Source organism: Pezoporus wallicus, unplaced genomic scaffold, assembly GCF_028554395.1.
Source record: "Pezoporus wallicus isolate ANWC-B61680 ecotype Strahan unplaced genomic scaffold, APGP_CSIRO_Pwel_v1 scaffold_2696, whole genome shotgun sequence".
NCBI classification, from domain to species: domain Eukaryota; kingdom Metazoa; phylum Chordata; class Aves; order Psittaciformes; family Psittacidae; genus Pezoporus; species Pezoporus wallicus.
Genome location: NW_026637439.1, coordinates 171,545 through 243,374, shown reverse-complemented (window position 1 = coordinate 243,374; position 71,830 = coordinate 171,545). Strand labels below are relative to the sequence as shown.

At 40.6% G+C, this 71,830-nt stretch overlaps 1 protein-coding gene, 1 long non-coding RNA gene and 1 other non-coding gene across 5 annotated transcripts; 2 read left to right on the top strand and 1 right to left on the bottom strand.

Annotated features, from left to right (window-relative positions):
• Positions 1 to 23,404: 23,404 nt before the first annotated feature.
• LOC130597153 (uncharacterized) lies at positions 23,405 to 27,730 on the top strand. 2 transcript variants are annotated; one of them, XR_008971685.1, is made up of 3 exons: positions 23,405 to 23,536; positions 26,496 to 26,629; positions 27,609 to 27,730. It is a non-coding gene; the product is annotated as an uncharacterized LOC130597153 (long non-coding RNA). The 2 variants fall into 2 exon arrangements; XR_008971686.1 differs by lacking the exon at positions 23,405 to 23,536 and adding an exon at positions 24,226 to 24,254.
• On the top strand, positions 24,240 to 24,369 carry LOC130597202 (small nucleolar RNA SNORA47). The gene has a single exon (XR_008971695.1). It is a non-coding gene; the product is annotated as a small nucleolar RNA SNORA47 (small nucleolar RNA).
• Positions 26,255 to 51,511, bottom strand: AGGF1 (angiogenic factor with G-patch and FHA domains 1). 2 transcript variants are annotated; one of them, XM_057405426.1, is made up of 14 exons: positions 51,281 to 51,511; positions 50,276 to 50,372; positions 49,641 to 49,846; positions 48,644 to 48,790; positions 47,997 to 48,185; positions 43,861 to 43,930; positions 34,401 to 34,512; positions 33,164 to 33,215; positions 31,328 to 31,429; positions 30,803 to 30,968; positions 29,873 to 29,955; positions 28,594 to 28,721; positions 27,615 to 27,714; positions 26,255 to 26,593 (listed from the first exon to the last, which is right to left on the bottom strand). In XM_057405426.1, exons 1-14 carry the CDS (start codon positions 51,449 to 51,451, stop codon positions 26,393 to 26,395), a joined length of 1,824 nt encoding a protein of 607 aa, XP_057261409.1. In that variant the 5' UTR covers positions 51,452 to 51,511; the 3' UTR covers positions 26,255 to 26,392. The 2 variants fall into 2 exon arrangements, with proteins under 2 accessions (XP_057261409.1, XP_057261408.1); XM_057405425.1 differs by lacking the exon at positions 43,861 to 43,930 and adding an exon at positions 36,128 to 36,482.
• Between the last annotated feature and the right edge of the window lie 20,319 nt (positions 51,512 to 71,830).

Below are 71,830 nucleotides of genomic sequence, written 5' to 3'. Positions count from 1 at the left end.
TTGGGCAAAATCAGCCTGACAGTTGAGGAGAAAGGAGACAAACTGCCCTGGATTGAGAGAGGGCAGCACGGCCCTGATTTGTATCAAATCCCAACTGCTAGAGGTTGGACCAGAGGCATACGTCAAGCAGCCTACTTTCATCTTTGGGATGGTTTAGTTTGCAGCAAGTACTGGGTAGGTGGAACACATCAACTTGGGAATGACATCTTTGGGCTTGACTGGACATGATTCGCTTTGCTCTTTCCTTCATGCTTTAAGAACAGCTTGTGCCTGGTTTTCCTTATGGAATACTGCTATTTCTTGGGAGTTTATTAACATCATCATTACTTTTATTGCTCTGTAGTGGTATGCAAGGCCTCAATGAGGGAGTTCTACATGACACTCAGCATGCAATAAAAACCAGTCCTTACCCAGAAAGGTCAAAGGTTTGCAGACAAGATAGGGGACAGCACTTGAATGTCACAAAAGCAGAGCAATATTAAAGATGACTGGGAGCTGTGGGACAAGTAATGATCAAGTCACAGTAGCTGCCCCCGCAAAACTACAGACCACAATACAAAATATAAGCAAAGGGTTGAACCTGTGCAGAAAATCATTTCTAGAGAGGAGAAGCAGAACCAGCGTGGGTCAGCAAGTTCTGTTAGATTGAGGCTAAGGACTGTGAAGAGCTGCCCTATTTCTAGGGGTGAAGACACACAGTCAGCAAACAGTCCTTGAGCCCCCCATAAATCCTAGATAGTGCACATATGGAGATGTCCTCAACATCCCCCCACTTTGTGGCCATACATCTGCAAGAACAGCTGTCTGGGAGCCCATGTCCTTGGTAGTCTCCCAAAGGTCTTTGTCCTGCATGAATGAGGTGAATGGGAGGTTTGCTACAGCCTCAGCTGCACACAGTCATATTCTTGTATACCTGGAACTGTGGCCCTGGTACAGTCTCAGAGGAGGTATAACCTTTCCTCTTCAGCACCTCTGCAAAAGTGCCAGGTGTCAACCAGCCAGCTGCAAGCCTCAGAACTGGCTTTGCCCAGTTATTTCAAGGGTTTGTCACAGACTGCCCTGGGACCCTGCTTTCCCCAGCTGGAAAAATTAGGGACTAATTAAAGCATGCCTCTTACTCCTGCAATTTTGTTCAGCTAGGCTGCCTTCCCAATAAAGACCCAGGAAAAAGAGGATGGATCTCACCCAGACATGGCATCATGATCAAGGTGAGGTACTTATATGGACACAAGGGCTCAAATGTGTCACAATGCTAAGTTTTGAATACAGCCACATAGACTTTTTGCAGTTCCCATGCAGGCCTTTCTCTGCATTTCTCCTTGTACCATCCCCTTCAAGCTGATATGGCTTTTGAAGACTCACTAGAGGAATGCTGAGACCAGCCAAAGCATCAATTCTTTGCAAGCTCTGAGAAGCTGACATGAGAAACACAGAAGGCGCAGCCTCATCACTAACAACTTAGTATGTGGCAGACAATTGTCATTCTGTGTGTACCCTGAAAGGAGGACACCATCCTGCAGCAATCGTGCTGTCAGCAAAGAGCACAGACACAGGTCCTCTCAACTTTTTATTCACCTGTAACTTGGGACCAGACTGCTGACACTAATTGCAGTGCTTTAGGAGATAAAAAGTAACTCAGTCTTTGTTTCTGGGAAAACAACCCAAATATAGGGGATTATTTCTGCCTACTTTTCTTCTAGAGGAAAAGTAAAACAAAAAATAATTTTATTTTATTTTTTTAAAGTGCATTTTGCATGTATGTAGATCTTAGCATGTACTAAGGACCTTACTTCAGGCTCATTATAATACTCCCACTGAACTTAATGGGAATGTGGCTATTTATATTTTGATCGGGATGGAATTAGGTCCTTCATTTGAACTTTATGGACTTTTATTCCTTTTTTTGTTAATCTATTTCATAATTTTTAATTTGCTTTTGCTGTGTTCTGAGAACATTGTAAGTACATTCCAGCCTCTTGAATAGCATCTTTAATTCTAGTATGAAAACATTGTGCCTCCTAGTGGGTAACATACACAGGCTTCAACTCTCCTTCAGATTGCATTTTCATGCTAATTTCCTGGGACTTTCTTCTTTTAGTACCAAGGAGGTGATTTTCAATATTTTCATTGCTCTTGAAGTCCCCCATTTCTTTCCTATGCTGCCTACTTTGCTCTTTCTTGCATGTAGCCTGTTAGGTTCTGAACATTTGGCCTCTGCAATTTTCTTTGCTGTGCATAAATCTGTCATTAAAATTCCCATCATCCACAAACCCGTTTGTGAGGAGCCCATTTCTGAGATATTATTGCGATCACACAAAGAGAAAGAAAAAGTGGGTTTTTGCATACCAGCCTGAGTGGACTTGCCTGAGTACATATTCTGTGCCTGAATTGTACTGTGACAGCAGTAGAGTTCATGTTTCTTAGGCAAGTGAAATGCCTGCTCTGTGGATTTGGGAACTCTTTCAAGAGGTATCCAAGACTTGTCAGAGATAAGATCCAGAATACTGCTTTCATTTGGTGAATTCCTCAGTCAACAGAAGCAAACGTCTAACACCAGCAGCAGACCAGTAGATCTAGATACAGCAAGGCCCAAAATCTGTTTCTGCCTCTTTAGCTGGCTGCAGCCTGGCACTAGCTTCAGCCCAAAGAATCCACATGTAGTTTGTGAAGAGACAAGCTCTAGGTATCTGCTGGTGGTCAAGCTGAGGTGTCCTTGCCCAGACACTCCTTCCTGACTCAATTGCAAGGACCAGAGCTTGGTCTTCCTAGGCTTAGGCAGACTCCAGAGCTCAGATTAAGTTTCCACTTGACCATTTGTTTGGCATTAGCAAAGCTCACAATAAAATGTTTCTGGTCCTGCAGACAGATCTGGTCCCATGAATGGCATACTCAGTAACATCAGAATTTCCTCCAGTGATCTCACAGTAGGCAGGATTAGGATGGTTTTGCCACTTCTTAGACAAAAAGTTTTTCTTAATTTTTTTCATTTATATTTGGCCAGCATTAAAAATGCTGCTAGATCTTAACAGAGAGGAAATAATCTAAAATTAGCATTGCTTAAAATGAACAAAGAATTTTTATCCCTGAACACACATAACTCACATCTAAGTTAGAACATTAATCCTGAAGAGGCCACGATTTGCCAGACTGCAAGCTGAATTGGAGCATAGAACACAGTTTCACTATTTTTTTTAAGCCAGTCCTTATACACTGTCTTGGGTTTAATCTCGCCTTAGGTTTCCAGGTCATCGCAAGGACAAATAGCAAAAAAAAACCCCAACAAACATTAAAGGTTGACATTAGAAGCTGAGGCAAATAGATATCTAACAAGACGCTATGGCTGTGTATTCACAGCTGGGTGAATAGGACACTGCCTGATGGAGATTTGTCCTGTAATTTGTACTCAGAAATTCATTGCTTTTGTCACTGGCTAAGAAAGAACCATTCTTCAGAATGGAAGTGTCATTTACCAATAGTATTAGTAGTAGTATTAATAATGATAAATTTTACTTATTTTGGGCTTTATGTTGCATTTTACGTGCCTGGTTCTCGTATACACATCTTATTTCGTAGAATCATAGAATCATAGAATCACAGAATGATAGAATGATAGAATCATAGAATCATAGTTAGGGTTGGAAAGGACCTTAAGATCATCTAGTTCCAACCCTCCTGGCATAGGCAGGGACACCTCACACTAGACCATATCTCCCAAGGCTCTGTCCAGCTGAGCCTTGAACACTGCCAGGGATGGAGCATTCACTGCTTCTCTGGGCAGCCTGTTCCAGTGCCTCACCACCCTCACAGTAAAGAACTTCTGCCTTCTATGTAACCTTAAGTTCCCCTGTTTAAGTTTAAACCCATTACGCCTTGTCCTATTGCTACAGAACTTGATAAAGAGCATCCTTGTAGGCCCTCTTCAGATACTGGAAGGCTGCTTTCCAAGCTCTTCCTCTGCTTCAAAAGCCCTCAGATGAAATGAAGGGCTAATTCTGTCCCACACTGCTGCACATCTCCAAGGACTTTTCTGACAAAAAAACAAAAAGCACAGAGGAGTTTTGTCATGGCATGAAATGGTCACAGGCCACTTGAGAGAGGTCTCAGTTCAAAGAGTTTTCAGCAGGCTTTAGGTAGTCCTGAAAGCCTTTGACTTTGCTGGGACTGCTAGCATGAGTAAAGGTCTGCAGGATCCTTAATTAATTCTGCTGTTATCTATAGGTGTCAGACTGTATGAATTATTTGATTTGACCTAGCTAAACTTTTATAGTGTAATCTTTGTATGTAGTCAATGCTGTAACATTTTAAGTACATATCAGCTGATCCTATAAACTGCATCAGATATGTACAGTGGCTCCTTGTCTTGCCTTGAAGTGGTTCATTTGGTTGGCAGACAATCAATTTACTGTTTAGGCTTTTTCTTTAACCAGTTTATCTGTCCTCAACTGATAGTTTGATTGGGCTCTTTTTTGTTCTTATGAAGTAAATAAAATGAACTATAAAACCAGTATAAAAATAGCACAGGAGAATTTGTAAACTACAAGCCAGAAGGCCACAAACATCACACAAAGCAAACACTCATGAGAGATATCACTTTCCTCTAGACTTACCACAAATCAGAAGAGAACACTATGTCACATTTTGAAGAAGATCTAAAGATAGCTAAACACTCAACTCAAGGAGCCAGTCTGGCAGAATTAAGCAGCACTGAGCCATTTGCACCTAAAACATGGAACATATACCTCATCACATATTTCAGACAAGATTTTATCTTCCTTAATATATTTAGGACACCTAAGGGCAGGTATTTTTGTCAGGGAAGTTCACATGAAGACATTTTTCTTTGTTCTCTCGTTATTAGGCACACAAGGCTTTGGTGGATCCCATGGTTGTCTCGTGACTCTGGAATAAACAGTGTCCTGGGTTCAGCAGTAGCAGTTATTTTTTCTCCTTCTCAGTAGCTGGTGCAGTGCTGTGTTTTTGACTTTCAGCCTGGGAACAACGCTGATAACACCGATGTTTTTAGTTGTCGCTCAGTAATGTTTACTCTGACCAAGGACTTTCTGAGTCTCATGCTCTGCCAGGGAGGAGGGGAAGCCGGGAGGAAGCAGAGACAGGAAACCTGACCCAAACTAATCAAAGAGGTATTCCATACCACAGCACATCATGTCCATTGTATAAACTGGGGGCAGTTACCCAGAAGGCCCAGATCACTGCTCGGTTGGGCTGGGTATCGGTCGGCGGATGGTGAGTGGTTGTATTCTCTTCCCTTGTTATTTCCCTTATCATTATTATTATTGATGGTAGCAGTGGTTTGTGTTATACCTGAGTTACTGGGCTGTTCTTATCTCAACCCGTGGGAGTTACATTCTTTCCATTCTTTCCACTCTGGGAGCAGGGGGGAGGAAATGGGGGGAGTGAGCGAGCAGCTGCGTGATTTCTGAGTGACAGGCTGAGCTTAAACCACGACACAGTGCCACTAATAAAATCAGATGAAAGCGGCATCATCTAATTGGAAAACAGCTTTATGGAACCCAGTAATTTCTGACTTGTACTGCTGTGTCTTTAAAAAATTAGGTGTTGCAGACCAAACTTGTATTGAAAGCTGCGCGAAATAAAAATCTTCTCTAGCTCAAGCAAAGTTCCTTACCCTTTTTTACTGTTTCCCACAAGCAAACACTAACTGAGAGCATTGGGAATTTGCTGACATGTGTTTTGCTATAAAATAGGATTCATCTTAGCCATTAAAGGGAAATTCCTCTTGTTTCATTTTGGCAGGTTGTGTTCTTGCTGAAGATATCTTCCCTCCTGGAGAGACATGAGCATGGCTTTCAAGAGCTACAGCACTTTGAAGAAGTCAGCTACTTGCCATGGGCACAAAAGAAAGAAGTGACATGAGTTGGTTTGTGCCTGTAAAACCTCAGGGTAATGCTTCAGACACAAAACCATGTATTTCACTCTTTTAGAGCACTCCATAGCAGGACTATGCTGTAAGCAATCCTTTGTCAAAGATTATGATTACATCACAGACTGCAACACCCGTACATGGATGGACAGGCCCAGGGCTCATGCCAAGGCAGCTGATGAATAAAAACCTCTCATGAGTCCTTAGCATTTTTAAAAGTCATCGGGGTTCTGGGACAAAAGACAATATGCCTGTGCAAAACATGTGTTAATATGATGTTTACAAATTAATATTTCTGCACCTGCTAGAATACAAATATTTTAACAGGTACATTTTAAATCTCTCCAGTGTTACAGCACTGAGAAAACACTACCCCACTCATTGTATAGAAATAATATGAATTTTTCATCTCTGCAATAATGCTATGAATCTGCACAAACACAATCACTCCTTAACAACTAAGGAGACAGATGCAGCAGAAGAATTCTTGTATTTGCATGCCACAGTGTCTAACTCAGAGCCATTGCATCAGACTGTCAATATCCAGATCTGCAAGTCATGCCTAGCTACAAATATCCTCAGTTTAGAAAGTTCAGCCCTCTTCTTGGCCTTTCTACTTTCTATTATATGCATTGCTGAATTAATGTAAGCACATACAAGAAAGAGTAACATTACATTACCTAGGAATGACTAGAGAGATTTAATTTAGAAAACCTTTTTGTGAAGATCTACTTGATACAGCAATTGCCAGAGAAAAAAAATCACTGAACTGTTCTACTTTGTGTCACAATAAAATTGTATATTCTTCATTAAAATGCCTATGCTTGTCTCATGGTGTCTACAAAGTTAGGTGTAGTTGTGGAAGGCTTGGAGAAAAACAATTTCCAGAGCATGAACAGAAAGGCTCAACAACAATTTAAAAACAAAACAAACCAAGAACAAAACCAAAACCCAAAACATACCAGTTCATGAAGGAATATGGTGGCAAAACTACACATTTTTCTCATAACTGCACAATTCTGCCTGAGGTAAATTGCTGAAATCTGCTCATTTCCACAAACAATGCATATGACTTGAAAGCATCCAAGAGTCTTCACCATAGTTTAGTTTCTCTTCCCAGCTGTGGTAAAATCATCTCTTCATAGGGGTGTTAAAATAACATCTTCAAAAAGGGCAGAGAAGTCTTTCATACAGAGCAAATGAGAGTATGTAAGGCTGTGATTGGTTCAAGGTACAATGCTGGAAGCACAGCAACAAAGAGGCGCAGTGTCCTGAAGGTAGCCTGAAGTTCACGAACCTGTGGGGTGTGGATCAATGAATGGCTGCATATGAACAGTTTAGTCAGGAAGTGCAACATGACATCTGCCAAGCCTAGGGCTCCCAGCCTGGCTGCAGGCTGCAGCTCATCCAGCCATTAGACTGCATAGAGGTGTGGAGAATTGCTGGAGGGGTGGAAACCAGCTCCTACCCACCTTGCTTCCATCTTTGTCATCATGCTGGATTGCTGTATGTGCTCTACATGGCTATGTTGTAGAGCTATATATGGGCTTCTTTCCTGGGAACATGGCAGAGCACCCTGGGCTCAATCAGGTGCTGTGGTCACAGCTGTTACATGTCCTCCTTTAGAAGAGGCAGACTGATCAATCTGCTCGTAGGCCCCTTAGGTTGGAAAGGTTATATGCTTGTCGTAACACACAGACCATGAGATCTCCAAAGCAATGCACTCCTGGCAAAAGTCGCAGACAGAGGTAAAGCCACCACTCAGTTGAGTGAAGGCTTCCGATGTGAAGGACAAAAGGTATGGAAGTTACTACTCCTCTCCAACATTTTTCTGGTAACAGAATGAACACATGAAATCTCAGATCAGAGAGCAGTCCTACCAACTCCTGAAAACACTTTCTAGAAAATGTAATGAACTCCAAATGCAAAAATACCCAGGCTTTTGCATTCTGCATTGCAATTTAGAACGCAGACCATTTGCAATCACATACAGATATGTGCAACTCGTTTGCTGATCCAGACCATTTTCACCCAGAAGTCAGGCAGGTAAAATATTCTTTATTTGCAGTCAGAAATCACTGTGCACTGTTTCCAGGCTTATATAATAAATCAAGTTCAAATCAATTTTAAAATCTGACCTTTAAAATGACATAATGGGCTTCTCAATGTACTGTTTGAGAGTGATTATTTTTCCATAGTAGGTAATTTCAGATAATAAGAAATACCACAACTGCAGCTAAAGAAGGAAACAAACTCCAGGAAAACATGACTCTGCCTTAGACTTAAGACAGTACCAGTTAATTTTAATTAAAAGAGAGATGTGCTTTTGCAGAGACTATACTGCCTCAGTTTCCCTTCAAACATCAAAATTAATCCCATTACTTTTGTATCTTTCTCCTCTTCTCTCTTTAGGGAGTTTCTTGCTTACAGTTTTTGCCCTTTCCCCCCACCTGCCTACAGGGATACACCCTTGTTTCTATTTAAAAAAAACAGTTTGCCATGTTTTCCTTTCAGCAATAACTGCTTTTCAAGCTACTGCCTTCTCTCACCATCCTCCTTTCACCTTCAAGATTGTGGACTATGCTGTTTGCTTTCTCTACTTAATTGTCTTGCAATTAAATGGTGACCCCTTACATCATGTCTCTGGCTTATGCTCTCTCCCTGTTCCATCAAATTGCTCTTTTAAAGGTTGATAATGTTCTCCGTCTATCTGATGGAGTTCTTGGAAGAGTAAATAGTGACAGTGACCGTTCACTCAAAGGACAATTGGGATCGCTTGGTCATCTAAGCATAACCAGAGGTATGATTCTACATACAGGAGACATCAACTGGAAACAAGGAATGATCAAATACAACCAAGGGAGCAAAACTGTCTCAAAGCAGTTCTGCCTCTTCCTATCTATGACCATCATCACATGCCTATCCTACCTCATGGCCAAAAGTAACCGGATGATCAAACTGAAATTAATCTAACAGCATTCACATGATATTACTGTCCACTGCAAGAAGGTCACCATCTGCAGCTACTGTTGCTCTTTTACTCACATGGCTCTGAAATGAGACTGACAGGAAATACTGAAGGCAGATGGATTGCCTTCTCATCATCTTTTGTACAAGGAGGAGTTTAGCATTTGCTAGCAGTTAATAAGGCTATCATTACAAAGACACACTTGCTTCAGCCGAAGGTTAACAAAACTTCCTTGAAGAAATGTGATACCCTATTCTACAGAGGGGCAATGGAGAACAGGATCAGAGGTACAGTCCAGAATCAAAGGGAGATAATTCACTGAAACTCTGAGAAAATTCCTTGTCCTCGTCCCTGAAAGATTACATTCTTAGCCCAGCTACGTAAAAACTCTGCAAAGGCACTCAGATACACATCCACAGGCTGGTCAGGCACTTTTCCTGACTTCTTTCTTCACAGAGGCCATCTGTTTTTTCCCACCCGTCTCTGAATCATAGAATCATAGAATAGTTAGGGTTGGAAAGGACCTTAAGATCATCTAGTTCCAACCCCCCTGCCATGGGCAGGGACCCCTCACACTAAACCATGTCACCCAAGGCTCTGTCCAACCTGGCCCTGAACACCACCAGGGATGGAGCATTCACAGCTTCCCTGAGCAACCCATTCCAGTGCCTCACCACCCTTACAGTAAAGAATTTCTTCCTTATATCCAATCTAAACTTCCCCTGTTTAAGTTTTAACCCATTACCCCTTGTCCTATCACTGCAGTCCCTAATGAAGAGTCCCTCCCCATCCTTTCAGATACTGGAAGGTTGCTATGAGGTCTCCATGCAGCCTTCTCTTCTCTAGGCTGAACAGCCCCAACTTTCTCAGCCTATCTTCATATGGGAGGTGCTCAAGCCCCCTGATCATCCTCGTGACCCTCCTCTGGACTTGTTCCAACAGTTCCATGTCCTTGTTATGTTGAGAACACCAGAACTGCACACAATACTCCAAGTGAGGCCTCACGAGAGCAGAGTAGAGGGGCAGGATCACCTCCTTCGACCTGCTGGTCATGCTCCTTTTGATGCAGCCCAGGATATGGTTGACTTTCTGGGCTGCAAGCACACACTGCAGCCAGCTCATGTTCATTTTCTCATTGACCAACACCCCCAAGTCCTTCTCCACAGGGCTGCTCTGAATCTCTTCTCTACCCAGCCTGTAGATGTGCCTGGGATTGCTCCAACCCAGGTGCAGGACCTTGCACTTGACATGGTGAATATAGTGAATGGTCCACAGTCACACATGTTTTATTTCTTGTCCAACTGGTTCTCTCTTTCCTTCCAACCTATTTATTCCAGGAATCCCCTAAAAGTTGAGCCTGTTTTTTTTTTTTTTTTTAAGCTAGAATATCTCATACCTACATTTAATTAAATAACTGTTCTTGAAAAGGTCTTGACCTATCTTATAGACTGGAGCAGAAATGGAAAAATCTAACATTGGTTGGGTTTTGCTGACACTTTCTAAGTATGTGATATTTCACATATTACTTAATTGGTGCTAAAGCCTAGGTCAGCTACAGGGCTGGTTGTTATTCGTCTCTTGTGATTGTGGAAAACATCCTCTCCTTGTTCCTGGAGAATGTATAAACAGTCTACATTCAAGGTTTCTATATTCACAACAAAGGCTCTCACCTAGTGGAGGTTTTTTGACACAGGACGGTGATATTACACAGCACAGTGAAATGTACTTATTGGAAGAGATGCAACACACATCATGCATGAGGCTTATGCAAATGGTGTGGATTTGCTTAGACTTTTTAGTATGGGTGACAAAGTGAGTAATTTTAGACATGGAATGTCTCCTTGCATGGGAAATGGAAGTTGGTAAATCCAGAGAAGACAAATACACTTAGTTTTGGGATGGGGTAGAATAGGCAGTGAGGCAAGTACCACAGATTTGCTTACCCTGAAATGGTTCTGGATCCTCAGATTCTACCAAGTCCAATTTAAATATTTGGAAGCTGATGTTTAATTCTGTTTTCATGCCTGTGGCACAATAATTCATGTTTGGCCGTGATGTGAGGAGTGACGCAGTGAGATTATCTGTGCTGTGCTGACGAATGCTATTAAAATAGCATCAAGATGATGAACTACAAACTCATTCAAGGGTCTCTCAGCTTGCAGAAGCTCTAAATAGAGACAGAGGGGAAAAAAACAAGCAAACAAACAAACCAGCCAGATCCAATAAGTAGATGAGAATTAAAGCCACACCTAGCTTCACATAAGCAAAAAATTCCAGAAATAATGATTTATAAATTCCCAGAAATACTGCTATCTGAGCACCCTCTAGTGGTACACGGTTAAGAATAATAAATCCAGAAATGAAAATGTGATCCCACAGGTTAAAAATAAGCAGAAGATTTAGTATTTCATTGACTTTGTTCAGGCAATTAATCACTCTATGTGTGTGCCCATTTCGAAGACAGGGAAGTAACTCAACATTCAAAACCAGTTTTGATATTTATCTCTTGGCATTTTGTTCCCAGCATTTCCTTAATTTTCACATCATCTAACTCGTTAAAGGCTTCTGTTCATTTAGAAGTGTTCTATTGATTTGTTTTAAACTCATTTTCTTTGGAATGTGAGATTAGAATAAAATGAAAAATAATAAGCCAGTATAGCAATACAGAGGGAAGGTGGGAGATCTAAATTCTGGAATATTTCAGACAGTTCGTGAAGCCTTGCGACCTGGCTGAGAGTACTGAATATAACCATGATCCACTAAAAATGTGTGTTCCATCTTAACCAGTCATCTATTGAAGGAAAAAAATCAAAGTGAGGACCCCAGCAAATATGTCTAGTTTCCAATTATCTCTTTTTCACCTTCTCCTTACATACCTGAGAGAAATAATTTCTACATTGATTACAAGATATGTAGCCAGAGGGGTCATTTAAAATCTTTGATGGAGCATGTATTTGAGAAATACAAGCAGAAAAAAAAAAACAAACCCCCACAACTTCATTACAGTTAATTACAGTTAAATGGATTTGGAAGAGAAACTACTCATATTTTAAAGGCAGCCATGAAAAAAAAAAATTGTAATGAGTCAGACCCTGATCTGCACTTACCCCAGCTTGCATTGGTGTAACCCTGCTGCCTTTGGAAGAGTTTTACTCCCTCTATACTCTCCAAGTGAGATGGGAATCAGGCCTGCAACCTACCTGCCCACCCTTGCCATGGTAATGATGATAACGATAATGAAAAAAATTAATGGACCTGGAGTCAGTATTAAAAATTGCTTGTACGTAATACTAATTTTCCTCATGGCTGTGAAGCCCTCTTTCTGAGGAGAAGGAAAACAGAATAGTTACCAGCTGTTCACATAATGACGAACACTAATAAGGGGAGACATGCATGCTAATGAGCTGGGGGAGGGGAACCAGAGGGGCACTCATCAGTGTGCAGCTGAAAGCGCAAATCCTCCCATCGAGTATTCTGGAAATCTGATGGCATGTCATGCTGGCAGATAGGCTACAAACTGAGATCAGTCCCAGATGAGTAAAACAGCATCTCCAGAATCTGCTTCCAGCTCTGGCCAGGTGAAGATCAGCCTGTCTTTCACCATGCTGTTAACAGTGTTCAGACAGGAATTTTCACCACATGTGACATCTTCTAAAAAATTATTATTGCAGTCACAAATGAATAGTCAAACTGAGATGACCTCATGGGTCCAGCAGAAAATAACAGTGAAGAAAGAAAGAGACGTGTGGATCAGAGCTGGGAGGAGAACAAAGATGCCCTTTGTACTCTCTGATCTGTATATCACACAAACAAATTGAAGCTTAAAGGCTTGCCTGCATGCAGAGTTGTAGGGTCTTCTTTCAAAGTGTGTTTTAAAACCTAATGTAGCTGATTTAGTGCAAAAGCCAGAAAAATCAGTCATCCCTTAGTTTAAACTCAACTTATTTTAATTCAGTTTAGGTCAGACAAGCATGGACTTATGCTGAAATATGCTATTCACCCCAAAGTAAGGTCTGTATATAGGCTAACAGTACTCTAACTAACCCACTCAATTATGTGCAGACAGGACCTGCTCCCACGTCTTGCAGAGGCAATGGACTTCAGGCTACCATAGGTGCAAAACCTCTGCTTGCAATTCACTTCCTCCCAAATTTCTGTGAAGATTCTGAAGAGATGTTAGGTTCTGGGAGGACCTCAGCAACATGAGTCCTGGCAGCTTTATTAGAAGATAAATTTGTTCAATTTGGTCATCCTGAGCAATCTTAGGAAGCTCATCATCAAAACTGAGCAATGTTAAAGGATACGTCTTCAGAAAGAGGCCTCCTTAGAAAGAAAATCCTGGTCCACAGCTTTTAACGTGCTGAGGATTGCTTGGCTACATCCACAGGTGCCAATCTAAGGATCTACAGATTATAGTTCTACATAGCCAGAGGCAAGATTGCCAATATGGAGAGTGGTGTAAAACAGAATAGGTGGGTAAAACTGCATAGCTGGGCCTATGCTGATGTACATCAGCTAAAAATGCCTTTGGGCCTTTTTGACGTGTAAATAGGTCTTTACAAAAGGTTAACATTTCATGGAGGAATACTCACCTACTGGGTTTTTATTTTTCAGTAACAGATGTGACACTTAAATCATTACTGAAAGTTGTTACATCAACTTCCACATGAGGTTCAGACTGAAGAGAGGCTGCTGAGGACACTTTCTCTCCTGATTAATATGAAGATGATAGAATTTGTTCTTAGTTGCTTTTTTTTTCTAAATGCTAAGAGGAGACTGAAGAGAAACATTTGCCGTTTAGTTCTGTTTCTACTGATTAGGGAAAATCTCCAGGAACTCGCCAATAAAGTTGACAAGCAGGTATTCTTTATTGCGGTGCCAAGAGACGCGGGGGATAGCTCCTCCTAGCGTGTTTCCCGAATTGCTAAACAAGCCATCCTTATATAGTCACTAAACATACATATTCATTACGTACATATATGCATATTAATGAGGCTACTTCTGTATCACATCATTCTTCCAGAAAGTTTCCCCACAGGTGGTGTTCCTGCTCCGGCAGGGGGATTGGACTAGATGATCTTTTGAGGTCCCTTCCGATCTCTAGCATACTGTGATACTGTGATACTGTGATGTGTACAAAAATGTGGTGGTGGTGGTCTTTGAGGGTCATTTACTTCTTCCAAACAATCTTCATCACTTCCGGCAGTCTTTGATGCACGTGCAGTAGATAATGCTTACACCAGCTTAACTGGCTCGGTAAGACTGCAGACATAATCATCCTGTCCTACTTATCAGTTAGCTTAGCTGCAGCCCATCCTGAACATCTGCTAGTTTCAGATACTCTATCTGTATGTCCTGTTTTTCTATCCTGTTTTTTCTTACACTAATTTTTGCACTAAGGTCATAAGGACCTAAAAGTATGCCAACTACAATGGTTTATCTTATACAAGGATTCTCATTATGTTTTCTAGCTGCACTCCACCATTTTTTTTCTGTGAAACATGTACCTCAGTCATTTTCCATTGCTACTGTTACAAAGCCATCAAACTTGCTTAGAACTGATTCTACTTATTTGTAAAGGTTTGTATTCCATTTTGTGCCTCCTTGTCTCAAATCCCCCCCCCTTTTTTTTTGTCCCTTTGCAAATTCTTGTGAAAGAAATAGAAAACATGATCAAGAAAGATAAATTAGAAAAATAATTTAGAAAAACTCAATTTCCTAGTAAATTCTAGTTAGTCTCACAGAATGCACTGAAATGAAACGCAAAACGGGAAGTCTGAATTCATCAAGATGCAATGGTTGCACAGTATGGAAGCCAGTGAAATTATATGAATCCCTTTAACTTTGGAAAAAGTCTTTAGAAAAGTAAAAGCAGCTTTGCTTTAGCAAATGGTTGTAGTGGCTGAGCTCGAGAGATGTACCAACAACAGGATAAAGTGCAGAGTTAAAAAAAACCCCGAACACAAGTGCTCTAAAATTTACAGTCGAGGGCAGAGAGCACTTCAAAAGGTGAACTAGTCTGATGCCTACCTGACACACAAACTGATCCCTACCTGAGTGGTCCAACAACATTGTTAGATTGCTCCTCTATGCATTCCCTGCAGCTCACAAGAGCAGGGATAATAGGGCTGGAAGCAGCTTCAGGAGATCTACCCTGGCTGCTTTCGTGGAGGCCAGACCTTATATGAGATTAGGATCTACTGGGGACAGCTGTCCAACTCACTGTTACAAATGTGCACTCTGTCTGGAGATGACACTGGCCCATGGAAGGGTGAAAGTTTTCCAAACCCAGTCATATTTTGCTGCGTATTAGACTCATTTATACCTGTTCTTTCCCTAAGGACAAACAAACCAAGCTCTTCTAGTCCTCTAGTCGTTCTTGCGATGGTCCTCCAGACTACTTCCAACTTCTGGCACAGTGCAAGGTGCACTGAAAAAAGAGGTTTCGGAAGGCCAAATGAATGCTCAGGCTGTGTAGATGAAGCTGTAAATAACTGGGAAAACCACTGCCATTCACTTGGTGAAATCAGCCTTTGCAGAACTTCTAGCACTGCTCCTACATGCACACCAAGGACTTTAGTTAAGCGTAAACATGAAAGCTGAGATGTCTAAGTCACTTTTCCAATCTGAGGAACCCCTAATCATCAGCCACACAGGCAGCTGCATTTTCCACTGTGACTGCAATTATAAAGGGTGTGGAATCCACCAGATTAGTGAGAAGAGACTCTCTGCACCCCTTCAGCCTGTCTCTGCCTCAGCTCCCCATAATGGCCCATGTCAGGCCAGTGCAGAAATCTCTCCTCTGTCCCACTGCTCTTATTGTAATCCCCACTGATGTGGCCATGTTGCAGATAAAGTGGTCTCTGCCTTTTGCACTCCTGGTAATAGTGCTGCTGCCCAACAGGAACGAGGCAATGGTATGCCAGTTCATAGCTACTGCACGACCACTTCTGACAAGAGGCAGCAATGGAAAGCGTAAAGAAAATTTAGTGCAGGGAAAAATTACCTGTATGCATTTGTGATTCTCAAGGTTGGAATTTGGTCAAAATACTTCCATGTGTGCTGAAAACGTTTTGAAAACTTTAACAGCCTAAAGAAGTTAAGATGTTGGGTTTTCACCTTTTCTGAGAACAGTCAAGTCACTGGCCATGTACTGATCAGAACCTCCAAAGATTGGCTTTGGACATGAAAGCACCAAAGCATATTGATTGACTTTAAATACATGAATAATCAACAGCCAGAATGGCTTCACTAAGGACAAATCATACCTGACAGATTTGGCGTCCTCCTACAACAGGGTTACAGCATTTGTGGATAAGGGAATGTCATCTTCCTGCACACTTGCAAAGCATTTTATGCTGTTTTGCACAACATCTTTGTTTCTAAAATGAAGAGACATGGATTTGACAGGTGGACCACTCAGTGAATAAGGAATTGGCCAGATGGTTGTACTCAAAGAGTTGAGGTCAACAGCTAAATGTCTGTGCTGAGACGAGTGATGAATGGCATTCTCCAGGGGTCCATATTTGGAACCCTGTATTATTTAACATCTTTGTCAGAACATGGACAGCAGAACTGAGTGCACCCTCAGCAACTTTGCTGGCAACACCAAGACGTGTGGTGTAGTTGACACTCAAGAGGGACCCTGACAAGTTTGAGAGGTGGACCATGTGAACCTCACGAAGTTCAACAGAGCCAAGTGCGAGGTCCTGAACCTGGATTTCAGGACTGCCCCTATATTGAGGCAATCCCAAACATGGAAACTATAACAGTAATGGGGGGATTGTGAGCAGCCCAAAGGTGAAGGACTTCAGGAACTGGTGGCTGAAAAACTGAGTATGAGCAAGTCAGTAATGTGTGCTCACAGCCCAATTGTATCCTGGGCTGCACCAAAAGAAGTGTGGCCAGCAGGTCGAGGGAGGCAATTCTGTCCCTCTACTCTGTTCTGGTGAGACCCCATATGGAGTACTGCATCCAGCTCTGGGATCACCAGAGTAAGAAAAACATGGACCTCCTTGAATAGGTCTAGAGGAGGGCCATAAAGAAGATCATGGGACTGGAACACTTCCCTGTGAAGGAAAACGCACAGAGTTGGACTTACTCAGCCTGAAGAAGCCTCTGGGGAGACCTTAGGCCTTCCAGTACTTAAAGGGGCCTACAAGAAAGCTGGAGATGGACCTTTTACAAGAGCATGTAGGGCGACAAAGGGGAATAGCTTTAAATTGGAAAAGCGTAGATTTAGATTAGCTATTAGGAAGAAATTCTTGAGCATGAGGGTGATGAGACCCTGGAACAGATTGCCTAGAGAAGTTGTGGCTGACCTATTCCTCTAAGTGGTCAAGGTCAGGTTGAATGGAGCTTTGATCAACCTGGTGTAGTGGAAGGTGTCCCTGCTGACAGCAGCGGGGATGGAATGAGATGATCTTTACGGCTCTTCCTAACCCAATATGTTCTATGATTCTATGACTTGAAAAGTAGGTGACTGATGTGCTTATATTTGAAATAATAAAAAAGTCATTTATTCAACTGATGGCACCTCGGGCTGCAGCTTCTTCAGCCTCATGTTCATGCACTAGTTGTAACTGAGCTGCTATAGCACAGATGGTGCAGTGCAGGCAGCATGTGAATCTCAATGATAAGAAGAAAGGATGGGCCAAGGAAGAGCATGAGATTTTTGGTGCAGGCCAGGAGACAGGAAGAGGAGTCGTGAATAAGGAAGGGGAAGTAAAGAGAAAATATCTGACACAGTTCCTAAGCACATTCCCTGCTGTGCAATAAAAGCTGTAGAGGGACTTTGGAAGTAAAGAGGACATGATAATGTAACTACACATTAAATTGTGAAGCAAGAAAACTACATTGAAACAACACCATTAGCATCATGCAGTTAAGCATTCAACGGCTGGAAATTCTGATGAATGTTCAAGCAACTGTGATTTTTGCATTTCTGCAACACTTGAGAGCCTGACTACAATGTTAACAGCATACTCTTCATGTTGACTTTGTGCGTGATACATCAGTGTTCTCAGCCATGTTTTGGTTATTACTTCCCATTCTGAGGATCCAGGACCTGGGACCTGTTTCTTTTCATATTAATACTCATGTAAATTCCAAGTAAACTGCACTGCACAAAGAGACACTGTCATTAAAAAAAAACAACAAACAGATGCAAGCAGGAATGAAATGATATCCTAATCTTACATAATCAACAGAAACTTAAAGTGGCAAGTAGCTGGCAAAAAAATACCACTGTAAAATCCTAAAGTGAAGAGTGCAATCTTTATTTTGCAGAAAATGGAATTTTACTTTAAATGAGCCTTGTAGATTTCAAAATATGCTTTGTAAAAACATTGCTAATTGTCAGATGATTGAGTCACTCTAACTGAAGCCAGTAAAAAAATCATGCCACTGCAGCTGTCAAGATTTTAAGGCTCTAGACTATTTTTAACAGCATGCAAAAGAATATAAAACATGTAATTATTCAAATGAGAAATGCACGATCTGAAATGTGCAGTGTTTTGAAAATAAGCAAGCATCCTGACACCTGTAACATTGCTGCAATTTGGCTGGCACTGTGATTATGCCAACTATTAGTGCCCTTGTCACCCAAAATGCTGAATAGTAGCAGAGGCTAAATGCTTCATTTAGGTGAGCAAACATACCAGGGCTTCTAAATGAATTACAATAGAAAGATCTTCCTTGGCTAATTGCTGTGGTGCCACAGGCACAATTTGGCAGAAGGATGGTGCTGTCAAAGAGGAACACACTTCTCAGTTTGGGGTTATGTTATTCCTTCAATGGCTGACATAAATGCTTTAATTTCTCCTCCACCTTGCAGAGTTAGGGTATGTGTATATGTGTGTAGACTGCTGTACCAACACCCACACTATTATCTATTTACTAACACTGGCCCATAAGCATTTGGGTCCAGATTATTCACTGCTGGAGGTTAGCACACACCCACTGAAATCATGGTGACATCCCAGTTGAGACTCCTGCTCTTATATTCCAGAATTTGTAGGCTGCTCTTTCAAGCTTTCAAACCCAGGCACACTGTCTGTATTCATGTCTGCTTAACAAAAACTTCTTCCTTTTAAAGCAAAACAAGATAAAACTAAGGTGAACAAAGTGACATGTCTCATTAGGTAAAATCCTCCAAGAAAACACATTCTTTACCTAAATCAGTTGTGGCAGCTATTAATATTGCTGCCAGCTGGTACAGGAGGCCTCTTCACGTGTACTGAGGTCTCAACTTAAAGGTCTCCTGACAGTGCATCCACTGTGGCATTTTAAAAATAAGCCTTACTCAGCTAAGCCTGCTTAATCTTTATTTGTAATGACTTAAGTGATTATTCAGGCCTCAGCAGTTCATTAGTTTTAATGGTGAATATTGGTAACTGGAGTATCACCACAGCCAGGTGTCAGTAGTGTCTAGGGGAAAGGAAACACTTTCCTGAATGCAGGTCTCAGGACAGTAAGGAAACAGGTGAGGCTCACATCACATTTTGGAGATAGTCGTTTCAACATTTTTGCTATATTCCACAATACCTTGGATAACTCCAAAGATACAGCCTTGGAAGAACCAGCTAACCTCATTTATTTCCAGAAGGTCTGAGGAAGAACAAGCAGTGGCTACCCAAAGTGCGAATGGTTACAAGCGTAAATCCACATTAAATTTTCACTCAACTCTGCCTCTGGTAAAATTCAACTTAAACCAGCATTTGAACAAGCAAGGTGCAGACTTCAAGTGTCAGTCCAGGGGCAGGGTATCTTGAGGGTGCAACACTTACAGACGTGGGAAAACAAATAAAGCTGAAACTTGCAGTCATCTTTCACAAATATCTCCCCATCAAGTTAAAACATGCAAAAAATACCTCAATGCACAATAAATCCCAAATACTGCAAATTAACCAGACGAGCTATCCTTCTTTGAATACCTGCAACATTTGACACTGAAGATACGCAGTGGATAAAGAACTTTCAATTTTCCTCCTGGTGTGTACTATGTTCGATTTCCAACTTGAGTCTGCTGTCTAAAGACATGTCTAGAATGAAGCATTTATATGGTAAAATGAAAAATGGAACTACAGTCTCACACAAATCACACATGTCAAGAACTTCTCAACTACATTCCCAATCCTGTAAATTCTTAAAACAAGCTAAAAACAGCTGGATGGTGGCTTGTCCACTGAACCAGAAAAAACACAAAAGCCCATCTCCGGTGCTTCCTGGTTATCATTTCTGGATCACACTGACCTCCTTGGTAAAAATTTTTATGACTGCTCATGGTCAAATAACCCCCCCAGCCAGAAGCTCTGCTCTCCCCACATGAATCACAACCAAAAAACCTACCCCAAATTCTAGATCAACATGGATCAGAAAATCTCTCCCAAAAAAATCTCCAAACAGAAAACACACCTCAGAAACAACTCAGCAGTGTTTGTTTTCCCTGCCACTGTACTTGTGGAGGACCAGCGTACCTACATCACACTGAGCAATCGTCTATGAACAGTCAGACCTGCCTCTGAGCAAAGGTTTGTAAGACCAGGACTTTGCACAATGTCATGCAATGAAGAACTGCTCTTTATAAAGCATATGACATTTTAAAAGGCTGAAAAGGTCCAGCACTGTGCCACTTATTTGTGCACTGTATCACTTTGTTTTTTAACCTATTGTTTCTTTGTTATACTGCTTAGAGCAACGCTAGGCCTGCCAAGCTGGAGGACGGTGCTGGCCTACAGTGCCTGCCACCAGGGCAGCACCAACTGCTTTGGGCAGGTTTGTTGGGAGTTTTGTTCTAGCCTTTCCACTCCATAGGCTGACATTCACACTAAAGAACAGCCAGCTGTATACTTTCCAAAACTCCTGTTTAATATTTACCATTCAGTCATCGCATTTGCTTTTTCTTCTTGCAGCTTCACCTCTTTTGGGTCATGAATCCGGACCTCAAGGATGGCTGGGAAAGGAGAGGCTGAACAGCAAATTTTTCTTGCCAATTAGTCTCAAACTGCCCACTCTCCTTGGCCTTTTTGTTTGTTTACTTGCTATTGTCAGTTCAGGACTTCTTTCTGTCTTCCTAGAGGCATCTGTGGCCTCCATCCTGGTTGTATACAGCTGCAAGTCAGCTCTTCACCACATCTTCTGTAGTAATCACAGAATTGCAGAGAAGCTGAGGTTCAAAGGGACCTCTAGAGCTCATCCTGTCCAATCCTCTGATCAAACAGGGCAACCTAGAGCCAGCTGCCCAGGACTATGTCTAGACAGTTTTTGAGTATCCCTAAAGAGGGAGTGAAAACAAGTGCTATTATTCCTGTTGTGCAGATAAAGAATCAAGCAGAAATACTAGGGTTTTTCCAAGGAAGTTAAGGAACTACAACGTTAATTTTCATTCACACTAAGCCTTATTTAACATTGCTGGACACTTTAGAGACTATTCCTGCCTGTTTGTAGTACAGGCTGAATAAAGAAGATTAAAGGCTGGAAAAACAAATCTACTGAGTAGTGTGATGGTGGTAACTCAAGTAAGCATCACCTTTTTATTTTATTAACCAACACTTTGACATATTTTTTCCAATGGGTAGAAAAAAACCCTGGTGATCTAATAGAATGCCCCCCCCCCCCCCCCAATCTAATAGAAAAAAACAGGTCTAACAGAAAAAGATGGAGGAAACAGGAAGAAGAAAGTGAAGGACTTAAGGGGGAAAAGGTTAAAGATGATTAAAGATGAACAATATTAGTGCAAGATACAAGGTTCTACCAAGTCTAGCCTGACTACCTTTTGCAGACTTTTTAGTCTCACAAAGCCCAACAGCTGAGGTTTGGCCAAAGCATACTGTCTGCAGCAGCAATAAGGCTTTACCTAAGTAAGACTACTAAGACAAAGTCAGTCCACCATTGTTTGTGGTTAGAAAAGGGAGGGAGGGAAGACAGAGAGCACAGGGAGGCTGAGGAATGGGGTCTGCAAGGCATTTACAACCAAAGGTCAGGGAGCAGCTGATGAAGTTGGTTCTTTGTTGGATGAGGTGCTCTGCTGGCCCAAGAACTGGCTGAGGCTCCTGCTGTGCTGGCTCCTCCTGTCCTTTACTTCTCAGGATCACTCCTGAGACTCCACTCATTCACTCTTAGGATCAGTCCTGATCCTAAATATTAATATATATATTTATTTTTTAGAACTAGTATGTATGGACCTCATTTTCTGTCTGTTTGGTCTGTCGTCACGTTGTTCTGTTGTTAGAAAAAGAGTGAAATTTTACGTTAAAATGATTATATAGAGCAATAGAAATGACTATATTTGAAAAGTTTTCGAATCAACAGTAGATTTCTGTATATTAAAAGAATGTTGTAACTTTGCTGTGGTAGCCTCAGCAGTAGAAACTAACAAAATAACAAGAAAGGCACAGGTTGTCTGGCCTAAGACCTTGTAGTTTATAACAAGGAAGCTTTGTCTAACTGTGCGTCTTGGTAATACAGATGTTCATAATTTTTGTATTGCTTACAAGGAAGCTTTGTCTAGAAATAGAAACCATATATCTTGAGCAGCAGAAAATTTCATCTCTGCAATATCGGTAGCTTTGTGAAATCATTGCAACACAGAAGGACAAGCCAAGTGAGGAAGTGAGAATGCTGGCGTCCACATAATGGTTGGAGCCTGTCCGAAGAGCAGAAAGGTGAAAAGAATAATGGGAGGAAGACTCCTTACTTCATCGGGACGACCACCAGAGGGGGCTGCGCAAGCGCAGAAGAGACTGATCTCTCTGGACTAACGAAGTAATCGTTAATGCATATGTATTAGTCAATGCTGTAATCTGTGCTGTATATGTATTAGTTACGAAATTTTTAGTGTATAAATTGCGATCGCGATGTGACGGGGTCGAAGCCAGATTTGGGCGCGTGCCCCTGGTTTCCCAGCGCCGCAATAAAGAACCTCATATAACCATTCCGGTGGTTATGTGTCAGTTCTTAACGCTAACACTGTGATGGATTCCGTCCTCCTCCTTCTCCTCCGGGGCTGCAGGGTCCCACGTAAGAGGCCAGGCCGAGGGAGCAGCGCGGCAGTTCTCTGCCGGCGGGGCAGGACGAGAAGAGGAGCTGGGGGCAGCTGTAAACTGAAACGCGGGGCTCATACCGAGCTCCGCGGCGGCGCCGGCGTATATGGCCGGCCCTCCTGCCTCGGCCTCCCCCTCGCGGTGCCGGTGCCGCCGCCGCTGCGGCAGGGCGGGATAGGACGGATCGAGGAGAGGCGAGACAAGATGGCGGCGCTCCCGGAGGGGAAGTAAAGGCGGGCCGGGGCGGAGCGGGCCGGGCGGGTGTCACGGCCGCGCGGCTCTCCGGGCTCCCAGCCGGGTGCTGAGGCGGGCGGCCGGCTCGGGGAGTGGGGGAAGCGGCGGGAGGTGCTGCTGGGCCCGGGCCTTTGCCCGGCGTTTCCGGCAGAGCCGCGGGTGAGCGCTGGAAGAGTCGCGGCGGCCGGGAGGCCAGGCCGTAACCTCGTTTTTTGCCTTGTCTTAACCAAGGCGGCTGAGAAGCAGCAGGCGAGGCCGCGTGTGCCCTGTTTACTGTAGCACTGCAGTAACACCGAGACCATTCGGCACAAATGGACGAGAGCAGATGGTGCCCTGCTGCACTGCAGGGCTGCACCAAGTGCTGGCTGGGCCACGGAAACTGGTATGCAGGTATGTTCATCAACAGTGGCATTGTCACATTAAACTAAGATGCAGCTGAAACATGTAGAAGGCAGTAACTGGGTGACATAAAAATGCCACATTTAGTGGTCACAAAGATATGCAGCACTTGCATAAACTCCATATAGAACAAAGCCCGCTGGTAACTACAGTTCATCTGGATCATACCCAGATGCCATTTTTGACATCTCTTCTGGCTGTTTCGAGTTTGTTATGTACTGGCAGAAAGGTCCAGTCAGTACACTTCATACAGCCACTTGCAGCAGGAAAGGAAGTGTTCCTTCTAGAACAGAAACTCCGTCTGTTGTATGTTTTGTAAAAATATGTCATATATGTAACAATGGTTCAGAGCCACGAGGTATTTAGTCCTATGGTTTTCACACAGTGTTGAATGCGCTGTTTTTACTTGCCAGCTGGGTTAGTAAGCACTGAAGATACGAACGTACCTACTCTTTTTAGTTTAGTTTAAATCTCAGCAATGTCAGTGCTTTGCAACATTCACTATTGGGACTACAGAAAATAAATTGTGTAAACTGATGAATGTAATGTTATTTTTAACAGCTTTGAGATTATATGTATTCCCTAGCAGTATTTATATACACACAATCAATTACTAAGACAACTTTGGATGTATAGAAAGCAACTTTGTCTTAAGTGATCAAGTATCATAAATTGGAAAAGACAACAGGATGGCTGGAGGACTGAGAAGGTAAGACAGTTAAGACTTCATACTGTACTTTACTGGTTATAGCCTCCAACATTATAATAGTGCAATGGCAACTCATGTTCCCCTCCTGACATGAGGGAAGGCAGTACTGCATTTGCACATAAGGCTTGCACACCACTGGTGGCTTTTACCTAACTTACTTAAAACATTTTAAGAGGTCACTAAGGCAGGGGATGAAAAGCTCTATTTAACTCAAGTGAAGTCTTCCTACTCAATAAAGGTACACAGGTGCTAGATGAGAATTAGGCAGTATATTCAGTTGTTAACAATGCTGTGTGTATTAATTGCACCACTTTTTCCACTTTCCTAGGCAGCTGCAAGAGATAATTGGATATGTCACACCAATGGTAAACTGAGACTAAGGATCAACCCTTGAAGTGGCACTGTACTTGAAGTGGTACTGTGAGGAAGCCACAGTACTGAAAGCAATCAGTGCTTGACTGCACGAGACCATGCCTCTCACAGAAGGCAAATGATGTCTTATTTCAAAAGCTTTATGAAATGTAAACTCAGTTACATCCTGTTGAGTTTCTTCTTTGCAGGGCAACAATAAAAGAATGATGGACTTTCTTAGAACTGTTATTTGAATAACTGAGGGAAAGCTTAGGTTCCTACTAATGTATGTTCAGGATGTCTGTCCTGCTCTCCCTTGAAACCAAGATTTGTTCTCTGATCTACTCTGAAGACCACAGAGGTCAACTTAAAAAAAAGTGGTGGATGGGGTAAAAAACTTATTTTCAGCTAGAAATAAATGGATTACCTCTGAAAACATGAAGCTGTCAATTTAAAGGAATGCAACAGCAAAGTGAGCCAAAAATTCATACCAGTCACTAAAAAAATCCCAACTGTGTACAAAGGCAAGCAGTGAACTGATTTAAATTAAATTAAGTAATACTGCTGCAGGCATCCAGTGCTTGTAACTGTATCTTCAACAGTCTACTGCTAAAAGCATGCTTCAGGTTGTTAAACGTGTGCTTTAATGATTTAAATAACGTATCAAATATTTGGCTTTATACTGTATGTGTCTAAACATACATCAAGATAAATAGCAACTTGTCCTGGTTTTATTCAACAGTGCTTTACAGTTGCATGTATGTTCCAGTATGATGCTGAGACTACCAGATTTCCAGTGCTTGGACAAGTACCAGAACTTTAACTTGACTAAATTGGGATTAAGTTTTTCTCATTTTAAAAGAGCACTCCTAGCAAGAAGCACAGTGCTTAAATCAACAGTGATTTATTATGATTAGGAACATTCAATAAATACCAAGCTCTTAGTTTCAGTTTGGCAAACTTTCCCCATCAAAAATCTGTTGGTTGGTTTATTTTTCTGGCATAAACTCCATTGCCAGCAATGGATGTATCAGAACAAGAAGTTAATACACACACCCACAAAATATTGCTGTATTCTAAACATTCCTCCTGTTTTAAAGGCATGAGATTTACTAAACAAATCTCAAGGAAGTTCTTCATAGAAGAAAATTTGACTACAGTCTCTTGAAAAATATTTTCTTCACTAATGCTACCTGGTAGTTTGTTTCTGGAGTATTTATTTTTGAACAGTATGGATGAATTGTTTAAAAAACAAGTTTTTTTCCCCCTCTTTAGCTGAGACATGTAACTAGTACTAAAGTGTATGAATTTAAGAGTGGTGTATCTCTTTTGCTGAGGATTTCATGGCAATCGTGAATAAGCACAAAATAGAGGAAAGGAAAAGGGCTATAATTCTCTGTTAGTAGGGCCCTGGGGAATTATTTTTTTTGTTATTTCTTTTTAACCACAGTTCAAATGTTAAAGGTATATAGTATTTTAATTTAACAGATGTATTGACTTTCCATGAAGAAAGTGTTAACTGAGGAAATATCCTGCTCGTGATGATAATCACTTTCAAGTACTTCATTTGAATATGCCCCTAAATTCCATTCATTTTTTCTTAAAAATGTGTTTTTATAAAAGCATGAAAACAACAGAAAACCAATTAATAAGAGTTAGTCTTGTATATTTTTTTCCACAACTGTATTTTACATATTGCCAAACTTCTGCTTTAGCAAAAGAAACAAAGAATAAAAATAAATTCTCTCCCAGCTATTTACACACAGGAATTACCCTGCTGTGGGACTTCACTCTACAGTCCCTCTAACCCAAGGTATAATCTTAGGTGTATCTTTTTGTGATTTTGGTTCTTGGAAGTTTTCAGCAAACCTTTCTCTTGCTTTATCCCAGTTCTTTTTATTCTTGCTCTGGACGATCTGAACATCATCAGCTGAGGCTGGTCTACTGGTACCCAAACCTGCATGCATCTTACGTAACTGAAGGTGAATCTGTCAAATACATTAAATACGGTAACTGCAAGTTAGGTATTCTAAATACTTTTTAATCATGTTTTACAATACTAATTCCAACCCCCATCCCCAAGCGCTTTTCTTTAAGCCTCTAATAACGTAGAATCATAGAACAGTTTTGGTTGGAAGGGACTTTAAAGCTCATCTACTTGGAACCCCCTCCCACAGGCAGGGACACCTTCCACTAGACCAGGTTGCTCAAAGCTCCATCAGACCTGGCCTTGAACACTGCTGGCGATACAGCATCCACAACTTTTCTGGGCAACCTGTGCCAGTGCCTCACTGGCACACCCTCATAGTTAAGAATATACCTAGATCATATGCAGACATCTAAAGTACTATTAAAAAGATGTGTCAAATCATCAGTTCTGGAACTATGAGCTGGAGTGCTGAATGATGGAACCTGCCACTAACTGTGAAGTATTCCTCACTGAGTCAATAGTGTATAATCCCTGTGCTGGGTAGTCTGACAACAAAAGGTACAGCGTGGCTCTGAGCAGCCCTAGTGCCAAAAGACAGCACATCCCTGGTGAACAAAAATGGGGCTGCCGCAGAGGCCCAGAACTTGATGGCTGCAGTGACTTTAGCCAGTTGTTTCTTCCTCATGGTCCATTCACCTAGCTTGATTTTGTGCCACATCAGCCTCAGAGAAAGTGAAGAATTCCACCAAGTCCATCTTGCATTCTTATCACTTAAAATTATTTCAATCTTCCTCCAGACTTTATATTCAGTTATGAGATTTTTTAATTGCTAGAAGCTGCCTGTACTCCCCTGTTCCCTACCAAACACTGGTATTACTGGCATTTTCTACTTAAGGAACAGAATCACTGAAAAATTTCAAAATACTTCATTAAGTGATTTGAGATTAGCCCTACTAATTATTCCTTCCTAACCAGGAATTTAAAATGTTTTAAGTGAATAGTGGCTTACAATTGCACGTTTTCCACTGCAATTACATTTCTATTCCTTTTTGCTCCAAGTAAAATCCAGACAGACCTACCGGATCCTTGATACCACCACCATCCTTGCCCAGGCCTTCCCCCTTCTTCCATCCCATCTTCTCCAACATTTTATGTCCTTTATTGCTGTTGCTGATTTCACTTTGAAGAAAGTTTAAGATAACTGATAAGCAAGAGTTAATACAAACAGTATGCTCTCTACCCAAATACCAAAAAATGTTCATGCTCTAGAAACCAGGACTCAACTATGAGACTATTCCTACTTCCACAAAGAGCTATGCAGGATACACTCGTGCTACATTTTGCAAGTTCTTTCATGAATATTACCAAAGTTATTTCAAGCCTCTGGTCAATACCAACATAAAAGTCCTTCTGAACTACTTAATTATTTCTGGAATTAACTTCTGGGTGGGAACTGACTGCACTAAGTAAAAGACAGTATCGCTGCCTCACCACCAAATCATCCTAACACATATTTCATTGTCTCATACTTCCTTTTACTAACCTACAAGTTCATTTTTTTTTTTTAAGAAAACGTCACTACAACTACAGAAAGGAATGATCAAAGAGGAAGACTAAAGCAAGTGTCGTTACATCCTAAGATAAGCTGGGTATTGACAGTGAAAGAAACTGCAGGTGAAAAATCTGCATGTGTACCATTAGTGGGACTGGATAAGAAAAATAGAAGCTGAGGCACTTGAAAAAGATAATATTGAAGGTGTTAGTAGTGCAGCTGGAGAGTTCTTTCTGTTTTGAGTTGGTAAGGAAGTGATCTAACCATTCTTACAGGCAAACAATTCTGTACGGAAGGTGAGAAAGAGCATATGAACTACTAACTGAGAACAGTTTACTATTTTCTATATCTCTTAACACATTATATATAGGTAATGAATACTTAACAAACTGTATCCTAGTAACAAATTAGTACTTCTTTATCGTAATTTTTTAAGATTCACTGAAGACATGGAAGATGCCTCCCTTCCACTCACACCAGTCTCCCCATCCCCCCATCAAACTTACATATGAACAGATGCTGGACTATCATCTCTCTGGAAGGTTCCTTCACTTCCAATGGTCTCTCTGCGTTTTCCCGCTCTGTCTTTGTACTTTGGATTCTTCAGTGCTTTACTGTCTTCATACTCTGTGTTCTTTATAAGCAGGTTAAATACCATCAGGAGAAATAAAGTGGACTTTACATTCTTTATTTTTGATAACTTTGCTGCTGCCAAAAGTAAGGCATTTTCAGTCTATTTCATTAATTCTACATCTTAGAACAAAACTCCATAATTCTCATTTAGTGGTTTCTTACCTTACAGCCATACTTTGTAAGGTGTGTGTGTGATGTTATTGCCATCATCACATAACAATTTTATTTTGCCAAATTCATTAATTTCAGAGGCTGTAAATAAATTAATAGGTTCTCCTGAATCTCCACTTGGTATGAAGAACCAATCTCTCCATTTTAAGCAAAAAACTATACAGACATGCTTTCTGTTTAAACATTCGCCTGTTCCTTGGCAATTAATTTCTTCAGAATAGGTGACAGAACTAAGCGTGTGTATAGATGCCATATTGGTATTATTTTGGTACCTCAAGAATTTGAGAGAATTGATGTCATTCTGATTTCTACACAAATACTTAGGACAAGTGCTAGATGTAACCCCAAGAAAATAATCTCCAAAACAGAAGTAACTAGAATACTTACATACTATATTGCCTGTAAATTCATGCTGACTTTCTTCTATAGCAAAGCAGACTTAAAATAAAAACTTAAAAAATTTCCCTCTTCCTTCCATCAGTTTTTCAGTTGCTCATTATTTTTTCCTTTCCAAATAAAAAATAGCACTGCAATTTAGTGCAAACTTAATTTGCAGAAATAAAAGTTGAAATTACTTTAAAAAAAAAATAAATCTTAAGCTCAAAAGGATGAAGACTCTTGCACACAGTAGAATGAATCTTCTTTTCCTAAACTTTTAACACAACTTTCATCACCTCTTACTATCATTTCTCTCTGTAAAGGTTTGTAAATAATTATTATTAAGTGTGCAAAAGACAAACTTGAGTTAAACTACCAGGTCCATCTTATAACAAAAAAACCCACAGAGTTCTCATTTAGTGGTTTCTTACCTTACAGCCATACTTTGTAAGGTATGTGTGTGACGTTATTGCCATCATCACCAGGCCCAAGTCTGAATGAATTTTAGAGTTCTCCTTATTCACTGAATTCTATGACTTAACATAGGAATCACAAAATAGATGTAGACATCAAACCCTTAATCAACTTCTATTTTAAACTCACCTGTAAACCATATTTTTCCCGTATTTTTTTTAATGCTTTTCTTCTGACTAACTCTCTCTCTTCTTTGCTAAGTGCTGGGCAAACTAAAAGGAAGAACACAGGATTGATTTTCTAATTAATAATGTAACAATATTTTGAAACTTAAGACAACTGTGAGAGTTTTTATTCTAGTATTACTACACATGGACACACAGACCAAGAAAAAAATACATCAGCATGTTGTCTTGGGTTCAGCAGTAGCAGTCATTTTTCTCCTTCTTAGTAGCTGGTGCAGTGCTGTGTTTTTGACTTTCAGCCTTGGAACAGCACTGATAACGCAGATGTTTTTAGTTGCTGCTTAGAAATGTTTGGTCTGACCAGGGCTTTCTGAGTCTCATGGCCTGCCAGGGAGGAGGAGAAGCCAGGAGGAAGCAGAGACAGGACACCTGACCCAAACTAACCAAAGGGGTATTCCATACCACAGCACGTCATGCCCAGTATATAAACTGGGGGCAGTTACCTGGAAGGGCTAGATCACTGCTCCGTCAGGCTGGATATCGGTTGGCGGGTGGTGAGTGGTTGTATTCTCTTCCCCTGTTACTTCCCTTATCATTATTATTACTGGTGGCAGCAGCAGTGGTTTGTGTTATACCTTAGTTACTGGACTGTTCTTATCTCAACCCGTGGGAGTTACATTCTTTGGATTCTCCTCCCCATCCCTCCAGGAGTGGGGGTGGGGAGGAAGGGGGGTAGTGAGAGAGCGACTACGTGGTTCTGTGTTACTGACTGGACTTAAACCACGACACATGTATTGTGCACTATTCCTAGGTCAGAAAAAAACTAAGAAAACTGAAGTAGTTATTATGTTTATAAAATAAACAGCCATAAAGAGCCAAAATGAAAAAAAAAAAAGACCAACCCAACAAACATATCCTCAATAACATGACTAACCAGAAGATTCCTTTTTTCTGTCAAGGCGAAGATGTGCTCTGACTTGTCCTGGTTCACATCCATCACAAGTATCACTGCCAGGATGTATGTGAAAAGAAAGCACAGTTTCACCAATCTTCACTTCATCTCCATGCTCCAAGATGTAGGGATCACATTTTGTTTTAGGCTACAGCAAAAGAAAGTTTTGAAACCCATGTTAATTAGTTACTAATGAAGGGTACTTCTATTCTAAAGGCATTCTATTTCATGAATACTTCTCATAATTTATTAATTCAACTTAGTCTGACAAATACAGATAAGTGTTCAACTGCAGTGGGTATTTCACACTAGCAACTGCAACCATTGCAACCTAATATAAAGAAAACATAAAATATTTTAAGTAGCCCTAAAATGAGAAGGGAAACAATGAAAAGACAAATGTCTGAAAGAACCTACAATGATGTTGTTAGTGATTTGCCATAATGTGTTTAAGAAGCCCATATGACTAAAGTTTTCTTCAATGTCGCATTATAAACAGGTACTCACCTGAAGAATGTGATTTCCATTAACAACTGTTCCATTCTGACTGCCTTGATCCACAAGAACGTAATTTTGCAAATCGTGGTCAAAATACACTTCTGCATGGAACTGATAAATAGAAGCCTAAGTGAAGTGTTCTTACTAAAGAAATACTTAGCAATGTATATGCTATTTTAAAGTTAAGATTTCAGAATACATTTTAAATGAGTGGCTCTGGTATGATTAATAACCCAGAACACAGTTACTAACAATCATTTGCTGTTTCTTTTATATCCTTTCGGATACTGAGACTAACAACCTATTTTTTTTGGTTTGTTGTTGCAATTTTACATAGACACTGAACAGGCAAAACACAACTCCAAACTCAAGGATATACTCTACCTCCAGAAATGGCCGCTGAGCAAACTAAACATCAATTTCTGCAGCCTTTTAAGGATCTCAGTAAAAACCAGAAGTCTAAAAAAACCTGTGACTGCTTCAGATTTGACAAGCAAAGTTCTCTTTTGTTACAGTTGAGAAAAAAACTAAGAATCAATCTAGGAAGAAAATGTTCATTTAAAACCAAATCGCTTCTTATCTTTGAGCAATAATGGAATTTCTACATTCCGTTAATAATTTAAAAAAATTAATTAAAAAAGAAATCAAAGTAGCATTTTGTAGATTGGCTAGCATTTACAAGAGGAATACTCCCATAACAGTGGAGAATGACTAGCTCATTCAATAAATAATTTAATTCCTAGCTCTGTTTTATTGATTAGGATGAACCCAAACTTCTGAAGATGCTCTATCTACAGGGTGCAGGTTTTTTTTTTAATCTCACTTTACACTCAAGAAAATGACAAAGTGGTACACAGCTATTAACTATGAATAGCAAGGTAAACAAACCAGTAGCCAACTTTTTGGTTCTACAGATCTGTAATTTATTTTCCTGCCTTTGAGTCCTTATCTGCAAAATGAAGTAACTTCTCATATAAACAGGCAGGTACTAAAATGGCTGCATCACAGAAAAATAAAAGACTTGGATTCTTCATGCACCCAATTTCAAATACGTGCCTGAAAAAAAGTCATTATTAGCAAGAAAAGATTTGTTCTGGAAATTATACAGTATGAAATACGACACATGGCTGATTAATCAGAACTATCATCTGAAATAGACATAGTGAAACAGTAAAGTGTATTTCAGATATTGCATCTGCAGACAGTTGTTTTTTTTTTGTTTGGATGACATGTGTTTGTCAATCTAGATTTTCTTTTATTAAGAGTGCTGTATTTTTGCAAGAGCCATTAATTTATTTTTAATCCTTCTTAGCCAGACAAAAAGTTTTCCATTAAAACCTGTTCCTGAAAGAAATGATGTTGAATCTTCAAACTCTCTGTACATTACTTACATATTTATACAGTTGCCTTTAAGAAACATAAAATAAAATCTGTTAGTCTACCTCAACTGCAAGGATTTGACCACTTTATGGCAAAGTTCTAACTAAGTACATCAATATTCTACATACCATTAGTAATTAACAGAACAGTAAGGTTTCTTCCAGTTCAACAACTAATAAATGCAAGATTCAGAATTTTTTTTTACTGTGCATTAATTACACTGTGGACTAGTAAAAGTCCAATAAAAAAAAAAATTAGCTTTTCTGTGCTTTGAAACTGCACTGCTGTTCATGTTAAATTCACATTCAGGAAAACAGTGTATGTTTTCCTTTTTCTAACTTCAAATATCTTATTCTCAAAGTTCTTAAGAAAATTAATGTAAGGTTTTGAAGAATGTAAAAACATAAAATATAAAGCTTCATTCATATGATGATCTATCTTTCAGAAGACAAAAACAAGAGTTACCTTACTGACTCCAACTTCAGGAATCTCAAGTGTGTGTCCAACACCTTTTTCTCTGAAAAGCCAAGTTGATATATAAATCACAACAAATTAGAAATACGTGCATTTCACTAGAACTTTAATACTATGTTTTCATTCTGAGCTATTGTGGAGCTTTACAGATATAAACCACTGTGTTGCTATACAGACCATGTGAGTACTTGCTTCAGGTCCCTTCTTCCATCTATGAACTACACACAGTAGACAATAAACATATGATCAAGCTGTACCGTTAAATTTTTATCTGTAAATTTTTCATTTCTATCTGAATGTTTATACTCATACAATGCCTGTAAATAATAGTCTGAAGTCTGCATTTTTTAGGCTTTTCAGTGAATCCTGGCATTGGTATTCAATACTCAATGCAGAAGTTGACTTCTTGGAAGTGTTAAGCAGGTAATACAAGCCATGAAGGAGTAACCTGTATAATTTTTTTTTTTTAATCAAAGATACTGCAGTAGGAGCAAGAATTTGTGCATTAGTTCCTTATACTAAGGATGAAGAAGCAACGCAGCTCGCAAAGGACCTACATGCAAAATACAAGAATTATCATTTGTTAATCTTCACATAAATGTACCTAGAACACTCAAGATGTCAGAATGAATCAAAACACTTCAGCGTTAGATAAGAGCAGTTGAAAAGGAGGAGTGAGGTTTTCAATAAACATGGAAAAAAGCATTGATTCATCACTAAATTCCTCACCCACAATGAACAAACTTTTTTTTTTTAATAGTAGAACTTAGAAAATACATACCAGCTAGCACAAACCCCGTTTTACTATTTAAAAATGATGAACCAACCCTACTGGAATTTGAGTGTGTTGAGGAACTCTAGAATATGTTTCCTCATGCTCCTGAATTTCTAAAGTATGTTCTTCCATTTCTGAAAAAGTTATCAGTGGTCCTGAAAAAAAGCTACTTACTTTCTAGAAAACAACAGTTTTCAAAGAATGACTTGCAGTTATGCTGGCATTAGGGCTCAGACACGAGATCAAGTTACCACTAACAATCACTGACTGCTGAGCTAAAATTAACTGTATATGCTAGTATCAACTTCTGCACGCTAGGAGGACAAGCATGAAGAGCAGGGACAAGCAATCCTGACCGGCTTCCACAGCTTTGAAAGTGAGGTACAATTTCATATATATATATATATATATATATATATATATATATATAAAACAAATCCCACTCAATTTTACCTTCCAATTGTAGCAGGCTTCACAGCTGTGATAATATAAAGTGATCCAGTCTGCAGAACTGGTGATCTTATTACAATCACTCTGATACAAGGAGGCCAGATCTTTTCTTCATCTGTAATTATATAAAAAAACCAATACTATTACTATCGACAAATTACAGTTTTATCCCTATAGCCCATAGCTTTCAAGCAACTGATAAACATGCAGCGATGATCTGGCTGAATCCTATGCAACTTTCAGAAAAAGAAATGTATAAGCACATCTGAGAAAACTTTGACGAGACTACTGCTTCAAAGGCTTTCTGACTGCATACTGAAGTATTAAAAAGGTTCTCCTAATTCTGGTTATTTACATGTGCACAACCATTTAGTGAAAACAATAAAATATAAATACATTAATAAAATTTCATACTGTAAGTTTATGGATCATTAGCGATAACAGATGAGAATACAATTTTAGTTTGAGAAAAGGCAGCACCTATTTGTTCACCACATCTCAAACCAAATGCATACAGAACTCTGTATTTGATAATTTAGATGTCAAATGTATTTTTACTAGTTTTTACTCTTATTAGAACTATGCACCAATAAAAAAAGTAAAAAATAATAGATGAGCCTAAAGATACCTATGCTTTTTTGCCCCAGTTAAGTAATTATATTCCAACAGTTCTATAAATTCTGTTCTTGGGAAGTACATCTGCAAAAACAGTCTCCAGTGATCTTGGTTAGGAACAGACATGGTAAGATGGGAAGACACTAGCTCATAAGGTACAAAGAGGTGAGAAACTGTCTCCAGTTTTTATTACTCTAGCATTATTGCAGAATTTATTAGAAAACAGTAAGGGCAGGAAATCTGAAAGCCTGATGACAGCAAGCACATTTTGAATGGCATTAATCACTTAGCATCTGAATAGTTGAGTAAGTAAAGTAATGAAAACAGAAGAGACAAACTGACTATTTAACTGTGAGCAGGGGACAGGCTGCAGTACAGACTTCTAGAGGTTGTATTTTGCTCTGCGCATTTGCTTACCTGTATACTTTGCATATACATAGTTACAATTGGCTGCATTACAGTTTTCACAGGGTTTTGGGGTTTGGTTTGATTGTTTTTTTTTTGTTTGGTGGGTTTTGTTTTTTTGTTTGTTTTCTTTTTCAAAAGACAGTTCAATTCTAGACAACTCTGGTACAAAACTATATACAGATTTCCTCTCTATACTCATTTTGTGTAAGTTGCCACTGGAATACAGACAAACTGGGATTTCGACTAGTACTGAGTACTCCATGCACATCCTTCTCACCACAGCGCACTCACATTGAATGATACATAACTGTTTATGTACAGTATCCAAAATGTTATACATTTGTTGGAGTTAATATACGAAATTACTGTGAGTTCTGTACTAGAACTTCTATTTTACAACAGACTTTCTCTTCTCCTGTCCCTCTGCTAATCTAAGCAAATCTTATACCACCAGTGAGGCTTCTACACAAGCACAGGATGCTATACCCCTAAAAAGCTTTTACAAATACACCACTACTTACTTCTGTGCAAGTAAAAAGAAAGAAACAAATGCTAGTAACGTATATATAACTTCTTAATTCAAAGTATCTTAAGACACCTGCTTTTATGTATCTTTTTTTTTAAATTATACAGTTCTTGTAGTTAGTTCTTAATGGACTCCTGTAAAAATACTGTAATTATCATACATAAAAGCCATAATAATTCACCTTCATTTTCTGAGTCTTCTGAATAAGCAGTTTCTTCACTTGTTACTTCATCCTCACTGCTGTACGCTTCGCGCCCAGAATCTGTAATTTCACCTTCTTCTGGCTCACTCTCTGTGTCTGCTGTTCTACTGTCATCTGTATGTGCTGCAGCATCTGGTGTACTTTTGCAAGAATGTGAATTTATATTGTCTGTAGAAATCGATTCTTTGGCTGTTAGACTGTTTTGTGGTTCTGTGTCCATTTTAGTCTTCTTTCTTATGCTTGGAGACTCTTCTTCTTCAGTAGAACTTAGCTGCTCAGTAGTGGAAAAGCAATTCAGACTGCTAGATGATTTCTGCTCTTCTGTGTCCAAATCCTGGAGGGGAGTTACAGAATAACAGATCGAGTTATTCTGAAGTCTGCTATCAGCCTGGAAGTAAATTCTTCACTAGGAAGAATTATTTTTATAACTATTAAGAAACAGATTTCCAGGAAGCTTTGCATATGCAGTCAACAGAGCATTTCAGTAGAAACATTTTCACGTCCTGTTAGGCATGACCGAGAGAGACCATCTTCTATCTGGGAGACTGCACTCTTCTTCTAAACTTCACTTACTGTCTCCTCTGTTCTCACACAAAACTCAAGATCCTCGTCCTCACTTTCAAACTGGTACAACAGCATCTTGAATATTTTTCCATTTTGACTTTATGACACTTACTTCTGTCCCTCTCTCACTCAACTGTTGCAACTTGTTTAGAAGTTCTTTAACTGATCTTCATCATATCTTCCTCCTTTTGTCTTCTTCTCACATTTTCCCCACAGTGGCCCAGAATATCTGTAATGCCCACCCATGCTTGCCTAATCACCTGTTCTTCCTCCTTTCAGAATTTCAGCTTTAAAAAAGCCTTTCATCAAGATACTGAAGTTTAATTTATGCTACGTGAAACAGTTCTACTGAGAATCCATTTTGTACTGCAACAAATTTCTCCACTGAGTAACAGATAAGATCTTTACCACTCCATTGCATCAGCAGAAAAAAGAACATCAACATTTTTTAAAGTGAGAAATATAAAACGTCAAAATGTCATACTAATTTTGTGAGAGTAATTTTTACCTTGAAAATTTAATTCTCAATCTATTAACCCTGATGATCATCTCAGGGAAAAAAAAAAAGAAAAAAAGAAAAAGAAAAGGAAAAGAAAAATGAACACAAATGGCTTGGCTTGAAAGGATAAATTAAAAACCCTCGTATTTTCAGTTATTTACCATCTTAAATTCAAAATGAACGCATTCAGTTGCCCTAAACTGTACCAAATGCTGCAGCACATGTTAAAAAAAACAACAAAAATGTAACTTTTTTCAGTGAGTTCTCATACAGAGCATTTGACATTTCAAGATACATGCATTAATGTGAATGTTAACATCATGGAAATAAAAGCACTTTCAATTTTCAGAATTGTAAAATCTCTTCAGTGGCACAGGTGTAAGACAAACACAAGAATCCCTTTGAGCACACCAGCTGAGCTGTTGGATAGGCCTTTACAGGGTACTTTTGAAATACTTTCAGTAAGACAGCAGGAAAACCCAGCACATTTTAAAAGACTTCATGCTTTAACTTAAGGATTGTTGATGTGGTTAGGGTTTCTCCACAATGTACTAGCTGTCCTCCTGGAGCCCTCTGAAGTTTCAAAACAAGGAAGGAAAAGGATCACAAGGTCACTGCCCAATAATGTTTATTTTAAATAAAAGATACAGTAATCTTGCCAAAAGTAATCTTTTTGGCAAATCTGATTTTCACTTTTATGAATGACCTTTTCCAGTGTATTTATCCTTGTCTATATGTTTGGTATATATATTAGACCGATATCCAACACACCAACGTGCTCTGCAAATCTAAATATATTTTTTCCCATAATATTGTGACCTATCGAAGTTTTACTCATGTGGTCTGAAAACAGAGAAACTAAATGGTCTACTCAAATCACAACTGAGGCAGAGCAAGAGATGACTGTGATGCACTGATGCCCAAGTATAATACTCCACCCATTCAGTCTTTCCCCACAGCGAATCCAGTGATACTAATTTTTGGTATCACTTCAGATATTCTACATTACAAAATAAAAAGTTGCTGTTTCAAAACCTGGTTACTAAAGGGTACACTCTCTCTTCCAGGTTGAAAACAGGAATTAAAAAAAACCCTTATAGACAGATGAAGCATTCTGTACATACATTCTGCCAATATGACCATTAAACCAGTTCTCAGCAGTTTATTTTTTCCGCTATTGCTACAATCAACTGGTAAGAAAGCAAATAAACTAAGTAGCTCTGTTGAATACCAATAAAAATGTAATCTTCACATTTAGAAATCCTGTACAAAATTGAGGATTTAAAAATTGCATTCCTAAAGAATATGGATTTTAATCATGTTATGATTTTATGATGTTATGCTGTTATGACCGCCTGATCAAGAGGACTCTGTGGATGAAGCACTCCATAGACAGGAGGAACACCCTCACGCTCACAGGCCCTTGTTCTCATGGGGGACTTCAACCACCCTGACACCTGTTGGAGGGACGGTGCAGCCTGGCACAAGCAGTCCAGGAGGTTCCTCAATTGTGTGGAAGACAACTTCCTTCTGCAAGTAATAGAGGAGCCGACAAGGAGAGATGCCATGCTTGACCAACACAGACGGGCTGGTTGGAAATGTGATGCTCCAGCGCAGCCTTGGCTGTAGCAATCACGAGATGGTCAAGTTCAAGATCCTCAGGACAGTGAGAAGAGCGTGCAGCAAGCTCACTGCCCTGGACTTCAAGAGAGCAGACTTTGGCCTTTTCAGGAACCTGCTTAGTAAGGTTCTATGGGATATAGCCCTAGAGGGCAGGGGGCCCCAAGACCCTTAGCTGATATTCAAGGATCACCTGCTACAAGCTCAGGAGTGTTGTGTCCCAACTAGAAGGAAGGGCAGCAGGAGGGTGAGGAGACCTCCTTGGATGGAAAAGGAGCTGCTGAGAAAAATTTGAGGGCAAAAAGAGGCTTATAAAAGGTAGAAGCAAGGACAGGCAGCCTGGGAAGAATACAGGGATGTTGTCCAGGAAGCTAGGGACCAGGTTAGGAAAGCTAAGGCCCAGTTAGAATTAAACTTGGTTACGGATGTTAAAGATAACAGGAAGGGATTCTATAGGTACATTGCAAATAAAAGACAGACTAGGGACAACATGAGCCCTCTCTGGAAGCTATCAGGAGAACTGGCTACCCTAGATTTGGAGAAGGCTGAAGTTCTCAGTGACTTCTTTGCCTCAGTCTTCACTGGCAAATGCTCTGACCACACTATCAGTTTGATAGGTGGACCACTCGGTGGCCGCACGCAAAGAGTTGTGGTCAATGGCTCAATGTCCAGCTGGAGACCAGTAACGAGTGGTGTCTCTCAGGGATTGGTCTTGGGACCGGTCTTATTCAACATCTTTGTCGCTGACATGGACAGTGGGATTGAGTGCACCTTCAGCGAGTTTGCCAGTGACACCAAGCTGTGTGGTTCGGTTGATACGCTGGAGGGAAGGAATGCCATCCAGAGGGACCTCGACACACTTGTGAGGTGGGCTGATGCCAGCCTTATGAAGTTTAACCATGCCAAGTGCAAGGTCCTACACCTGGGTCAGAGCAATCCCAGGCACAGCTACAGGTTGGGCAGAGAAGAGATTCAGAGCAGCCCTGCAGAGAAGGACTTGGGGGTGCTGGTTGATAAGAAAATGAACATGAGCTGGCTGCAGTGTGCACTTGCAGCCCAGAAAGCCAACCGTATCCTGGGCTGCATCAAAAGGAGCGTGACCAGCAGGCCGAAGGAGGTGATCCTGCCCCTCTACTCTGCTCTCGAGAGACCTCACTTGGAGTACTGTGTACAGTTCTGGTGTCCTCAGCATAAAAAGGACATGGAACTGTTGGAACAAGTCCAGAGGAAGGCCACGAGGATAATCAGGGGACTGGAGCACCTCCTGTATGAAGAGAGGCTGAGAAAGTTGGGGCTGTTGAGCCTGGAGAAGAGAAGGCTGCGTGGAGACCTCATAGAAGCCTTCCAGTATCTGAAAGGGGGCTATAGGGATGCCAGGGAAGGACTCTTCGTTAGGGACTGTAGTGATAGGACAAGGGGTAATGGGTTAAAACTTAAATAGGGGACGCTTAGATTGGAGATAAGGAAGAAATTCTTTACTGTGAGGGTGGTGAGGCACTGGAATGGGTTGCCCAGGAAAGCTGTGAATGCTCCATCCCTGGTGGTGTTCAAGGCCAGGTTGGATAGAGCCATGGATGACATGGTTTAGTGGGAGGTGTCCCTGCCCATGGCATGGAGATTAATTAGATCTTAAGGTCCTTTCCAACCCTAACTATGATTTCACAGATCTCTATTAAAATACACATCTTGACAATATCTAAAGATTAAGCTTGGGGATGTTGAGTGGGGATGCTAAATTCTTAAAGCATTTGAGGGGGTCTTGTGCTGGAGAAATCCTTTTGCATTATATATGATTACAAGTACTTACACAGAACATATGTAACATGTAACTATGCAAACAGCACCTAATATCTTGCCTCCATACAGCCATTACTTAACAAGCAACTGGCAGTAAACATAACACTCAGTAAATACCATCCTGAACGACCTAACAAATATTAGCAGTGCACTTCATTTCTCTTTGCCAGGATATTTTATCCTTCATCCCAAACTCAAAGAATCATAGAAACAACTAGATTGGGAAGGACCTTTAAAATCATCAAGTCCAACCTTTACCCTAGGACTGCCGCATCCACCACTAAACTACTAAGGGCCTCATCTACGTGGTTTTTGAACACTTCCAGGGACAGTGTTTCCACTGCTTCCATGGGCAGCCTGTTCCAATGCCTGAGCACCCTTCAGTGAAGAAATTTCTCCTAATATCCATTCTAAACCCCCCCAGCTCAACCTGAGGTCACTACCTCTTGTCCTGTTACTTGGCAGAAGAGACAGATGCCTACGTCACTCCATCCTCCTTTCAGGTAGCTGTAGAGATAAGGTCACCCCGAGCCTTCTCTTCTCCAGGCTAAACAATCCCAGTTCTCTCAGCTGTTCCTCATCAGACTTGTGCTCCAGACCCTGCACCAGCTTTGTTGCCCTTCTTTGAACTTGCTCCAGCACCTCAATGTCTCTCTTGTAGTGAGGGGCCCAGAAATGAACACAGGATTTGAGGTGCTGCCTCACCAGTGCCCAGTACAGGGGGATGATCACTGCCCTGGCTCTACTGGACACACTATTGCTGATACAGGCCAGGATGTTGGCCTTCTTGGCTGCCTGGCCACAAGCTGGTTCATGTTCAGCACCGTCAATCAGCACCCCCAGGTCCTTTTCCATGAGCAGCTTTCCAGCCACTCTTCCCTAAGCCCGGGGCATTGCATGGGGTTGTTGTGACCCAAGTGCAGGACCCAGCGCTTTGTCTTGTTGAATCTCGTATCACTGGCCACAGCCCATAGATCCAGCCTGTTCATATTCCTCTGCAGAGCCTTCCTGTCCTTCAGCAGATCAACACTCCCAGCCAACTTGGTGTCATCTGCATATTTACTGAGGATTCATTCAGTCCCCTCATCCACATCATCACTGAAGACAGTATACAACACTGGCCCTAACACCAAGGCCTGAGGGACACCACTAGATGTGACACCGTTTATCACCACCCTATGAGCTCGGCCATCCAGCCATTTTTTTACCCAGTGAAAAACATACCTATACAGGCCATGAGCAGCCAGTTTCTCTGTTTCCAATACAGAACTCTCACGATACAGCATACAAAGTATGCAAGTTATGCGCTCATTATAACCATGCTTGATACATCATTATATTAGGCACATACATGTTCCTTTGTGTGCTGCTTTGCCTGATTTATATAAATAGTCAGTAGACCTAGCCTAACAGTCACATGTTGGATACAGATGACCTCTGTGTGATTCAGCTTTGAGAAACTTTTCATCTGTTGGGTATCACTACATGATCTCTGATTTTTCTCTCATGAAGCATGAGTAAAATTGAAAGGTGGGATGAATTTGCTCTGTAATGAACTACTTCTTGACTACAGGGTCGAGTTAGTTTGCATTTCGGCATCCCTGATAAAAAGACAGTCAAAGGTGCAAGTGAAATCAGGATTTTTATGTATCCCATGAGGATTGATCTTGTAAGAATTACAAGTCATGCTAATGTGACTGGAATTGATGGCTTTGCTTTATAAAGAATAGGCCACAAACTACTGATTACAACAACCCTCTGAAATGCAGACTGACCATCTTACAAAACATACATGAATGATCATAGTCACGAGTATTTTTAATGAAAAATTTAAAGTATTTTAAGCATTTAGCTATACTTTTTGCCTTACTGTGACAGAGCAAGATATTCTTTCAAAACTTCGTATTTTTCTGTATTACACCTGATCAACATGCACATTCATGCAATCCATCAGCATGCCTACAAATTAGAACGTACTGTGAGCATATATATAACTAGCATATATAACTAGCTTAATTTTAAGTGCACTGTTTATTGTTTTATAAATCAATTTTTTTTTCTGTAAAACATACAAGTATGATCACGGGACTGGAGCACCTCCCATATGAAGACAGGCTGAGAAAGTTGGGGCTGGTCAGCCTGGAGAACAGAAGGCTGCATGGAGACATCATAGCAGCCTTCCAATATCTGAAGGGGGCCCACAAGGAGGGCTGGGGAGAGATTCTTCATTAGGGACTGTAGTGATAGGACAAGGGGTAACTGGTTCAAACTTAAACAGGGGAAGTTTAGATTGGATATAAGGAAGAAATTCTTTACTGTGAGGGTGGTGAGGCACTGGAATGGGTTGCCCAGGGAAGTTGTAAATGCTCCATCCCCGGCAGTGGTCAAGGCCAGGTTAGACAAAGCCTTGTGTGACATGGTTTAGCATGAGATGTCCCTGCCCATGACAGCGGGGTTGGAACTAGATGATCTTAAGGTCCTTTCCAACCCTAACTATTCTATGATAAGCATGTACAAATACAACTTCTCAGGAATGCGTAGTCTGTTGCTTCTTCGTTTGCTAGTTCAGTAGATGATTTAATGGAATCATGAGCACTCAACGCTCTCAACTAGAGGGTTGAATATTAGAATCTTAGCACTGACTCTATCAATTTGAAATATTAATCTTTAAAAAAAAAATCAGTATTTTACTAAAACATTTTCAAACAGTTTTGAATAGCTTTCACTCAGATGACTAAGCTTTTACTTGCTAGCACTGTTTCACAAGTACTTCAGTTACTTTTTTCCACCCTACACAATACTTGAATTTCCAATGCAAAAGAAGTCTGATTAAAAGCCAGAAAAAGAGCAAAGCTCTTTCTGTATGATAAAGACGCCATTCTAAATACAGGAGGACAGCTCTGAAAAGACAGGAAACATAAATTTGCCTTACTTAAAGAATGCACAGTTTGTTTAGTTAGGACACTGTATATTAATACAGTAATGCTAACTATGTCTCTTGCCAAATATTCTAGAATTGTCATCAAAGTTTTCTTCAGATGTTTTACTTATGCAGTGTTTCAACTATATTTCAAAGTTACTTTGTAGATGAACTCATTTTGATCAAATAGCTTCCAAAAACTTAAGTTCCTTTTAAAAAATAGGTACCTTAGATATTACTTTTCCTTTAATAAAAGTATCAAGATTAAAGGTAAACACCCACAGACTAATGTATCTGTTGTCTCAACTCTACCTTCACCAGAAGCTGCCAATCCAAAAGAAGAAATCTTCAGATTAGCCATGGTTTCTGTCAACTGACGTACCTAAAGATGGGATGAATATCAGCAAAAGTAAACTACACATGATAAAAAGAAAAAAAGAAAAAAGAAAAAAAAAATAATCACTGCTTGAAGAGTTCTAAGGGAAATACTACTACAAAAGCCTTGTCTCTCCTACAGAAGGAGGTAGGACATATCTATAATGGAACAGAGTATGACATAAATTAATTTTGAGAATCACTTTGAAATACAATTTATTAGTTGTTTAAGAATAAACTGCAAAAACAGTTTCTGGGGAAAAATGGCATACGGCAGACCCCGCATCTAAATTTTGATATGTGTTTCTAATGTCCCCAGTACAAAAGCAGAACTACGTGATCACTACTGAACACAGTCTATTATCCAGCCTGTATAGCAGCACTGGATCTTGATATTGGGCCAGGGATCACAATATCATTTATGCAACCTCATGGTTGGCGTTTTTTTATTTTTCTTTTAACTTTTAGAAATTTACTTATGTAAAGGTTTTTCTTGTACAGCAGATCACATGGTATTTCTTACCCCACTGTTTTTTGGTCTGCCACTACAAACAGGTATCAGAACTGAACTGTATGCCTGAAAGTTCCAGTGTATTCCACCAATCCTTTTATGTGAGCTGCACAGGGGCTACTTAATACTTCAAGCCAGCAAATAAAATCCCTCATCATCTATTAAAAGCAAGCATGTGGGCAGCATGCTTAGTTTCACAAGTCAAAAGAAAACAGAAGTTTGGTGACTGAAAAGAATCTCTTTACACAAAATACTTGTATATATCAGGAACATTCCTCAGGAGATACTAATCACATGAGTTACTTTCTGCTTTTTTCTTTTTTACAATTAGAAGTACATTCATTTTAAAAGATACTCATTAGTATTTTGTTTCGTAGTGCAGCTTGTTAAAAATACAATAATATTTTAACATATTAGTTTTATTCTTTAGATCCTCAGATTTATGTTGCTTTTTCAAGAATGCTGCAACATTGGTGGAGACTACATTTGTCATTTCTGTATTTCTAAGCATCCCAACTTGCTACTCATAAATACATACTATATGTAACGTAGCTGAGTACACCAAATTTTTCACAATAGCTACAAACTAAACCACAACTAAAAAATCCTTCTATGACCAGTTACCATCTTTTAGATTGAAAAAATGTATTAATTTTGGTTTAAACAGAATAAATCATTCAAAATTCACATACAATTTCTGTAAAAACTATATGGCTATTAGTACCATCCACATAGAAATATCTGCTGTGATAATATACACATGTAGCTGCTAAATTTTGTATTTCTTTTATTTGGCAACTTCCAAGTAATACTGCATATCTATCAAAACTTGCTTCTATTTAACTCTTTAACTGGAAAAGAAAGAAAACAAGTTTTGCAAATGTTTTGTGTACTTGAGATTCTAGAACTACTGCTCACTGTCTTCCCTTGTTTCACATGCATATTCTTATAAACCACCTCATCTTCATTTAGGCATAATGAAATTCAAGCGTGTATGACACATTCCCAGAATTAGTCTCTGGTATTGCTTTATTTACCACTATTACTGGTCTACAGACCAGGCAATAAATCAAACTGTTCTCCAACTTGTACTGGCTGTAGAAAGTCAAGTAAAACATACTTTCCAGAAATTATGGAAGGAAAAAGGAGAAGGCTGGGCGTAAGTGTTCAGGAAAACATGTCTATAGACAACTCTTCAACCACAATGTCCTACTTAAAACCGGACATTCTGGGTTTTGTTTCAGGATGTAAATAACGCAGTAACTAGCATAAACTAATTAGTGACTTTTCCAATACCTCACTAAACTGAACAAAAGTAATATTGCCAAGAAACACCAGGCATCTCTGAACTGGATTCTGCACCATATAAATTTTTTTTTTTTTTTCAGTTTTATAACAGAAAAAACTTAAGATCTATTAGAATAAAAGATTAATCTCTTACACTAATGTACCTTTTTTTTTTAAACTAAGGAACAAATATCTTATGTGATTAAGAACCACATAAGAATGAACTGAGCTATGTAAAAAATGATAGGTTCTTTGTTTTGTCTAAATCTAACAGTTATGTAAATGACAGTTACAACAGACATTATTTTCTTTTTGAAATTTAAAATGAAGAGTAATTTTTTTTATTTTTATGCTCCCATTTTTTGTTTTAAAAAAGTAGAAAAGGTCTTGATTCCCTCTGTGACACTAGCCTTCACTTACTGTTCACAAAGATCTGTGCACTAATTAATATGACTTAAATGATTTTCCTGTTATCTTGCTGGTCAAAGAAATTAATTCAAAATAAATCAAAGTATTTCATTCACTATGAGTAGAACACATCAGAAAGTGGATGCTTACTTCCTACCTTGTGACCGTGAAAGCTTCACACAAGAGTTGCTAACAAACCACCTATATAAAAATATTTTATCAACATAAATTAAGCTAAAGACAAGCACCTATTTCTAGAAAAATCAAATGGCAGAGGCAGACTCTGACTGGATCCCCAAAAGTAGTCAACATTATTTGTCAGCTCAGAGCAAATGTGCCACAGAACATTCATAAATACGCTTGTGTATTTTGGTAAGTATGTAACAGTTGATCATAAGACTAAATTTAGGAGATTTGTTAACAGCATTATACGATAATGCAATTAAACCCTTATTTCTACTAGCTTTCAATGACCCTTATTCTACTAGCTTTCAATTACTAGCTTTCCTGATGCATGATGAATGAAGTTCTGTATTAACAATGCCTTTTGAGAGTGACAGAATGCTAATCCAGTAGTTGTACACAACCTGCCCAGAAGCTGGATGCTGGTAAAACTCCTAGCTTCAACTGTGTTGGCTCCCCTCTCCGAAGTCTTAAATGATCATTACATTACTGCTGCTATGTATACATCTCATTATTTCAGAACAGAGTGGTTTACATGAAGTTTTCTCAGAGAAGAAACTCCCACATCAGCTATAATCACAGAATCACAGAATGATTGAGTTTGGGAGGGACCTTAAAGATCCATTAGTTCCAGCCCCCCAGCCATGGCCAGGGATACCTTCCACTAGACCAGGTGGCTCCAAGCCCCGTTCAACCTGGCCTTAAACATTGCCAGAGATGGGGCATCTGTTTATTTATTTATAAAATCTGCAGTCAATCCACTACCACTATCCATTTAACCTACCTTCACTGGTTCTTAATGTACACAGTTTCCATTTTCAAATCTTTCGTAAGATCTCAAGTCCCAATACAAAATTTTCAAACTTGGTACTGGTGCTACGTAACTGTTATGTAAGAAGAGAGTACCTGTGCACTAATACAATTACTTCAGATTTCAACCTATCAGCTTGACTGCGGCCCACAGAATGGAATTATGCATTGAATAATATGGCTTCAGTCCCTTATAGTGATCATTTATTAAGATGTACAGCTTATTCATGCACTGTGGACAACAAAAATGTATTGAACAAATAACAATAGGAGAACATAATATGCAAAGAATTTGAACTTCACAGATGTTTCCTCAATCCTAAATGATGTTAGAGATACAGTAAAATGTCAGTGGCGTGAGCTTTGGAATACAATCACAAAGAAGGGGTGGTGTGTGCATGTGTTTCCAAACCTTCAGTCAGTTTTTGATTCACCATATGAATTTAAAAAAAAAAACAACCAACCAACCAGAACAAAAAAACACCAACAAAAAAAACCACAAGCCAAAGCCCCAAAACCAAGACACTGAGGTAATACTGACTTTCTGATGTAAATCCAGCCCACACAATACCCTGAATTCACTCTGGTGTGGTTGCTGACATTCAATTTTAGAAATCTATACAGTTGTACTGTAATAAAATAATACTAAAAAAGTGACGGGATCCAAGTTTAGAGTTCCATCCTTAATCAGTCAGTGGGAAAATTATCTGAACACTAATCACACATTAGCAACCTGCTGTATACAGTTTAAGGATGTTTGAATCCTTCAGAAATACGCATACATCTTCAGCATAAAACTAAACCCCACATGATAAATTGCATCATGAAAAAAACCCTAGGTTTCATGCTTTCTGTCTGTCAGTTCTAATGTTACCTTATGGTCATTTGCAGTAATCCGCTCCGGCTCTTTTCTCTTCTTTTTCCCTTTTTTATCCCTGGTGTGCTGAGTACCAGAGGTCTGATAAGACTGCAGATCCACTCGTGAATGAAACTGGTATCGGCCACTTTCCACATCACAGTAGTAATAAATTCCAGTTGCTGGATCATAATATAGTTGATTTTCCTTTATAAGGAGCAAAGAACAGCGTTATCGTCACTTCAATAAATACACTCATCAAAAAAATACCTAGTTAATAAGGAACCATATACTAAGTTTAAAAAAAAAACAAACCAAACCAAAACTGAAATGTGGTGGGCTTGACAAGGGCTGACTACCCGGTGGCCTGTCCAGCCAGGCTCTTCAATTCTCCTCCTCAATAGGACTGGGGAGACCACAAGATGAAAAGCTCGTAGGTCAAGAAAAAGACAGGGATATCACCATCATGGGCAAGCGAGATTCAATTTGGTGAAAATAAACTGACTGAAATCATCAACAACTAATTTCCATTACTATTCATCTTCAGTAACATGTTTTTCAAATCAAAGTCAGTTTTGATCTTAGTCCTTTGCTCACATCAACTCTTACTACTAAAACTTTTGCAACAGAGAAAAAACACCAAGGGTTTTGAACATGATCCTTACTGAATTATAGTAGAATCCAGTACTATGGTCATAATACAGTCCTGTATTTTCATCATAAATAAATCCGGTTTGTGAAACAGCAGCTTCTGCAGCAGCTCTCAAGCTCTCTGCCAAAGAACCCTCCGGCAATGAAGTATCTTCTGCTTCCTGATACCAGAAAGTAACAAATTATATTTTCTTCCAAAAAGGAGCACTTTACAATACCCTATTTTAAATAAAACAAATTAGTGTTTGACTAATTGTTGGACTTGGATTGTTTCAATAGCTATTAAACAAGAAGACAAAAATCTAGCTGTAGTTTACTGATTAATTCCTACTGTGCCTTTTCCCCAACCTTTATTCAGAAGTAGTTGTGATGAAAAATATACACAGGAAGTATCTTTCAGTACATTCCTGAAAAAGATTTCTGCTTTGTTCCACTTCAGTTGCTAGATGCTAAGGCACAAAATCAGCTAAGCTGCTGGATAACAGAATGAGAAAAACAAAACCCAACCGACCCCACAACAAAATAGACACTTACCCCCCCCCCCCCCCAACAACTTCCTGTCTTTGTTGTCTCCTTATACCAATGGAAGAAAAGTACATTTTCAGATAGTTAGCATGACCATCTTGAACACACTCTACTGATTTAATGCCATGCTTCCACCCTATGTAGGATATGGTTTTTTTCTGTTTGTTTGTGTTCTTTTTAAACAAATCTAGAATTATATTACACTTGGAACATACTACAGAAAGAACTAGCTACATAATGCAAGGATGTTTGCCTGCTATTATCAGCACCAAACCATCACACACACACAAAAAAACACCCAGCCAACCAAACAAAACCAAACACCCCCCTCAAAAAAAAAAAAAAAGCAAAAAAAATCCCCACAAAACCAAACCCCAACACCACCCTTCCCTCCCCAGTGACATCAAGACCAAAGCACATCTTGGAAATGTAATACCAACAGGGTGATAACTTCAAAACTGGCAAAGCCCCAAACATTTCTATAACCTGTGAATTCTGGATGAAATTTTCCTCTTCTCCACCTTCAGCAACTTTGGTGCTATCTGTCCTTAACGGAACATTAACGTCTGTCTGCAATTCTTCTGTGGAATTATGCTCAGTGCCTTCAGTCTCATGATTGTGCTGCACTGGCAATTCAGCTGCACAATCCTGAGTATCAGTGTGATTGTAGTAATCTTCATAGCAGTAATAATCTGTGGATGTGGAAAGGGAAAGGAAGTTGAAGTAGCATAAATTAGCAAGGCAGTATCTTACACAATGCAGTTTAAGGATCCTAAATCTTAAACTGGAAATTCAAGGTTGTAAGTAGCCTAATAAAAATCAATTATTAGGTAGTGCCTCTGCTTTGAATTTATTCTATTCTTACTGAAGAAACTGTATCTTGTTTTAATGTACTTTGAAATCTGGTAAAGCATGTATGTGTGTAATACATGAGATTACTATGTAACAGACTACTATGACATGAGTTCTGCTACAGTCCGTGCTATGTTTTATCCTGTTGTAAAAGGAAAGGCTTGAATAAGTAGGAAACAGTCCATGAGATAATGTCAGGTTACTGAGCTTAATACAGAGTTGAAATATATTTTATATAATGCCTGCTAAATCAATCACTCCCTTTCTACCTGCTTGTGACCATGCAGCATAGTCCTCTGTCTGTTCTTCTACGCTGTATGTATCTTTCTCCTTCCTACTGAGGATCTCTTTAGTGAGCTCTTCAACCTGAAAGAAGAACAGCATCTTACAGAACACAACACTGGATTTTAGGGATCCACATCAGAAAAGAGTATCAGGCTATTCCACATTCTATAATTCAAACACAATACAATTGCACTACAAGTGTTTCAACTGGGCTTTGGGTGGCAGCACACAATTTTCTACTTGAATGGCTGGCATAATGAAAAACATAATTTCTGCTCACAAAGGCTATAATGGCAAGCGCTTAGAAGGAAAAATAAAAAATTAACCAAAGTTATTCTTAAAATGACCACCCTGAAAAGTTGGATTTCAAGCAACACTGTTCAGTGGTGACAAACTGTTTCATTTTATGAAAACACAGTACAGTTTGGGTTGAAAGGGACCTTAAAAATCACTCAGTTCCAGCCCCCCTGCCACGGGCAGGGGCACCTTCCGCTAGAACAAGTTGCTCAAGGTCCTGTCCAACCTGGTCTTGAACACTGCCAGGCATGGGGCAGCCACAGCTTCTCTGGGCAAGCTGTGCCAGTGCCTCACCACCCTCATAAGCATCCATTGGACAGTTCTTCCATTCTTCCTTTACCTCGCCTTGTTTATTAAGCTTCTCTTCTGCTGCTAAATGCAGTTTTCCTTCTGACTGCGAAACCAACTTTGTGGCTGAGAAGACGTTACCACTCCCACACCACCACCTGTCGAGCCAAACCTTGAGCGTTGACTCAGGACAGCAAACTGGAGCCAGAAGATGCAGCAGCACTCTTGCTGGTCGCTGAAGTCCCTCCCGCAGGCTAGGAGAGCCTGCCCCATGAGCTCGGCCAGGGCGGAGGGAGCCAAGGATACCAGGTCGGGGGAAGACGGCAGCGCGGATGCCTGACAGGGCTGGTACCGGCTGCCGTCCGGCCCGGAGAGAGGAGCGGGCCGCGGGAGCCGGGTCGTACCTGTCTCCTCAGCGCCTCGTTGCCCTCCCGCGCCTCGCGGTAGAGGCGCTCGGTGCGGCGCAGCCGCCGCTGGGCCCGCTCCAGCTGCCCGCGGCAGGCGCCCAGGTCCGCCTCTAGCGCCGCCACCCGCTCCCGCAGAGCCCGCTGCTCGCCGCCGGGCGGGGAGGCCATGCCCGACCGACCGCTCCTCAGCGCCCGCCCGCCGGCCGCCACCGGGCACCTGCGGCGAAACGGCGGCCGCGGCCTCCCGCACAGGGCCCGGCCATGATGCCCGGCTGGCCGCACGGACAGCGGTGGCGGAGCTTGCGCCCCCTCCCCGCGCGGGAGCTACCCCCGGGCGGCGCCGCCCAACCAAGACTTCCCCCACAGCGCGCCAGGACCGGTCCTACGGGCGGGAAGGCGGCGCGACCCGGAAGGGGCCGCGACAAGTCGGAAGTGACGATCGTGGGTGCGCGGCAAGCCGCTGGGGTGGGTGCGGAGCAGCCCGAGCAGGAGCGAAGCGGTGGGGGGTGCTTTGCCTGCCGGGGCTCGGCGCTTACGCGGGGCTGTCCGGGGCTGGCACTGCTCTGTTAAGACGTCTGTGAACGGCCTCAGCCAGCGCCGCCGCTTGGCCGTGCCCTAGAGGGCGTGTTGCTGCTGTCCTAGTGTGAGGTTTCCCCTGGAGCATGCGGGGCAGTGAGAAGCGTCTCTACAGACGTGCAGCACGGTTTTGCTCGGAAGGTTGTTTTTCTTCCTTGATATTTCTCAGTGTATACTGTGGCACGCTGCTTCGTATCTGTACAAACTGCAGTGTTTGGAGAGTACTGCAGTTGTAGCTGCCTGTGCAGCATCCAGGGCTACCATGTATAAATCTGTGCTCAGTTGTTAACAGTCTAAGCGTTATCTCTCTGCCTTGCTCCAGAAATATCCTAGTAGGTCAGAGCCTAACAGTTCTTAGACCTGTCAATAGTAAATATGCTGCATACATGGGCATCTACTCCTGCTAGCAGATATGTCCTCAGTGATGCACCACCTTTAGAGGAAGTGTTCACCTGATGGTTTGAAGTAATGTATGCATTTCATATATATAATAAATTTCATATATTTTCATATATGTCTCACACATATGCATATTTCATAGAACTTTATTGGTTTTGACCTTTGACTGATGGTTCTTACTAAGCTGAAAGACTTTCCAATGGGATGAGGGCTTTAAAGTTTACAGTGCATCATGATGCAGGCAACAAAGTCATAGCTATGCTTCTGTGGCTGCTGAATGCAAGGTGCTGGTTTATTGCCTGTCAAACTTTTGCATCAGCATCAAATTAGTGATTATTTTTGCCACTGCGACCTGTCAAGGCTCCTCTGAAAGACCTCACTCGGCAGATAATACAACCCTTTTGGTCTATGAGTTACAAGCTGAGGTAGTACTATCTTTGTTCAGTTGGTTCCAACAGTTGCTGAAGTAATGACCCATTTTCCAGTAAATAATAAGTTCAAACACCTGTGAGCTGGAAAATCACAGTATGTCACAGTATTATTTTAGCAGGAACATTACTTTCTGCTGCAAAGGCAAGCAGGTCATGCGCAGCTCATTAAGTACCATACTGACCAGACACTGCCAGAACCAAACGCCTGAACTCCGCAGGGGGGCCTACCTGAGCAGGCAAGAGACAAATCTGTATTTATTCATATCCTAACTGAAAGGAAATGGGTAAAATATGTATGTAGCTTGTCTTCTTTACAGCATTGTGTAAAATGGGGTAAAGCTCTAGTGTGGACTGTAGGTCTTAAGAAACACTAAGACAAAAAAATACAGTTTTAGACCTCAGTTTTTCTCTTCCCTAGTTTCTCATTGGAAAGGTTATGTCTTATGATCTCAAAATTAGTATATTGTCTCTGTCAAAAGGTGTTTCAGGTACTGCTTTTGTTTATATCATAGTGGTTTTACTTAACATGTATAAGTAAAGAGGGACCTGGGCTGGATGAAGATACTTTCTGAAAGAGCAGAGTCTTCATCCACTGTTTTATATTAATTTCAGGGAATCACACTATCTAATAAGATATTATTAAAAGATTTGCCTACTCTCAGGCCTTTGATCTGAAAGTCATAATCAGTCTAAAAATAACAGATTATGAAGTTGAAGCAGTGAAAAGATGATGAAGAATTATGCCAGCACTTCAAACAGTGCATATTCCTAAAGGTTTGCAGCAGAAGAAAATGGAGAGGATGGAGGAGATGTACATCCCTGCAAGCTGGGCAAATGCACTGGGGTGCCTTGGTTGTCACCACAGGCTATTGTTCCACTGAGCCTTGCTGTCAGGAAGCAGCAGACCAGGTGGAAGAATGGGGTATGCAGAGTGGGATTAATATCCACATGCAGTTGCGTTAAGTCTGAAGAAGAAGGAGGTGGCAGCTGTCATCACAACTAACCAGCTTCCAAACAGACCTCTTGTTTAGTGAATGGTTCAGCCACGGGTCTAACGTCTCAGAACACAGCACTTCAGAGCTTAAGTCTTCTGAACATGTTTCGACCATTCCTAGTGCTTTTGACCATACGACATTCAAAGATAACAATGTGAAGAAAACTCAAAAAATCCAAGTTCTAACCATGGCTTTGCACAGTGCTCCTTTTCTCTGTAAAGCAGAAATGTAACAACAAACTAGCTTTTACCACTAGATGGCATTTAAGGATTGCGGTTTTTTTGTTTGTTGTTTTTTTTTTTTTTTTTTTTTTTTAACGTCCTGAAACACAGTCCTGAAAACTGCCTAACTAGGCAAAATGATGGATTTCTAACAATTTTCTTCCTCTCTTCATGCAGTTTGGGCTTGAGCACACGAGTGAGTTATTGATACGGAAGCACACAAAGAACTAAAACTTTCTTGGAATAACTGTGAAGCCTGCCTGTACATGCAAAAAAAAAGTAAAATCTTAGCTTGTTGAATCAACTGCACTGCAGACAGCCACCGAAAATGGCTTGTTGCTGTCCCTTGAGATGATCTGATCTAAGTGCCACCAGCATAGTAACAGAGCAAGGCTTGCATATTGCCTCTACATTAGTTGGTACCTTAGAGAGAGAGTGATTCACCTACCTTTGAGTCAGCTTCTTTGTACCCCTCTCCTTAGGAATCGCTGCCCCTGGGAGATATCTGTATCTCTAGTGCTATAGAGTGAACAAACACCTTAACACAGGAGCCCAAGTTGCTCCAAAGTTGAAATGGTCTTCTCTGAAATTGTGATTTATGTTAACTGCAGAGAAATAAATATGGATGGCCCTTTCTTGCTATACAAGTGATAGCGTTGCCTGCATTTTCTCATTACCCCCTGAGCAGGTTGTCGCAAACATCACATGCAATTACAGAACTGCTACTGTGAGTCGCTATCTACCTGACAGTAGAAGGTCATAGGGGCAGCACCAACCTAAACTCCTTGGCTTAGATGCTAACTCTGGTTTCATGTTTTATAAAGGCTGTTCAATTATTTTTTTTTTCCAGTGGCATAAAGCTGCCAAATGTCTGACATCTTTGCTTAGTGATTGCAAATAAACTGACAGCTTTGCTTAGTTGCAAAGGCAAAAATAGATTAATGTAGGCAAGAGTCAGAGTAGTAAATGTGGGCTGTTATCTGAAGACAGCAAAGCTCAATACCAGGGCTTCAGGAACATCTGCCCCTAATGATTCCAAAATTATTGCATCTAACACTCTCTGGGATGCTACAGCCTTCTCTAAGAAGGATGCCACTGTAGGATCATCATGCTGGATTTGTTAGCTTGTGTCATATGTGAGAGAAACAGTGCTGTTTTCACATATTGGGGATGGGGCTTTTCAATATTAAGGCATTGTAATATTAAGGCTTTGCCATAGTAAGACTTTGCAATATTGAGGCTGGGGCTAAGTTACTAAGGGAACGAAACAAAGGGTTTGAAATACCATGACTTAAACAGATACACTCTGTGGTTAAAAACAATATCATCTTTGGGCAGCGGACACACTCTGTGGTTAAAAAGAATGGTATCTTTGTATGACCTATGGAACTAAGCCAGTGCAAACTGGTTCTGTAGTTAAACAGTAAGTGGGGGTGCTACATGTATGCCAGAGAGTTATGAAATCAAACCACAAAAGGAGATAAATAAATGAGAGGAAATGGCATATGAAATAGCATAAGGGGAGATGTAAACAGAGGCAAGACAGTTAGCATGTAGATTATATGCATCAGATAGGCTATAAGCCTTGGAGTACCCAAAAATGGAGAAACAAGGAAATTTGTGGATGGGGTAGGAAATATGGACCAAGGTTCTGCTTTTGCTGTGTGTGCCTACTTGCTAGGACACCTCCTTTTGCAAAATCACTAATAAATAGCTGCTTCACTGTTATGTCTAGCCCTATCTTTTACAAGAAAAGTTTCTATCTAGAGACCGTTTCTCGCGTCATGCATGCCCCACTTGTCAGTGCAGCGGCAGGAAAGATTATTCTTTCTTTTCTTGGGGTATGCGGTTACGGTGTGCAATACCTGCAGTATGCTTGCACCCACGGAACGTGCCTCCCCACTCTGCTCTTTCTGGGTACCCATGTACAGTCCCACTTCCATCAGCTCCAGCTGCACTTCTGCTCAAGCCCTGCTGATGCTGCTCCTGCTCCTCATCCTGGCCTCTGGCAAACCTTAAACTAACAAGAGCTAGGCAACAGCACAGAAGTGTGTCGTTTGCCTGCATTCTGTGGACAGGGACTTTAGCATACACAGGCCTTAGCATGCCAAAGAAATTAAGATGACTTTGGTTGTTACAGAAGGAAAAACAGTCACACAGGCCAATATAGAGGTAAATGGCTCAGAAACAAGAAAGCTTCCTGTGACTTATTTATCATGTTATAGCAGGGCAGAAATGACCAATCACATGTGAGAACATGTGGGTGTTACACCTATTTGATGTGCAATACATACATGTTAGCTGCACAGCTTGCAGTCTTCCCACCTTGCCCCATCATGGTCGCACTACAGGTTGCATAGTTTTTAAGTTCCGGTTTTAATGAAGAATCAAAAGAAGCACAGAAGCATTGGATGGTGTGCAGGTGTGAATTTGTAATACATTGTAAACAGTTTGTTGACAATTAAAAGCCTGTCTTTAAAGGATATATTCTTGCAAATGCAGTCCTTTTTTATCAGGGTTACTGTGGAAAAAAAAGAGACAGTTTTGTGAGGGAAGGTAAGAAGCAACCTCATCATCAGGTTAATTAAAACAGGCAGCTTTGTTCAGTTGACTCATCTTTCAAGAGAAATTCTATAGGTGTATTATCAGTTAATTAAAAAATAACTGGGGTAGTGATCACAAAACTGCTGTAGTCATTTATGGCCATGGAGAGATGCATGTAACTATTCATATTGCAAAACATTAGGTTGAGAGTCTCAATTAGAGCAAATCAGGTGTGACCTCTTTTAGTAAGTATGCGGTATGAAACACCTGATCAGCCACTAGAAGCCTGATGAATTAAAAATTATCTCAACAGCTTTATTATCGGAATAAGAACCAAATTGGATTTAATCTAGTTAAAATGAAACCCAATTATATTTCAATTTTTTTAATTGATTATTAGATAATCAAATAAAATCCAAATGAAATCCAAATGAAACTCAATGACCAGGCTGTCAGTGGTTTTGACAGGAAGCCAGACTTTTATTTTTTACATTTATTTGGGCTGAGATGCAGGCAATGCATCTGTTTTTTATGTAGTATGTACTTTTTTCTGCAAAAAATTACTATCTTTTCTGGGGTAAAGTAACAGTCGGGATTGCGGGTTTTAGCTCTTCTTTTCATTCTCAGCAGCCTCTTGAGTCTGATTCATTCCTCACATCCAGAACAGCCTCCATCTCACTGGAATGGAACAAAAGTTGTGTCAGATAAGCAATGTTCAACATGATATCCTGTTCCCAATTATGCCCCTGTGACTCTCCTGTGTTTTCTCCTCTGGGGACTGATGTGTCCTGGAAGAGAACTTTCAGGTTGTACTTTTTTTTTTCAGAGTTTTCCTTCTGAAACAGGGTCTTCTAGTATAAACTTAAAAAGAGTATTTGTGGATGTACTGTAGGAGTTTGTGTCTGCCTTTAACTGTAAAGTTATGTTTGCATGTCACAGACACATGTTTCAATCTAAGAGGGTTTAGTGCTTTTATCATGCAATCTTTTTCAGTCATTCTACTTCGAAGGACATACCTTATTTGCGCCTGTGATCCTCATTAGAAATATTTGTAACATTTTCCGAAACCATTCCATCAAGGTCTAAAACAGATCAGGAAGAATATTTACAGCAAGGAGGGCACAAAATGTCACCAGGAAGGCTATACTCAAAGGGACACACCGTACTTTGCGTTAACAGCTGGGGTTCAGCTCACCTCTAAAAACGCTGCTGAAAAGCCAGAGAAGGAAGGTGTAGCAGATGTTTTGGAGGGATCGCTCTGCATTGTGACAAAACTTGTGGTGTCTTTCTTTTTTTCACCATTCTGCTTAGTTGGCTTTCCAAACATCAATAAACCACAAAAATCAGCATTTCTTTGGTATCAGCAGAGCCCTCCAAAAGTTTTCCTCTTGCTGTCTATTAGGAAAGCACAGAAAGTAAGCAGGAATGCATCTGTGTTTTGAAAGCAGGAAGGTTAGCAGTGAAAATTCCCCCAAGACCATGGTTTCAAGGCAGTTCTGCACTCAAATGTTTTTTTCTCTTCCTCAGAAGCTATCGCAATGGTTTCTTTCCACATGATGATTCTTCTTGAAAGCCAATTGCTTCCAAACCTTTGCATTAACCAGGGCCTTCTCTTTATATGGTATTTCTTGGCTGTCTTAGGCAGTTTTCCTGTTTTTTTCATAGAATCATAGAACAACCTAGGTTGGAAGTGATATCAAAAGGCCATCTGGTCCAATCAGCATCTTGAAAACCTCCACTGTCAGTGGCTCTACCATATCCCTGGGGATGTTGTTCCAGTGATTGTTCTCAGTCCATACTTAAGTTCTCAATCCATACTTACTAATATAGGTGGCTCTTACCTTGGGTATAGTGGTGTCCCTTACACCAGAACTTTATAATCTTTGTTAAATATTCCTTCTGGTGATATACAGTGGCTGACATAGCACAATGGAAGTTGAAAAAAGGATGGATGTAAAAATGGAGGTGAATGCGAAGTTTGCCCAAATTTATTACAGCAGGTAATGAGTTTACCATAAATATATATATTTTTTTTTTCCTAAGACTTAACAAGTCTTAGTAAGTAAGTCGCAGTTCTACTGCAGATGTGTACTGTAGAGTAGGTCTCAGCAGAGATTTCACTGGCCTTCAAGCTCCCAGAGAAGGGGATATGGCAGTTCAATGTGAGTTTAAAGAGGAACACGTGGAGAAAGGTTGCTCCCAAAGTGGTAATGGCCACTTTTCTCACTTTTCCAACACAGATATGTGAAATTCCTATGTTAAAATTATCTTAATAATGGATAGCCTGTACTGCTTGTTTTCTACTACAATGTTCTTTTAAATCTCTTTGTGATTTGTGTATGCATAAACACACTCAAGTCACTGCAACATTTCTGTAAAGATCCTTGTCAGCTGAAAAATGTTATAGCTCCCTCATGTTACTAACCACACCAGAACTCACTTTCTGGATTTCTTGTTCAAATATCGAACAGTGCAAATTTGCGCCTAGTTTTTGAAGGAGTATGAGGCTGGCTACAAGTGAGACCAACAAAAAGACAGACTTCTCACTGTTACTGATGTGTTTGATACCTGATCCAGCTACTGAATTAGTGATGATGAAACAACTTTGAAATAGTACCAAGACTGAATGAAGGCCTAAATTATGTATGACACCACTAGCTTTTTTCTCCCTCTTTCTTCACTCTCCTGTTCCCTGCCGCTATTGTTGACTGTGCTGTTGTTCAGCAGCCCTCTTTTTCGCTACAGATGGAGCACGAACATTTCCTAAAGTTGACATTCTTGCTCATAGCCCAGCTACACATGTCAGGAATGCTGTAGTATGAAAGTGTAATGCTACTTGCTGTCATGTCTCTGTTCAAATGACTTTTTGGTCATTAACTAGTCTCAGTAGCATCACTCTGAGGCAAACGTCTGTGTTTTCCTCTGCTTAATGAGAGGGCTGAGAGGAGAATTCTATTACCACATTGCCAATACAAATTAATCACCTCTTCACTGAGGAACATACTAATAGTTTTTAAGATGAGAGGAGAAGAATCTGCCCTGCACTAGCTTGATTTTTTCAAGATATTTTAGTAACAAATGATGTATCTTTTACAAGAGTAGCAATCAGGGAGAGATACAAAAATACTGCTTTAGTCTTTGGGTAACTTTGAACATGAAACTGGATAACAATTAGGAACTTACTTGAACAGCTATAGTGTAATGAGAAATAAATGTATTTTCAAGCCATTAAAACTCTCAGAGGGGCTGGATAGCTGCCAGTGGCAAAGGTCTGTGACTTTGATACACTCATCCTGTTTAATGATTCTTCAGAGAAATCTGGAAGACTTCACAACACAAAACCTGTTCTTTATAGTCAAGCCTTTCAGACCACTTTGTGCCACGGGGTGGTGAAATTTTCTCCTGATTACTTTGATCCTTTAACTCTCTTCAGTGTTTCTGATATCCTACAGGGCTGTGTGGAGGAATTGAAGATGGACTGCCAGGCCTGACTACAGAAAGTAACAACTTACGGAAAAGACATTCTCTGAACTGTTCAGGGCTGAAACCTGGGGCCAAGGGATAGTTCTTTCAGAAGTCATCATCAGAAACTGGTAATCATGACAAAATCCAATGGGGAAGGCAAGAGTGTCTTCTGAGTGGTTCCATGCCCCTCATGCTCCCATTTCTGCCATGGCCAGAGCTGAGAGGTACCAGATTCTCTGCCAGCTGCCTGCCAGCCCTCGACAAGAGTGGCCAGCAGGGTCTTGCTGTCCTGTGCCGGAGCAGCAGAGCCACAGACATGGGTCATGCCATGTGCAAGGGTGCTGTCCTGGGGAACTGTACTTGGGACCATCCCCAGGTTCAATTTGTTAGCGTTGATGCAGCTGTGCTGTATCACTTTTCAGCCTCCCACAGTTTTTGCCTCAGCTTCTGGAGTGACAGAAGCAAGCCCCCTCCTTCCTTTCCCCTGTGTAGCTGTATGCAAATACTGAAGGTATGCTGGGGACATTCTTTGTGACTTGCGACTCTCCCTCCTTGAGACCTGCTATCTTGAGACACTGTGGTAAAATTGAGATTAATGAGAATTTTTCAGGGATTTCTAACAAATACAGTTTGTCTGGGGGAGTATTGGAGGATTCACAAGGACTGCTGAGATGCTTTGTCTCTCAGAGGAAAGTACATTGCTCCTTAAAGCTGCACGATCTTACTGTGTAGGGTGATGTGCAAGGTCTAGTAGTTACGAAGGACAGCAGCTCAGACCTGACCACTTCAAGGCTGTGTGTCTGGACTCAGGGAGTATCTGATCTCCCTGATTCATCTGTGACTAACCCCAGATTTTAAGTGAAGAACTATGGTTCTCCCTAACTTTTAAACCTCAAACATTGCAGACATAATCAGTCACTAACTGTTTTTAACTAATTAGCATAATCTTGTACACATACTTCAGATCTTTATCCCTGGCAAAAAATAAATTACCTTTAGCTGAAATCCGCATCTTTCATTGACAGATTTAAGTTTGAGCTACCTCTTGCTGTTGCCTGTAATGTGCCTGGACCTGGACCATGCGCAGAAATGTAATTTAACCTAGTCAGGTATCACAGTAACACAGCTGAGCCACTCCTAAGACTTGTAACAGACACCACCAGGGTTAGCACTGTGCTTTGTAAATAAACCTGCTTGCTAGCCACTTGCATTGCTAATGCAAGACACACTACACAGCGCAGATAAAGCTTCAGAGGCAGAGCATCCAACACACACAAGCAACAGCTGCAATACCCTTTCAGTTGCTCCCATCTTAAGATTAGAAAGCCAATGCTGAAATGTTGAAAACCTGTGACAAACAGGTGTGTGTGTGTCTTCTGCCTTTGTCTATTAGTTAAAGCATCTAGTGAAAAGTTTTACATCCTTCTCTTCAAAACAGCAGATTGAATATAAAGTTATCTATATAGAACTTAATTATTGAAGTTATCCCTACACAGAATTGATTCGCAAAGGTAATATTCACAAAGGACTGTCATTCAGACTTGTATATAATATAGAAACTTAAGATACCTGATGTACCCGACTAAAGTGGTTGAAAATGCAGTCTCCTTGGGGTCTTCAGAAGGAACCCTTTAACCTGTTACATGCTGGTAGATTGCAGTCCAAACACATGCTGCTGACAGCATGATTTTCCAAGGTGGTGTGAGCTTGCTTCATTCCTCTGGAGGACCCCCAGCTGCTGGCCTGTGAGCCCAAGTGGGACTGCAGCAAATCACAATGAGGTCACAACAGGGAAAATAGTTTGGTAGACAGGGTCATATTTTCTGTTATAGCTAGAAAATCTGACAGTCATTGACTGAAAGAGGAAAAAAGAATGCTTCAGCAGGAGTTGGAGGGAAAAGGAAGTTGCTATTCATATGATCAATGGGCTTTGATCCCCCAAGATTTCCCAGGTCACAATAAATCAGAAGAATGAAATTCCATGAAAATACATGGAAGAATGCATCAGTGCTGAGTGAAGGTGTCGGTAGCTGAAAGAAAGCATGCTCATATATGTAGAGCATGGCCAGTCATTGCACACCTTGTACAAACCCACACAGGCCAATGCAAACAATTCTGTATGTCCTATGTTTCATGGAAAACATTCATCTCCATTATGTAAGATTCCGGCTCCAAATTGTTGGTTGTTCTTCCTTTTTTTTTTTCAAAATGAAAATGCAGAGCATCTTGAAATCCATCTTTGCCGTAAGAAGCTGCAAAATGTTGATGTTCAGTACTCCATGCAGATGTTATCAGTGCCTATAACTCATCTTTTCAGCCGTCTTGGTAATGGGACATGGTAATGTCCCACAAGATATGTATTTTTCCTAAAGCTGAGACGATGACTTCAATGAGTTTGCTAATGAAATGCTTCGTAGACAGCCTGGAAAATCCTGCTCAAGCAGATGTGTACAAAGCCCTTTCCCCAAGTGCTTTCTGTGTGAAATCCATCCATCCATCCATCCATCCATCCATCCATCCATCCATCCATCCATCCATCCATCCATCCATCCATCCATCCATCCATCCATCCATCCATCCATCTATCTATCTATCTATCTATCTATCTATCTATCTATCTATCTATCTATCTATCTATCTATCTATCTATCTATCTATCTACCTACTCTACCTACCTACCTACCTACCTACCTACCTACCTACCTACCTACCTACCTACCTACCTATTTTTAAATGGAGAGCCTTGAAGGGTTCCCAAGATGACATTTCACCTTGAAATCCAGTAAGGCAGCATCTGCGTTTTTCTGAGAAGGTTTTCAGGTGAAGTGAACCATAAGATTGCTCCCAAGTAAACATCCACCTTTACTTACAAATGGCCTCATTACTCAGCAGGTCACCATTCATTACTGGTTCTTGTCTCGAGAGCTTGCAGAGTCACCTGGCGTCTTGTCTAAGTGTTTTAGCACTGTCAAAAATGGGTATTAATGATTGTCCCTAATAGGGCCACATTGTAAGATTTGATCTGAATGCCACAGAGTAACTGGGCCATCCAGAATTGACCTGCCTTAAAATGTCAGCACAGCATGCGACTATTGAAAGAGTTAGGAGCTGCTGTTTCGATTAGTCATTTTATGACTCTGTGCCTAAATCCATCCATTCAGCCTTCTTTTGACTTAAAGCCAACATCAGCTGCTCAGGCTGGGAACTGCCTTCTCTTAGGAAGACCAAAGGAAATGTTGATTTGTGCTGTGTCTATTTGAACCAAAGATCAGCAGGGGAGACTTTCTTCCAATCACAAGTGAATTGAAGACTGTGCATGACAGGTAGGCCACCGCTGTAGCTTATAATGACTCTAGTTAAATCCCCAGCTGAATACTTCAACTGCAAGTTAAATTAAGATATTGTACAAAAAGGGTTCCAAATGTAGGTGTCTTCCTTTCTTAAAAATAATCCCTAAAAAGCAGTCACATGCCTAAAACCCTGTGATGTGGTAAAACTTTTCTGTCAAGCCATGACAGGTACTGATGGGCTATGCAGTATTTGAATGTAAATCTGACTCCAGCTCCAACATTAGCAAGATGCCGTCCGTTGAGGTAACCATCACTGGAGTCATCACTGTTACTCAGAAATGTAGTTGCACACTAGATTAAAAATAGAGATCACAGTTATAAATAAAGTGAAGCGGTTACCACTTGTGGTGACTGATATCAGAAAAATGTGGTGGTCTCCACTTTTCAGTAATGATACAGCAATAATAGCCATATAGTCTGTGTTTGATTACAGGATCGTACGATAATTCAATTTGGAAGGGACCATCAGATGTCCCTAGTGCAACCTTCTGCTTAGAGTAGGGTCAGCTACAAGATCAGAGCAGGTTATGTGGGATTTGTCAAGTTACTTCCACATGCACAACTCTGCAGGAGTTTTGTGCAGCTCATCCTTAGTTTTGATCCTTGCCCTCAGCTCCTTTCATCCTGTCCAGTCTGGGGGTCACATGCAGGTGCTACACTGAGTGAGACAGTCTCCTAAATTTTCTCTGAAGTGTTTAATATACGTATTAGCAAAAAAATATTGGCAAAATTACTGGAAAACACAACTCAAAATGTCTCTGTACTCATTCATACCTAATTAATTTCAGTTCATCCTTGGATCCGCGCCTCAGTGCCTTTCTTTGGGCTTAGATCTCACACAGCATCTTTCAACTTCTGCATTCAAAAGTGCTCAGGAAAATGTACTGTATTTCTTGGGAAATCATCTTTAATATGATTGGCTTGAAAGAAATACTTTATTTTTTTTTTATACAGCTCAGAATTGTGTTTCTGAGCTGCACACTAGCAGCAGGTCTGAGCAATTGGCTTGACAGCTCTCTTACATATGTCTTTTTTATGTCTTCAAATACAGAGTTCCAGTTTATTTTCTATGTGATCAGAAGTGTCTGTTGTTGATACCACAGTTCAGCATGGCAGTTGATTACAGGGTTCTAAGAATTTATTACCCTATTTCCACCACAGCCTGCTACGTCATTAATTTTCCTTGGAATGATCTTAAAGAGATTATTTTATACTTTCAGGCACTTCAGAGAGATACCTCCATTTATTAAGCTACGAATGGTACATCTTTAACATATTACGAGCAGAAACATTTCCAAATCAACACCAGCTCTTTCTGTCTGTGCAGAAATTGATCTTTCAACAAGCTGGGGAAGAAGCTCTCCCCTCCTGCTTCAAAGAACTCATCTCCCAGCTGACTGGAATGTTGGAACTTCCAATGCTGGAAGTTACCAATGCTAGAAGTTAGGAGAAAGCAGACAGACAGCTTTTGCCTGTTCACCTTCTGTATACCAAGCACACCCTCCTCTTGGGCTGAAGGTGTGACTCAGACCTAAGTGAGGAAATATTTCAAGATCCATCTTGAGTCTTAATCATTATCCTCCACCAGGTGTCAGGGAGCTTACAAAGTTTGTCAGAGGCAGCACTCCAGTTCTTATTCATCTGCTCAAGGGCTAATTAAAATAAAGTTTGGATGAGACCATGACAGCACAGGAAGAAATATTGATAGTGAGAGAATTTTTGTGGAACATTCACCACTCTGCAGACCACAAATGTTCAGAACCAATGCCACCCTTTTGCACAGTAACTTTAATAAGCCAATTTTTTGTTTCTGTTCTTGTAAAGAATATCTTTAAATTATGGAATTACCTTGAATATCTATCTAGAGACACACAAGGCCATTTTGAACAACCAGGCTGATCTGTGTTGGTGGCTTTCATGTAATTTTGCAGCATCCTACTGCAGTCTGGTGTGGAGAGGTGTCTCTAAAGTCAGGAAATGTAAAAACAGTGTTCAGGAAAAAAAAAACACTGCTGAAACAATTCCTCTGTGGGAAATGCATTCAACCATGTCTGCAGGGAAGTTTTTTCTCTAATTTGACTTAGGAAGATTTTTTTTTTATTTCTCTTTTGGTGGAACATCAAAATTTGCACATTTTTGCAGATACCTGAGAGACCTATTAGTCATAATAGAAATCCTTACACAAAATCCAGCTTCTAGTAGTGTTGAAGTATAGAAGGTTGTTTAACCTGAAGAAAAGAAGGCTCAGGGGAGACCTTATTGCTCTCTGTAACTATCTGAAAGGAGGTTGTAGTAAGGTAGCTGTTGGTCTCTTCTCCCAGATAACTGGCATTAGGACAAGAAGAAATGGCCTCAGATTGTGCCAGGGGAGGTTTAGATTGGATATTAGGAAAAAATCCTTCACGGAGAGAGTTGTCAAGCATTGGAACAGGCTGCCCAGAGAAGTGGTTGCGGGACCATCCCTGAAGGTATTTAAAAGACATGCAGACATGGGGCTTAGGGACGTGGTTTGGCGGTGGAATTATCACTGCTAGGTTGCTTAGCATGCTAGGCTTGGACTTAATGATCTTAAAAGTCTTTTTTAAAGATTCTATGATTCTAAATAACTATTCAAAGTGAAGACAATCTTCATTATTCTGTACAGTGGGTAAAAAAGAAATATAAATCACAGAGGATTCAAGATGAAATCTCATTCTGGTAACAAAATTAATTGTTTCCAGAAGAAGCCCATACATAAGATGTATAATAACAGAAACATAAGTAATAATTTTTAAAGTGTGTAAATTGTAAAGACTCCTTTCACACACCTTATCTGCTTCACCAATGCCATCACAAAGTTATCACCCAGGCAGCAGAGGAGAAGCAGCGCTGCAGCAAATATGTGCAAGGAATTGGGAAGCAGATACTATGATAAAATACAATTATGGTATATAAAAAATATATTTCTTTGGAAACATTCATATTAAAGTGACAGCTACATCCCAAGAAGTACAGTACATTTTTCTAAATGCTTTTCTAATGTGGAAATTGAAAGCTACTGTGCAAGATCCTATCTAAACCTGAACAGGCTTGATTTCCAAACTAGCTGATGAGTGTATGTAGCAGTTTTTCAATTTATTCTGTAGAATTGTGAGATTCTGGCATAAAAGAGCAAAAATTAAAGATGTATTCAGTAGCTCTTGGGAGAAGATGCTGTGAGGGCCAAAAAAAGGAAATAAGGGAAAAGCTCTGCATTCCTGCTCTGTGTTTTCTTTGGATTCTGACTGATCAAATTTCACACTTTCTACCTGATCCTTCATCTTAAGGTACAAGTTGCTAAACCCAAAGGCTTCACAAAGCAATAGATGATCAAATTATGCCTTCAGCTGCAGAACTTACATGATATATTTAGTTATTTGAAGTTACAGCCTTAGCTAATTAGCTAACAAAATACAAGTTTTTAAGGCTTTTCCTTTTCAGTGAACAAGGATGTTTGTTTCTTTTTTTTTTCTTTAGTCACTTAATAATAAAAAGCTTTGGAATATGTTTGCCAAGAGAATAATGACTAAATGGAATTTGCATTTTCCTTTTGAATGTGTTCTTTTAAGGGAGGCTTAAAAACATCTTTCCAAAACACTTCCCATGATTTCTGTTGGGGGAAGGTTCACTGTTGGAGTGCTGTGTCTATACATTTGTTTGTATTTGGCTCCTGAGGAAACAAAAACTGAATAGAAAAAATTCAAGGATATTTTGATGACTGATAATGGCTGAAAATCAATAAATATTGGTCTGATTTAGGTGGTTGGTTTTGGTTTTTTTTTGGGGGGGGGTGGGGGGGGTGGGTGTATTCTTGGTTTTGATTGTTGGTTATTGGTTGGTTTGTTTGTTTTTTGTTTTGGGTTTTTGTCTTTTGTTTGTTTGTTTGTTTTTGTCTTAACATCCAAGGTAAGAAGCCCCCTCAAACACTATGGAATCATTAACAGTTAATGTGCCATTGTGGTCAATGGCTCAATGTTCGTAGTCAATGGCTCAATGTCCAGCTGGAGACCAGTAACCAGTGGTGTCACTCAGAGATCTGTGTTGAGACTGGCCTTGTACAACATCTTTGTCGCTGACATGGACAGTGGGATTGAGTGCGCCCTCAGCGAGTTTGCTGATGACACCAAGCTGTGTGGTTCGGTTGATACCCTGAAGGGAAGGAATGCCATCCAGAGGGACCTCAACACGCTTGTGAGGTGGGCTGATGCCAGCCTCATGAAGTTTAACCATGGCAAGTGCAAGGTCCTACACCTGGGTCAGAGCAATCCCAGGCACAGCTACAGGTTGGGCAGAGAAGAGATTCAGAGCAGCCCTGCAGAGAAGGACTTGGGGGTGCTGGTTGATGAGAAAATGAACATGAGCTGGCTGCAGTGTGTGCTCGCAGCCCAGAAAGCCAAGCGTATCCTGGGCTGCATCAAAAGGAGCGTGACCAGCAGGTCGAAGGAGGTGATCCTGCCCCTCTACTCTGCTCTTGTGAGACCTCACCTGGAGTATTGTGTGCAGTTCTGGTGTCCTCAACATAAAAAGGACATGGAACTGTTGGAACAAGTCCAGAGGAGGGTCACGAGGATGATCAGGGGACTGGAGCACCTCCTGTATGAAGATAGGCTGAGAAAGTTGGGGCTGTTCAGCTTGGAGAAGAGAAGGCTGCATGGAGACCTCATAGCAGCCTTCCAGTATCTGAAGGGGGCTAGAGGGATGCTGGGGAGGGACTCTTTATTTGGGACTGTAGTGATAGGACAAGGGGTAATGGGTTAAAACTTAAACAGGGGAAGCTTAGATCGGATATAAGGAAGAAGTTCTTTACTGTGAGGGTGGTGAGGCACTGGAATGGGCTGCCCAGGGAAGCTGTGAATGCTCCCTCCCTGGTGGTGTTCAAGGCCAGACTGGACAGAGCCTTGGGTGAGATGGTTTAGTGTGCGGTATCCCTTCCCATGGCAAGGGGGTTGGAACTTGATGATCTTAAGGTCCTTTCCAACCCTAACTATTCTGTGATTCTATGAAAATCTGGGTGTATTCAAAAAGGATAGAGAAGCGGGCTTGTATTATATTGGCAAGATGTTACTTTGTTTCAGTCCTCATCAGGTCTTAGCACTTCAGACAATGCAAAGACATCAGCTGGGATATGAGATCTTTGTTATACTTACAGCTAAGCGATTAATTTGAATTTTGGAAGGACTTTCTGTTTTAGTCATCGCTTCCTATGGCACCTCTGCTGCCATGCCACTATAAAGAATTTCCACCTTCCACACACAGACATATATTATTATCCCACTGTGTACCCCATGGTTTGAGTCTGTCCAATATTTTCTGGCAATAACTAGGAAAACAAAAGTATTGTTTTTATCCTGCCCCATTTTCCTGTTCTGCTCTACAGTGCCACCCAATGCAAACGAATGTCAGCACAGCTGCATGATGGGAAGTAACTACATGAGATCTCCAGTTTTACCGTGGGTTTATGTCAGGGGTGAAGAACTCAGTTAAACCCCACTTCAGCAGACAAAAAGGTATTTCAAAATGGTCTGCCCTAACAGCTGCTGCTGCTGTGACACAGACAGGGACTCAGAAGCGTGGCTAGACTAGTCATAAGCACTAATGGTTGCAGGAAGCCCCAGAACATGGTTGTGCTGCCAAGGAGAGTATTCGGATTTACATCAGTAGCCATGTGGGAGAAGGTAAGGGCAAGTGCAGTGGCTTTCACCTTGGGGGCTCTGCTAATAGTGGGGGGCCTGGATCTGGGAGTCTGCCTTTCTTGCTGAGGGCAGGCAGGAACCTCCCAGATGCCAGGTGAGGCTGAAAGGGGCAGTGAATCTCAGCTCTCAGGAACTGCCTCCATGTATCCTCCCTAATTTCATAAGCCTTGCCTGTCTGTTCAATAAACTCATCTTATTCAACCCTTAAAGTGTATTTAATACTAAGATCTGCTTCAGGTGCAGGTCCCTGAAGGTATGATTCCAAAACAGGAAAGCTAGGTCCTCTCTATCATTAGTACTAGTACATTATCCAAGTACTTTCTCACTAAGTTCAAAGGTTGGTTTGCAACTGAGGAAGATGAGTTGTTGGTTGGAAAGATGATAAAATGGCTGATTTCCCATCACTAGTGGCAACTATTTTCTAGCTTATGTTTTGTTTCTTTTCTGTGTCTGCTCTGGAACTATTATGATGGTGATTTCTGGTACTCAGTGACTCAGTGGCTTTAAAACAGGGCTTTTAACTACAGTGATGCTGTACTATAATCTAATTGAAAATGTTGTGTTAGCTTTTCAACTCAACCTCTGACTAAAATAATTAGTACAGTATATGGGCACTGAAATATCATGCACAGCCAATTTAGAAGTAAAGTATTTGAAACTGAAGAAAATTAGACCTAATTGAACATGAAATATCTTTAAGCCATTTAAAGTAACAGTTCAGATGCACTGAATACCACCCCCTTCCTACTCCCAGGCACAAAAAGTACTTTTTTCTTTTAATGATCAAAATGTCATGAATGTGCCTTTCAGCCACATTTGTTAAGAAACTCAATGAGGGGTGGCTAGAAAGAAACACAAGTTTTAAATGTTCTTCACTGTTTACACTGCTCTTTGTACAGGCTTGGAGCTTGTTGACCCCAATCCAGTGAAAGAAACAACAGGTATTTCCATGGCTTGCAAGCAATCAAACAAATACAGAGTGTTTAGGTACTACCCTGTGGCTTTCTTGTTCCTTAAAATTTTAACAGCTGGTTAAAAATCCACTTTGGTCATAGCTCTAATCATTACAGAGTAGTAGTAGTTGCATCCAGGTACTCAAAATGCCAGCACAGCAGTCAGCTATCTCTACTCTTTTATTTCAAGCTTTGTCTTTGCCAGGTGCTGGACAGACACAATCAGATTTTCCAGTAAGATAAAGTAGCCTGGCATGATCACTTCCTTTGTAATTTAAGTAAGATTTAAGGATTTGAGACCTCTACCAACTTTATAATTTAAAAACAGTTGCTATTAATGGACAGCTTTCTTATGAAAGAAAAAAATATTTGCACTTCCATTCCCTATTCTGCCAATACAGTAAAAGGCATCTGAAATGTCAAGGATTGGTTTCATTTAATCAGCATATGTACTTATTCATCAGTTGAGAGATTTAGTAAGAAGCAGTGTCTTGCTGTCCACACCCCAGAGTGGCAGTATGGGTGATATTGCTTTTTTTTTTTTTGGTGCAAAGACTAGGGAGGTATCCTTTTGACTGTGAAGCCTGAAACAAGACAAACATGCAGTCTGTGAGAGGAAAGAATAGCAAAGACAGAAACCCCAGCTCTGTTTCTGGTGGCATATGTCTTACTCCCTGCTTCACTACTAGCAGCATGCATGTGTAAAACTAACCCTATTAGACTTTATGTGGTCTCAAAGCTTATATGGAGCTTTTAAGGATACCTCGTGGGCTTCTGTGTCACAGCTGACTGGCAAAAGACGTATACTAGGGTATGCTCAGAATGAAAAAGCGAACAAAAACCAACCATGATAAATAAAAAAGATCTGTGAGGAGGATGGCAGCTCCCAGGTCTCCCATCCCGCTGAGGACACAGCTGCCTTTCCAAGAGCTGGCAGCATCTTAGAATAGAATCATAGAGCATCTTGCTGAGCACAATGGCCAGTTCTTGGTGGCTTTGGTCACTGAGAGCACCCTGGTCTGGGAGCCTTCAGGCTAGAGCAGGCCACCTGGGTCTCCAGATCTCAAGGCCCAGTGACTTACCCAGAGTGTACCAGGTACCCCCCCCCCCCCCATTTTACATACATACCTCACCACAAGACATAGCTGCTGCAGTGTTCTCAGCAAGGCTGATGTGAAGGGCACAGAAGAGGTGGGACAGCATGGAGGAAGCACCTCTCACTGATTTTACCTGGACGAGGTCTTTCAGCCCCATGTTTGCTTTTTGTTATACTACTGGGCATATAAGTTTGGCCTGCAATCATAACATGGTTTTACAGCTCCCGTAGCTGGTATCTTGAGGGATGTCTGAGGGTACTCATCCTGCTGGAGACTGACTTGGCAGAGTAAGGTAGTCCCATACAGGTTGGTCCATGCTGCCTGGGGGGATGGGTCCCTGGAAGAAGCTGTCCTTTGAAACAAGCCCCGGTTTTGTACTGAAGAGATCTGGTCTAGAACAGTGGCTGGCAGCAGTTGCCCAGTCTGGATGGCAGGTGGTTCATTAGCTCTGTTTGGTCCCTGACAGCCTCTTATTAAATGATAGAAGTATTTCCAGTGAATCCCAGGAGTCAATGTCCAGGATAACAGATTTATGCCATTCCATTCACATATCCTCCTGCTTTATGCACTTAACTGGATTTCCTAAAAATGGAAAAATGGCATCTCTGTGTTTTGCCGAGCAAGGAATACCTATATTTCAGCATACAGTTTTGGCACATTGGTTTTCCTATCTTGCAATTACCTTATTTCATGGATGTGAACTCAGGCTTTGGCTTGGATTAATTCTATGTAAACTATCTGAAACATCTTTGCTATTAAAAATAAAGTCCTTTGCCACTGGACTGAAGTTTCCACACACATCTTA

Bases quoted from the DNA above. Each gene is read 5' to 3' on its own strand.
- AGGF1 (XM_057405425.1), bottom strand. From the start codon at position 51,451: ATGGCCTCCCCGCCCGGCGGCGAGCAGCGGGCTCTGCGGGAGCGGGTG. The intron at 34,513-36,127 runs GTGAATTATTAT...ATATAATTACAG, and splicing joins AGAAGACTCAGAAAATGAAG to ATGAAGAAAAGATCTGGCCT. The intron at 29,956-30,802 runs GTTAGTCATGTT...TCTTCCTTTTAG, and splicing joins CAGAAAAAAGGAATCTTCTG to TTTGCCCAGCACTTAGCAAA.